The sequence below is a fragment of the Oncorhynchus masou genome, chromosome 1 (genome assembly GCF_036934945.1).
Source record: "Oncorhynchus masou masou isolate Uvic2021 chromosome 1, UVic_Omas_1.1, whole genome shotgun sequence".
Lineage (NCBI taxonomy): Eukaryota > Metazoa > Chordata > Actinopteri > Salmoniformes > Salmonidae > Oncorhynchus > Oncorhynchus masou.
In genome coordinates this window covers 13,308,631-13,380,719 of record NC_088212.1, presented here as the reverse complement: position 1 = coordinate 13,380,719, position 72,089 = coordinate 13,308,631, and the positions used below count along the sequence as shown (strand labels likewise).

The window sequence follows — 72,089 nt, the reverse complement described above, 5'->3', positions numbered from 1 at the left end:
GGATTGATTTTGTCGTGCCCGCTTCACGACTGTCATGGTGTGCTTGGACCATGTTAGTTTGTTGGTGATGTGGATTCCAAGAAACTTGGGTTTCTAGGGTTTCTGGTATGATGGTGTTGATGTGGGCCATGACCAGCCTTTCAAAGCACTTCATGGCTACAGGCGTGAATGCTACGAGTCGGTAGTCATTTAGGCAGGTTACCTTAGTGTTCTTGCGCACAGGCACTATGGTGGTCTGCTTAAAACATGTTGGCATTACAGACTCAGACAGGGAGAGGTTGAAAATGTCAGTGAAGACACTTGCCAGTTGGTCATCGCATGCTCGCAGTAAACGTCCTGGTAATCTGTCTGGCCCTGCGGCCTTGTGAATGTTGACCTGTCTAAAGGTCTTACTCACATTGGCTGCGGAGAGCGTGATCACACAGTCTTCCGGTACAGCTGGTGCTCTCATGCATGTTTCATTGTTATTTGCCTCGAAGCAAGCATAAAAGTAGTTTCGCTCGTCTGTTAGGCTCGTGTCACTGGGCAGCTCTCAGCTGTACTTCCCTTTGTAGTCTGTAATGGTTTGCAGGCCCTGCCACATCCGACGAGCGTCAGAGCTGGTGTAGTACTACTTGAAGCTTTGCCTGTCTGATGGCTCGTCGGTGGTCATAGCGGGATTTCTTCTGAGTTCTGGGTTAGAGTCCCGCTCCTTGAAAGCAGCAGCTCTAGTCTTTAGCTCAGTGCAGATGCTGCCTGTAATCCATGGCTTCTGGTTGGGGTATGTACGTACAGTCACTGTGGGGACGATGTAATCGATGCACTTATTGATGAAGCCAATGACAGATATGGTGTACATCTGTCGTCTGTGCTAGAAAAACAGTCCTGTAGCTTAACATCTGCTTCATCTGACCACTTTATTATTGATTCTAGTCACTGGTGCTTCCTGCTTTAGACATTTTTTTTTAAACAAGGCAAGTCAGTTAGGAGCAAATTCTTATTTACAATGATGGCCTAGGAACAGTGGGTTAAGAGCCTTGTTCAGGGGCAGAACAACAGAGTTTTTCCTTGTCAGCTTGGGGATTCGATCTAGCAACCTTTCAGTTACTGGCCCAACGCTCTAACCACTAGGATACCTGCCGTGGGAAGAATGTCACGATGACAATAACTGATGTGCTTAGAAACCCGAGCCATTCACAAACACCCAACTATGAAGTCATCTGATCAGATGTCCAGCCTGACCAACGGTATGACCTACTTCCTCCAATGTTATCCAGTTGATATCAAGACTTCATGAAGATCAATCGAGTATCTTTGTCTAAGACATGGCTGTGTTTCACAGCCTGTCATTTACGGCTTCCCTGCTACAATAAGCTCCAGTACAGGACAAATCCCCTGAAGATGTAGAGAGAGGCCAACTAGCCCCCCCCCCTCTACCACAACAAAGCATTAGTTTCCAGGGAGTGTTCTCTGTCAGACAGGAATAATTTATCTGGAACAGACAGTCTCCTTTTCTACATGTAATGAGTTTACAAAGCGAGCTGTGTTCAAGACCATCGATTGAACTCTAAACAAATACATCTGACCTAGATATTCCAGAGCGTTCCTACTGCTACTGCTACTCGTACTCCTACTGCTACTGCTACTCTTACTCCTACTGCTACTGCTACTCTTACTCCTACTGCTACCTCTACTGCTGCCACTCCTCCTGCTACTCCTACTGCTACTCCTGCTACTGCTACTCCTACTGCTACTCCTGCTACTGCTACTCTTACTCCTACTCCTACTGCTACTCCTGCTACTGCTACTCTTACTCCTACTGCTTCTCCTGCTACAGCTACTCCTACTGCTATTCCTGCTATTCCTGATACTACTCCTGCTACCAAACTTCTGCTACTGCTACTCCTACTGCTACTGTTACTTCTACAGCTACATCTACTGCTATTGCTGCTCCTGATTGGTGGAGTGCTGCAGAGATGGTTGGCCTTCTGGAAGGTTCTCCCATCTCCACAGAGGAACTCTGCTCTTTCAGAGTGACCATCGGGTTCTTGGACACCTTCCCGACCAGAGCCCTTCTCCCCAGATTGCTCAGTTTGGCCTGGCGGCCAGATCTAGGAAGAGTCTTAGTGGTTCCAAACTTCTTCCATTTAAGAATGATGCAGGCCACTGTGTTCTCGGGGACCTTCAATGCTGCAGAATTGCTTTGGTACCTTTCCTCAGATCTGTGCCTCGACACAATCCTGTCTCCAAATCAATTGAATTTACCACAGGTGAACTCCAATAAAGTTGTAGAAACATCTGAAGGATGACCAATGGAAACAGTCTCATAGCAAAGGGTCTGAATACTTATACTTATGTAAATAAGGTATTTCTGTTTTTATTTTTAATACATATGCAACATTTTCTAAAAACCTGTTTTCTCTTTGTCATTATGGGGTATTGTGTATAGATTGATGAGGGTGATAAGAGTATTTAATATATTTTAGAGATGAGGCTGTAGAATGTTTAGAATGTCCCTGATTGAGTTTAGTAATGTTGTCGTTCACGCTCATTTAATAATTTACGTTCTTTCTGTCTTCTATTATCCTATAAATTGATTTCTATCTGTCTTGTTAAATGCTACTGAAATCATTCTCTCCCTAGTTAGCTTTTAAATGTTTTATTGAACCTTTATTTAATTAGGCAAGTCAATTAAGAACAAATTCTTATTTACAATGACTGCCTGCCAAGAGGCAAAAGGCCTCCTGTGGGGACGTGGGCTGGGATTAAAAATACAAATGTAGGACAAAACACACATCACGACAAGAGAGACACAGAAACACTATGTAAAGAGAGACCTAAGACAACAACACAGCATGGCAGCAACACAAGACAGAACAGCGTGGTAGTTACACAACATGACAACAACATGATAGCAACACAACATGGCAGCAACACAACATTGTAGCAACACAACATAACAACACGGTAACAACACAACATGGCAGCAACACAAGACAAAACAGCATGGTAGTTACACAACATGACAACAACATGATAGCAACACAACATGGCAGCAACACAACATGGTAGCAACACAACATAACAACACGGTAACAACACAACATGGCAGCAGCAAAACATGATAGCAGCACAAACATGGTACAAACATTGTTAGGCACAAACAACAGCGTGAAGGGCAAAAGGTAGAGACAACAGCAAAACATGTGAAGCTGTCTGGTTAGCGCTGAGCCTCTCTGTACCTCTTATGTCCTCTCTCCCAGGGTGGTGTAGGGCTGTGACCTAACCTCCTCTAGTAACACACACACACATAACCCCTGACCTTTGCCCTGTGCCCTCTCCCCAGGGCCTGTACGTGTTTGCTGTGTACTTCCTGATGCACAACCAGCTATGTTGGCCAGCCAAGGCCAGCTACACGGTGGAGATGGATGGCCAGGGCAATCCAGACTCTGCCTACCAGGGGGGGGGTGCCTCCACCATAGGGGGGGAGATCAACAAGTCCACCCAGAACCTCATCAGAACCATGGAGGAGGTAACACACATGCAGTGTCTCTCTGCCATTGTTCCCTCCCTCACTGCCCCAAACTATGGAGAAAAATGGATAAGAAAGAGTGAGAAGCCCTGTTCAAGCCCTACAAGCTGACTGACTAGCTGACTGACTAGCTGACTGGCTGGCTGACCACTGTTACCAAAGCTCTGAGTCTGCTTTACCCTTACCTCCCATACCCCTTTGTCCCCTGCCCAGTGTAGGGGAGACAGAGGGGGGGGGGGGCAGATTTTATGTAATTTCTCCTGGGAACACCCAGTCCCTTTTTTTTCAAAGTAGGAATCCACTAATCCTGTTTTTTTCATGAGAACACATATGTTATGATTTGGAACCTTGGGGTCCATCCCAGCAGCAGAGCGGAGGGAGCTGGAGACAAAAGAGAGAAAATTGAGAGGTGGAAAGGAAAGAGAGGGGCGAGAGAGGTGGAGGGGATTGGTACATGGGAGGCATCTCGTCAACCCCCTTCAGAGCGGATATGACAAATCCACTGGTGCCTGGAGGTGCCTAAATCACCAAGATCTAGACACTCTGTACCCATTATAGACAATTACGCAGTGCTGTCTGTCATTACATTTTACATTACATTACATTTAAGTCATTTAGCAGACGCTCTTATCCAGAGCGACTTACAAATTGGTGAATTCACCTTCTGACATCATTACAGGCCTGCTCAGATAAGCTAGTACACCAGCTGTCGGTCTGGCTGTTGATGATATGTTGTTAATTTCAATCAGCTATGTAGTGCTAGGGTTAAAACTGAAATGTGCAGCCCTTTAGGTTCCCCAGGACCAGATGAAGAAACACTGAGATAAGCTATTACACCTGGCCTGCCTGTGTCTAACTGTCTTTCTGCATGCCTGCCTGTGTCTAACTGTATGCCTGTCTGCTTGTGTCTAACTGTATACCTGTGTTTAACTGTATGCCTGTCTGCCTGTTTGTGTCTAACTGTATGCCTGTCTGTCTGCCTGTGTCTAACTGTATGCCTGCCTGCCTGTTTGTGTCTAACTGTATACCTGTCTGTCTGCCTGTGTCTAACTGTATGCCTGTCTGCCTGTCTGTGTCTAACTGTATACCTGTCTGTCTGCCTGTGTCTAACTGTATGCCTGTCTGCCTGTTTGTGTTTAACTGTATACCTGTCTGTCTGCCTGTGTCTAACTGTATGCCTGTCTGCCTGTTTGTGTCTAACTGTATACCTGTCTGTCTACCTGTGTCTAACTGCCTGTCTGTCTGTCTAGCTAGTTGTCTGCTTGTCTAGCTGTCTGGGAGGGTGCTGAACTCTCTTTCCTTCACTACTCTTGTAGACATTCAGTGAGTTCTCTCTCTCTCTCTCTCTCTCTCTCTCTCTCTCTGTGTGTCTGTGTCTCTGTCTCTCGCTTTGTCTTTCTCTGTCTGTGTCTCTCTCTCTCTCTGTGTCTCTCCCTGTCTCCTATTCATCAGCAGCAGGCTCAGAGCCTGATTTTGTATGAGGCCCACGTGACCCCTCATCCTGCATTAACCCTTTGGGGAGCTTGGGCAACAGACTCTGTGTGACCCTCCATGTCTCAGACGTGATTACACGGCTCACAGGCCCATTCTCTGCTACCCAGAGCGGACTTGGTGCCAGAATGGGCCTGTTGTGTGTCATTGCATTAATCATGGAGATTTAGGTGACCCATTTACACGCTCATCTCTGGTTAGTGTTGTCTATGAAACGCCTTGAGGATAACCACTTGGCCATCCAGACGCTCTAAATGTTAGCTCATAAAAGGCACTGTAGAAATGGAACCCTGACCTACTTTAGGGTCTGTTATTTCAACTTGTTGGAATTTGTTGGAGTGGCTGTCTTTGATAATACCATATTCAGTCTGTAAACGTGTGTGTCTGCGCATTTCTGCGGCTGTGTGTGTGTGTGTGTGTGTGTGTGTGTGCGTGTGTGTGTGTGTGTGTGTGTGTGTGTGTGTGTGTGTGTGTGTGTGTGTGTGTGTGTGTGTGTGTGTGTGTGTGTGTGTGTGTGTGTGTGTGTGTGTGTGTGTGTGTGTGTGTGTGTGTGTGTGTGTGTGTGGCAGGTGTCCGCGGACTGGGAGCGTGCGTCTCTGCGTTTGGACAGCCAGCCCAGCAGTGTGTTTAAGCAGAGCCCTCAGGGCGGAGCCTACCCCACCGACGGAGGTTTCATCAACACCAACCTAGTGGCCGACGATGAGTCCCAGGACTTTGATGACCTCATATTTGCCTTAAAGACTGGTAAGAATCATCATCGCTGAGTCCCACATGGCACCCTATTCCCTATGTAAAGCACTACTTTTTTCAAGGTTTTTTATATTTGGCATTTGTACGTTTACACAGATAAACAGGTAGTGGGCAAAACACAAACTGAACCCTTACCACATCAATCCCAACCCCCTAGATAGTGCACTACTTTTGACGAAGGCCCATAGGACACTTTGAAGGGAATACTGTGCCATTTGGGACAGAGCCTATTGCAAATCCTGCACACGTATTCCTCATCAGCCATCAATATGAAGCCAATAACTAGAGTCCAGACTTATTCCTGGTCAGGTCACATGCTCAGGAAAAACTCCTTGTCTTACTTCTCAACACCATAATGGTGTCATGGGAGAAGTGAAAAATGCAATGACTCACTATAAATACAAATCACATCTTATACCCTCGTAGGCTAAAGTTACAATGACTCAGTATACATCATTTGTTACATTTTACATTTTAGTCATTAACCCCACGCTCTTATCCAGAGCAACTTACAGTCAGTACATTCATCTGAAGTTTGCTAGGTGGGAGTCGGATAACCACATATCACGGTCATAGCAAGTATATGTTTCCTCAATAAAGTAGCTATCAGCTGGGTCAGAGCTAGTAAGGGGGAAAATAAGTCAAATGTTAGTTTAGGAAAGGCCTTTTTGGAGGGGTCGGTGTGAGGAGGGGTGTGGGGGGGGTGCTGTGGGATTATTTAAGATACTCTTTGAAGATGTAGGGTTTCAGATGTTTTCAGAAGATGAGCAGGGACTCTGCTGTCCTGGCTTCAGAGGGAAGCTGGTTCTACCATTGGGGTGCCAGGACAGAGAAGAGCTTAGCCTTGGATGAGCTGGAGCTGCCCTTCTGTAGGGGTGGGAGGGCCAAGAGACTAGAGATGACAGAATGGAGGGCCCGGGTTGGGGGTGTAGGGTTTGAGCAAAGCTTGAAGGTAGGGAGGGGCAGTTACTCTTGCTGCTCCATAGGCAAATACCATGGTCTGTGGATGCGAGCTTAGACTGGAGGCCAGTGGAGTGTGCAGAGAGGCAGGGTGACATGGGAAAACTTGGAATAACATACAAATCTTATTCCCTCGTAGACTAAAGGTCCAATTTGTACTTGAGCGTACATTCTCTATCTGGAATATGGGTGACTCACATATGGCTTTTAACCTTTGTGTGATTTTTTCTATGTGGGCTCGTGTGTGTGTGTGTGTGTGTGTGTGTGTGTGTGTGTGTGTGTGTGTGTGTGTGTGTGTGTGTGTGTGTGTGTGTGTGTGTGTGTGTGTGTGTGTGTGTGTGTGTGTGTGTGTGTGTGTGTGTGTGTGTGTGTGTGTGTGTGTGTGTGTGTGTGTGTGTGTGTGTGTGTGTGTGTGCTTGCATGAGTGTGTGCTTGCATGAGTGTGTATGCATGCCTGTATTGTTTGCGTGTGTGTAGCCATTACTGCTGGCCCTGCTCAATCACTCCTTTGCAGAGCTTTAATCCTGCACCCTTAGGAACCATTTTTCCTCAGTCATCAGCGTTTAATGAGATAAGGGGCTAACAGCAGACTGATATATCACCCCTCCCATTCTCAAGTCACAGAGTAATCGCTTCATGCTGTCTGAATAACAAGTGGTGGACCCAACTGAACACATGCCAAGTGGTGCTCAGTATTTTTTCTGTATGAAATATATATATATAGCCTCTGGTCCAAAGAAGTGCACTATAAAGGGAATAGGATTCCAATGGGGACGAAACCATAGAATGGTGATGTCATGGCTCTTTCGTAGTGACCAAGCCGTCAGTGCTCTGTGAAAGAGTCGTGACATGTAGCGTGACATCCTCATACAGTTTGGATGGGACGCCTCTTCGCCACACAAAGCTACTACGTTCACTGCGGTTGGATTCTTTAGAGAGGACACCTGTTAGTTTTATTAACCTTCCTTCTCTCTCTCACCAATTAAGATCTCTGTTCATAGAAACACACCCCATGGAAAGAGACGTGACCTTTAACTTGTATACCAGTCAAGCCTGGTAGCCGTCTCCATATCATGGAAAAGGATTTGACCCTTCCTCGTGGTGGCCAGCCAAGCCCCTGATTGATCAGTCCCTGAAGGGCCCCATGCTAAACGGGTTAATCTGGCACCTCAGTGCTAACCGGGCCCCTGGGAGTGGGCCGAGAATACACACCAATATCCACACCCAGAAAAACACTTGTCCATTGCCGTGGTGATGCTAAATTAAAAGTGTCCCTGGCGGTAGCGGACTTGGAGGGAGTCAGAGGTGTTAATGAGAGTGGATTGGGTAGAGAGGGTAATGTTACCGTAAACAAAAGCCTCGGGGAGAGGAGCGCTAACCCTTCTTCTGCCGTCTGTGACGTGTATTGTGTGCGCTGTATTCTAATAGGCAGTTGTTATGGAGGATGAGTTAGCGTTTCTCTGGCTTTCTCTATCACCCATCGGTACACCCCAACATTCAGCCTCAAGAGGAATACAGATATGGATCGGGTGGCATTTACATTTTAATTACCTCTCGTACTGGTCAAACAACAACCAATCAAGGATAAACAAGATTGAAAAGCAAAATGTATAAACACAAATATTTGCTATTATGTCTTCATCAGAGTGCCTCCAAGACCCCCTTTGGTTGTTGTGGAACACCTGAAGCGCTCCACCTACTTACAGTATTTCATATTTTCTTCAAGGTTAAACAGAATAGAGGGGGGGGGGTGATTATTATGGGTAAAAAACAAGGGTGCCATTTTGGATACTCCATTGTTCATACCTTTGGTAATGTTGAAAATGCTATTTTACATAAAGTGTTGATTATTGATCAGTGACTTTTCACACAGGACACTGCAGCAGGTGTTGATGTTGAAATCTTCGGTATACAAAGAACAAATGACTTGATGTTTTGTTAACGAGTTTCTAAGTTAACACTGAATGATGTCAAACATTTATCATAGCTCTGATCCACGGTGTAGTGTACAGAGAGTAGTGGATGAACGCGCACTACGCCTTGGACCAGAGATGACAGCATTATTAATAAGTGATGCTTGACGTGCGCTGTCTCTGTCTCTCTCCCCCTGTCAGGATCGGGCCTTAATCTGAGCGACAACGAGTCGATCCACGGGAGTCATGACGGTGGGAGTACGGCGCCGTCTCAGATAGTAGAACTACGACGCATCCCCATCGCAGACACACACCTCTAACCTCCCACGTTTTTATACCACAGAGATCAACACAAGTGTTTTTAATTTTCTACTGCACAAAAACATCACGTTTTTTTTAATAGAGTAGTTTTGGTTTTCGTCAGTTTGATGTCATGAAAGCTGGTGATGTTTTTGTCTGTTTTTATATGAATATATCAATGTGTTACTAAATGGAGGTGTAAAGGTTCTCGAAGCTGATTTGATCTCTCCTGGGTGTAAAGTCTTTGGTATAGTTTTTGGACACAAGCCAGCACCCTCAAACCTGCTGCTAAGGTTTCTGTAACATTGTTAATAAATATTTCAATAGATATTTTACATCGGACTGTCTTGATTCAATTGTGATTGGGTTTAGAGTGGCCGGCATTAGTCTATGGGAAATGTCAGCAGTCAAACATAAAGAGAGGAGAACCTGTGTGAGAGTTGCGTAACGCAGGATGTGGAATTGCTGAGTGGCTGTGGGGTCACGCAGTCTCGTGGGGCAATTTCACAAATTTGTTATACACGTTCTGAGAATTCTGGTCCATGGAAAGGTCTGAATATTTCTGCTTGTGTCTGCAGGAGGCGGAGGGACTATGAACTATAGATGAGATAATACCTCATCGTAAAACCTGTCAATCTACTGTAAATGTTCAGAATACAAGGTCAAACACAGTATTCATGGGTTGCACGTTACGTTAAGTTCTATGGCAGCTGACGGTCTACTCAATGCATTCTCAATTAGCGCTGATGAAAATGACCATAAATAAGAAAAAAAACGGAGGAAATGAATGACCAAAAGTGGTGTAAGACAAAAGAGAGTTTGTGTAGTTAACAGCAATTGAATAAGGATCGGGTTTGGATAATAAGTAAAGCAGTTCCACAGTCTTAGGCCGAAACAGAAGGAACAGCCTCACCACGCTGGAGCACTGGTGCCAACCCGGCATCAGGGGCCTGTTCAGAAGCGTGCAACGTTGAAGAACGGTCAGATAGAAATCAATTGCGCAGAACAAATAGAATTGTCTGTCAAGTTGAATAGGGGATCAAATCAGCTCTATTCATTACATTTCTATCTGCAACTTTCTGTTGGTATCACCTTACTGAATATATGCCAGGTTTCTGTATTAGTTACATCTGGAAGGAAACACCTATGTGTCAGGAAATCTTTATATCAATAGAGTGTAATAAAAATGCACAGGTCTTCGTGTGGGCGAGACATTCCTTCATGACAAAAGTTAAGATCACAAACAAATTATTACCCAGACTGATATTACCCAGACTGATATTACCCAGACTGATATTACCCAGACTTATTAGGTATGAAGGTAAGACCCAGAGGCAGACAACGTCGAATTAACAGTGGTTTAGTATTCCAACAGGGGCAGGGAATAGACAGGTCAGGGCAGGCAGGGGTCAGTAAACCAGAGGTGGGGCAAAGGTACAGGTCAGGCAGGCTCAGAGTCAGGACCGGCCAGGTTCAAAACCAGGAGGGAGAGAAATAGTGAGACTGAGAAAAGCAGAAGCTGATAACAAAAATGCTGGTTGACTTGACAAACAAAAAATTGTATAAATACACAGGGGATAATGGGGAAGATGGGCTACACCTGGAGGGGGGTGGAGACAATCAAAGACAGGTGAAACAGATCAGGGTGTGACAAGACTGACATTACCCAGACTGACATTGTGTCTATGTGAATGTGTGTGCTTTGAACTGACCTCTGACCTCGTAAATTGCTCGACCTGGTTAACGGAAAGAAAAAAAAAATTGGGGGGGGGGCAAAGCTGACAGACAGAGGGAGTATTACTAGCTGAAGATGAATGTTATTAATGTAGTCAGTTTGGATTGTTGGACACTGGGAACACCAGCTAAAGGGCTCTGCAGAGATTCCCTTCCTCTTATTAATGTAGTTATTTTGGATTGTTGGACACTGAGAACACCAGCTCATGGGCTCTGCAGAGATTCCCTTCCTCTTATTAATGTAGTCAGTTTGGATTGTTGGACACTGAGAACACCAGCTAAAGGGCTCTGCAGAGATTCCCTTCCTCTTATTAATGTAGTTATTTTGGATTGTTGGACACTGAGAACACCAGCTAAAGGGCTCTGCAGAGATTCCCTTCCTCTTATTAATGTAGTTATTTTGGATTGTTGGACACTGAGAACACCAGCTAAAGGGCTCTGCAGAGATTCCCTTCCTCTTATTAATGTAGTTATTTTGGATTGTTGGACACTGAGAACACCAGCTCATGGGCTCTGCAGAGATTCCCTTCCTCTTATTAATGTAGTTATTTTGGATTGTTGGACACTGAGAACACCAGCTAAAGGGCTCTGCAGAGATTCCCTTCCTCTTATTAATGTAGTTATTTTGGATTGTTGGACACTGAGAACACCAGCTAAAGGGCTCTGCAGAGATTCCCTTCCTCTTATTAATGTAGTTATTTTGGATTGTTGGACACTGAGAACACCAGCTAAAGGGCTCTGCAGAGATTCCCTTCCTCTTATTAATGTAGTTATTTTGGATTGTTGGACACTGAGAACACCAGCTAAAGGGCTCTGCAGAGATTCCCTTCCTCTTATTAATGTAGTCAGTTTGGATTGTTGGACACTGAGAACACCAGCTAAAGGGCTCTGCAGAGATTCCCTTCCTCTTATTAATGTAGTTATTTTGGATTGTTGGACACTGAGAACACCAGCTAAAGGGCTCTGCAGAGATTCCCTTCCTCTTATTAATGTAGTTATTTTGGATTGTTGGACACTGAGAACACCAGCTCATGGGCTCTGCAGAGATTCCCTTCCTCTTATTAATGTAGTTATTTTGGATTGTTGGACACTGAGAACACCAGCTAAAGGGCTCTGCAGAGATTCCCTTCCTCTTATTAATGTAGTTATTTTGGATTGTTGGACACTGAGAACACCAGCTAAAGGGCTCTGCAGAGATTCCCTTCCTCTTATTAATGTAGTTATTTTGGATTGTTGGACACTGAGAACACCAGCTAAAGGGCTCTGCAGAGATTCCCTTCCTCTTATTAATGTAGTTATTTTGGATTGTTGGACACTGAGAACACCAGCTAAAGGGCTCTGCAGAGATTCCCTTCCTCTTATTAATGTAGTTATTTTGGATTGTTGGACACTGAGAACACCAGCTCATGGGCTCTGCAGAGATTCCCTTCCTCTTATTTATGTAGTCAGATATTCCCTTCCTCTTATTTATGCAGTCAGAGATTCACTTCCTCTTATTTATGTAGTCAGATATTCCCTTCCTCTTATTTATGTAGTCAGATATTCCCTTCCTCTTAGTACTTTAGTTAATACAAAAAATGTATTACACTTCAACTGTATGTCTGACATGGTACAGGTGTCTTCTTTGTTTTAAGCCCATAGCCATGTGTGTGAGGTGTAAACCTGTTTCAGACTGCCAAGAATCACTCTGTGTGACCCTGATTTGGCCCATTGCAGTATTAAACATCTTTCACAAATCCAAACTATTTTGATTAGACGCGTCCAGCCTCAACCTTTCTGTTCGTGTTCGTTTCGCTCTTCTAATACATTGATTTTGAATATTGAAAGGTGCCGTGTTTATTTTGCTTGTGGGTGACAAAGTATAATTGCTATCGCTCCATGGCCTGCAGCAACTGACAAAGGTGGAGCTGCCACAGATCTGACTGTTGGTGGTCTGTCTGTGTGTCCAGGGGGATGTCCAGTAACACAACCACCAGCCAACACTTGTCCTCGGCTACTTATGTCAGGAGTTATGAGGGGAGCTGCAGCAGAAATAGATCTTTAGGATATTTCCCTTCTCAAAAAGTGGAAGGAGGAAATATTTCTACGATTGGCTCTGAGGAGGATCATCTGATATGGCTGACTGCAGCACATAAATACATCATAAGATGTTTTATTGTCACATACACCAGATACTGTCGGTGCAGTGAAATGTGTTTTACAGGGTCATGAAAAGCTGAACAACGTGCTCGACTCCAGTCTAACATTTGGACACACCTACTCAATCAAGGGTATGCCTTTATGTTTTACTATTTTCTACCTTGTATAATAATAGCGAAGACATTAACACTATGAAATAACACATATGGAATCATCTAGTCACCAAAAGGTTTTTTTTGAGATTCTTCAAAGTAGTCACTCTTTGCCTTGATGACAGCTTTGCACACTCTTGGTATTCTCTCAACCAGCTTCACCTGAAATCCTTTTCCAATCATCTTGAAGGAGTTCTCACATACGCTGAGCACTCAATGGCTGCTTTTCCTTCAATCTGAGGTCCAACTCATCCCAAATCATCTCAATTGTGTTGATGTAGGGGGATTATGGAGGCCAGGTCATCTGATGCAGCACTCCATCACTCTCCTTCTTGGTAAAATAGCCCTTACACAGCCTGGAGGTGTGTTGGGTCATTGTCCTGTTGAAAGACAAATGATAGTCCCACTAAGCGCAAACCAGATGGGACGGCGAATCGCTGCAGAATGCTGTGGTAGACATGCTGGTTGTGTGCCTTGATTTCTAAATAAATCACTGACAGTGTCACCAGCAAAGCATCCCCACACCATCACACCTCCTCCATGCTTTACGGTGGGAATCACACATGTGATCATCCGTTCACCCAATCTGCATCTCACAAAGACAAATTTGGACTCAGACCAAAGGACAGATACAGTGTGGCAAAAATGTATTTAGTCAGCCACCAATTGTGTAAGCTCTCCCACTTAAAAAGATGAGAGAGGCCTGTAATTTTCATCATAGGTACACTTCAACTATGACAGACAAAATGAGAAAAAAAATCCAGAAAATCACATTGTAGGATTTTTTATGAATTTATTTGCAAATTATGGTGGAAAGTAAGTATTTGGTCACCTACAAACAAGCAAGATTTCTGGCTCTCACAGACCTGGAACTTCTTCTTTAAGAGGCTCCTCTGTCCTCCACTTGTTACCTGTATTAATGGCACCTGTTTGAACCGAAACACACAGCCAGGGCAACTAAGGAGTGGCTCCATAAGAAGCATCTCAAGGTCCTGGAGTGGCCTAGCCAGTCTCCAGACCTGAACCCAATAGAAAATCTTTGGAGGGAGCTGAAAGTCCATATTGCCCAGCGACAGCCCCGAAACCTGAAGGATCTAGAGAAGGTCTGTATGGAGGAGTGGTTCAAAATCCCTGCTGCAGTGTGTGCAAACCTGGTCAACAACTACAGGAAACGTAGGATCTCTGTAATTGCAAACAAAGGTTTCTGTACCAACTATTAAGTTCTGCTTTTCTGATGTATCAAATACTTATGTCATGCAATAAAATGCAAATTAATTACTTAAAAATCATACAATGTGATTTTCTGGATTTTTGTTTTAGATACCATCTCTCACAGTTGAAGTGTACCTATGATAAAAAATAACAGACCTCTACATGCTTTGTAAGTAGGAAAACCTGCAAAATGGGCAGTGTATCAAATACTTGATCTCCCCACTGTATTTGGGCTGAAATTTCTGAGGCTGGTAACGAACTGATCCTCTGTAGCAGAGGTAACTCTGGGTCTTCCTTTCATGTGGCAGTCCTTAATGAGAGCCAGTTTTATCATGGCGCTTGATGGATTTTGCTACTGCACTTGAAGAAACTTTCAAAGTTCTTGAAATATTCAGGATTGACATACTTTCATAACTTAAAGTAATGATGGACTGTCTTTTCTCTTTGCTTATTTGAGCTGTTCTTGCCATAATATGGCCTTGGTCTTTTACCAAATAGGGATATCTTCTGTATACCACCACTACCTTGTCACAACACAACTGATTGGCTCAAACGCATTAAGTAAAGAAATTCTACAAATTTACTTTTAACAAGGCACACCTGTTATTTGAAATGCATTCCAGAGAGAGGTGACTAACTCATGAAGCTGGTTATGAGAATGCTAAGTCTGTGCAAAGCTGTCATCAAGGCAAATGTTGGCAAATTTAAAGAATTTCAAATATAGAATATACAACAGATTTGTATCAAGCCTTTACAAGGGAATATTTGTATGAAGAGAACATGTTGTCTCAAGTGTAGACAAGTTTGAAACAGTCTATAAAGGCACTGGGTCGCTCAACCCCCCAGTCCCACTCCTTCCCCTACAGTCCCAGTCTCAGCTCCTGAGAGTGGCAGGCCTGTAACTCAGATGTGTAACACAGTGCCTGGGGACTGATGATGACTCATCCTCCTTCCCCGTCTCCAGTCCTCCTAAGTGATTCAACATCTTCCCACCAGAACTGTCTCGCTCTCTCTTGGTCTGAGAAGGAAATAACATTATTTTCTCCCTCTTTCACAGCAGACACACAAATATACAGGAGCCACTTTGGCTTCATTTATAAACCACATACAGTGACCCCCCCTTCTGTCTCTTTTAAAATGTTGATGTTTTATTTTGGGTTCACTGAAACAAGCACCAGAACAAACATGGTTTAAACAGAATATTTTAATAAATGCTCACAAACTCCGATAACCAACATATCCAAAATAAAGAACGTTGAAAACCCATCGCACCCCATAACATACAAAGCACCAATACACACAAAGAACAATCTCCGACACGGACATGAGGGGAAACAGAGGGTTAAATATACAACATGTAATTGATGGGATTGGAACCAGGTGTGATGGAAGACAAGACAAAACCAACCGCCGAACGCCGCTCGAACAAGGAGAGGGGCCGACTTCGGCGGAAGTCGTGACAATACAGTATAAAACATTGTGTTCCCATTTGAACTTTATTGTGCTTTTAAATGGTCGAATGCGCAATGATAACACATTTAGATGACTAAACCAAAAACTAAACCACAAATCTGACATTGTTTTTCCATTGAAATTTGGTTGTGATTTTAGATGGCTGAAAGCACAGATATAAACCAGTGAGAATTCAACAAACTTCTGGCTGTCTTTTTGAGATGGTGAATAAATGTTGAAATGTCATTGATCAACGTTTCAACCAAATGTGATCTAAATGTCAGCGTTGAAATGATGTGCTGTGCCCAGTGGTTAGTTATCTTTTCACGGTACCATTTAGAATTCCATTGTGACTGCCTGCCCCAGATTACTGAGGTAAACCGTTGATTCAAGTCAGTTGATGTTGTATTTCCCTCGTGAATGATACAAGTCAGTGAAAAGAAATCATATCAAAATGGTGGAGGAACAACTAAAGAGACAGAGGATACTCAGTTACAGGGTCGGCCCTCCCATTAGGCAAGACGAGATGGTCGCCTACGGCAAAACTTGAATCTCGCTGCTCCTGATTGGCTACTACGCAGCCTGTGGTGCACCAGCCACAAGCTCATAGTGGTTGCTGCAGTTCCCGCCCTCACCCCATTCCCGCTTCTCCCGAAGTTCACTCCCACTATCCTTGGTAGCTATGGTGATATGAGTGTGTTTTTACGGGATTATCCAATTGTGAAAAATGAATCAAAATGAATATGCCAATGAAACTATTGTAGCGTTTTTTAATGTTTGCGTGTGATGAAGAGGATGAAGGCAGTACATAGCCTAGCGGGGATATGAAGGAGATCGGCAGAAGGTCCAGGTCTGGCCCTGCTCAGTTACCAAGCACATCACAGTGTCTCGATGAATACAACAAGCATATAGAATCAGGCCAAACCGTTAAATCGTCTTTCAGAGAAACTGTTGTATAAGCACCACACTTTCCTCTCAAGTTTACGACACGTCGTTCTCTTGTGAAAACATTCAGTCTATGATTTGTGCTTCTGTTACGTGACCCCCGCACATTACACACGGGCCCTTTCATAGCTCTAGCATTCCCTGTGTTTCTTCTTTCTCAGAAACTGACCCCAAATCAAACTCAGTGGGAGTCAGAGTCAGCGCTCTGTGAATTTATGGACACACGGCTTTACAAGCCCATTGTGGAGGGAAGGGACCTGCGCAGGATGAGTACCCAGGGCGGTGGGAGATGAGTGGGTCTCTGTGTCTGTGGCGTGCCTGTGTGTCTGCTCTCCCTGGGTGATTGATGTGTTCTACATAAAGCAGGGCTCTGGCAGGGCTAAACGATCACAGGCTGGACCACTACATGTTTCCTCACAGCACTGTCACAGTCACATGGCACTGGCTTAGGAGTAGGTTAGTGGTGGTGGCAGGGCAGGATGTTAGGGAGAAGAGTGCACAGTCACAAGCCAATGGCTTTGAACCCTGTTGAGGGAACAGGTTAGTGGTGGGGGCAGCGCAGGATGGGAGGGGGGAAGAGTGAGTCCAAATGAAGAGCATAGCAATGTGAAATGACTGTGCTGTGTAGAGTACTGTTCTATCTGTACATCGACTGCTGTAACATCATCTCCTCTACTGCTAGGGGGATACTACTGTGCCTGGGGTCGATCTCTTTGGCCTTCCAGAACTATAGTTATCACAGTTATCCACTAGGGGTTCTATTCAATCCGTAGTGCTGAAGATCCACTTTTATAGCGCAATTGAGAATTAAAGGCATTCAAGGTAAAAGCTGCATATGATGGCACATTCGTAAATTACCTTTCAATTTTTACACGGACCTTCTGGGACACTTCCACGATACGGATTGAAACCAGCCATAGGTCTGATTAAGTACAGTATGTACCAGACAAGTCAACATGGCCTGTCATGCACAGAATGGGAGGGGGAGGGTGGGTGAGCAGCAGAGGGGACTCAGTGAGCACTGAAGGACTAGGGTGTTCAGGGGGGTCCCCAGAGGAGAGGCTGTGGGACAGAGAGGGGGGGGTTCCAGAGGAGAGGCTGTGGGACGGGGACGGGGGGTTCCAGAGGAGAGGCTGTGGGACAGGGGGTTCCAGAGGAGAGGCTGTGGGACAGGAACGGGTCCAGAGGAGAGGCTGTGGGATGGGGGGGTCCAGAGGAGAGGCTGTGGGACGGGGGGGATGGGGTTCCAGAGGAGAGGCTGTGGGACAGAGGGGGGTTCCAGAGGAGAGGCTGTGGGACGGGGACGGGGACGGGGGGGTTCCAGAGGAGAGGCTGTGGGACAGGGGGGTTCCAGAGGAGAGGCTGTGGGACAGGAACGGGTCCAGAGGAGAGGCTGTGGGATGGGGGGTCCAGAGGAGAGGCTGTGGGACGGGGGGGATGGGGTTCCAGAGGAGAGGCTGTGGGACAGAGGGGGTTCCAGAGGAGAGGCTGTGGGACAGGGGGGAGTTCCAGAGGAGAAGCTGTGGGACGGGGACGGGGACGGGGGGTTCCAGAGGAGAGGCTGTGGGACAGGGGGGAGTTCCAGAGGAGAAGCTGTGGGACGGGGACGGGGACGGGGACGGGGTTCCAGAGGAGAGGCTGTGGGACAGGGGGGTTCCAGAGGAGAGGCTGTGGGACAGGAACGGGTCCAGAGGAGAGGCTGTGGGATGGGGGGTCCAGAGGAGAGGCTGTGGGACGGGGGGATGGGGTTCCAGAGGAGAGGCTGTGGGACAGAGGGGGTTCCAGAGGAGAGGCTGTGGGACAGAGGGGGTTCCAGAGGAGAGGCTGTGGGACAGAGGGGGTTCCAGAGGAGAGGCTGTGGGACAGAGGGGGTTCCAGAGGAGAGGCTGTGGGACAGAGGGGTTTCTGGAGGAGAGGCTGTGGGACAGAGGGGTTTCTGGAGGAGAGGCTGTGGGACAGAGGGGGTTCCAGAGGAGAGGCTGTGGGACAGAGGGGGGTTCCAGAGGAGAGGCTGTGGGACAGAGGGGGGTTCCAGAGGAGAGGCTGTGGGACAGAGGGGGGTTCCAGAGGAGAGGCTGTGGGACAGAGGGGTTTCTGGAGGAGAGGCTGTGGGACAGAGGGGTTTCTGGAGGAGAGGCTGTGGGACAGAGGGGGTTCCAGAGGAGAGGCTGTGGGACAGAGGGGGTTCCAGAGGAGAGGCTGTGGGACGGGGGGACGGGGGGTTCCAGAGGAGAGGCTTTGGGACGGGGGGGGGTTCCAGAGGAGAGGCTCTGGGAGGGGGGGGGGTCCAGAGGAGAGGTTCTGGGAGGAGGGGGGGTTCCAGAGGAGAGGCTGTGGGACAGAGGGGGGTTGCCATAGGAGGGGCTGTTGGACAGGGAGGAAACTGTTGCCCAGTGCTTACAGAGAGGGGGAGGGAGGTTGGAGGGTCTGGCTAGATAGCAGGTTAGAAGAGAATAGGACAGGACAGATGATTGGTTATACTGTAGGTCAGGCTATGATTAGCTGGTTCAGTAAAGATACAGCTGCTTTATCAGGTGTGAAGTGGCCTATACATTTACAGTAAGACACTGACATATATTCAGGAGTGGCCTAAACGTCCTGTAGATTTACATGTTTGATCCATTTTTTATTGAATCTGAACAAGACTGGCCAGTGAGGAGAGAACTAAATAACTTTGACTTGTTTGACTTAAGGTCAGGTTAAAGTGCTAGTTAATAACAAACATGCTATTTCGATACCACTTGGGCAGATGCATGTCATTTTCCGAATGGCCAGACAGTTGATCCTGTTTTTCTGTCAAGCTGATGACACCTCAGTCTGATAACATGGGCTTTTGGCATTCTGTCCACTCCCTCAAAGGTCAAAGGGCTTTTAGTATGATGCCTTAGTGAGGGCCAGCTTGAACGCCTATGAACGTCTTGAACAGCAGTTAAACATAATCCTCTTTGACTTTGGTCTACTAAAGGGGTCAGGGGGTTGGGGGGTTGGAGGAATCTAGATGAAGTTACTGGGTCATATGGCGTGCGAAAGCCTCTGTTGTTCACCCCGCCCCTCCTGTATGGTTGGCAGAACCCTACAGCTGTGTGTGACAGGGACTGGTTAAACCCACAGCTGTGTGTGACAGGGACTGGTTAAACCCACAGCTGTGTGTGACAGGGACTGGTTAAACCCACAGCTGTGTGTGACAGGGACTGGTTAAACCCACAGCTGTGTGTGACAGGGACTGGTTAAACCCACAGCTGTGTGTGACAGGGACTGGTTAATCCCACAGCTGTGTGTGACAGGGACTGGTTAAACCCACAGCTGTGTGTGACAGGGACTGGTTAAACCCACAGCTGTGTGTGACAGGGACTGGTTAAACCCACAGCTGTGTGTGACAAGGACTGGTTAAACCCACAGCTGTGTGTGACAGGGACTGGTTAAACCCTACAGCTGTGTGTGACAGGGACTGGTTAAACCCACAGCTGTGTGTGACAGGGACTGGTTAAAACCCACAGCTGTGTGTGACAGGGACTGGTTAAACCCTACAGCTGTGTGTGACAGGGACTGGTTAAACCCACAGCTGTGTGTGACAGGGACTGGTTAATCCCACAGCTGTGTGTGACAGGGACTGGTTAAACCCACAGCTGTGTGTGACAGGGACTGGTTAAACCCACAGCTGTGTGTGACAGGGACTGGTTAAACCCACAGCTGTGTGTGACAGGGACTGGTTAAACCCACAGCTGTGTGTGACAGGGACTGGTTAAACCCACAGCTGTGTGTGACAGGGACTGGTTAAACCCTACAGCTGTGTGTGACAGGGACTGGTTAAACCCACAGCTGTGTGTGACAGGGACTGGTTAAACCCACAGCTGTGTATGACAGGGACTGGTTAAACCCTACAGCTGTGTGTGACAGGGACTGGTGAAACCCACAGCTGTGTGTGACAGGGACTGGTTAAACCCACAGCTGTGTGTGACAGGGACTGGTTAAACCCTACAGCTGTGTGTGACAGGGACTGGTTAAACCCACAGCTGTGTGTGACAGGGACTGGTTAAACCCACAGCTGTGTGTGACAGGGACTAGTTAAACCCACAGCTGTGTGTGACAGGGACTGGTTAAACCCACAGCTGTGTGTGACAGGGACTGGTTAAACCCACAGCTGTGTATGACAGGGACTGGTTAAACCCTACAGCTGTGTGTGACAGGGACTGGTGAAACCTACAGCTGTGTGTGCCAGGGACTGGTTAAACCCACAGCTGTGTGTGACAGGGACTGGTTAAACCCTCGTTCACACAGAAGCCAGCGCGCTGCACTGACAGCTTGCCACTTATTTTGAACCCCTCCACAGACTGGGAATAGAGGCTTGGTTTGGCGGGCCTACAGTGGGACTTGTTTTCCTTAGCTTTAAGCCTGAAAGAGTAGCGCACTACTACCTCACATGGCTGGCTATAAGCAGTCGTGTTTAGTGCTCCCTGTTCTCTTTGTGAGATTATCATCACTGCTTAAGGCTAATCATTATGAATAGACTGTATTTCCAATGTGGCAGGACAGTGAATGTGTGTCTCACTGCTATCATGCGTGTGCGTGTGCGCGTGCGTGAGTGTGTGAGTGTGTGCGAGCGCACGTGTGCAGCCGCAAAGTAGCAGACAACGTGCAGAGGCCTGAAAAAGCATTCTAACCCCGCCAGCTATCTGCTCCAAGGAGTATACTGAACCTCTATATCACTCTTCCCGCTCTATATCACTCTTCCCGCTCTCTCTCTCCCTGGCTGTGGTCGTTGAGCCAGTCTCAACCAGTTTTGTTCATCATTGGCCACTTCTGCTGCCCTCATGAAGGAGAGCTACGCCTTCTGGAACAGAGCTAATAACATGGACGAGGAGAGACCCTGAGCAGGCCGCTCTGGGATCACGTCTCCCCTAAGATACTGTCAATGAGGAGTGCTTGCAGGGTCATCTGAGAGATGGACAATGGGGCAGGCAGGGATGAGGGCAGGGGCTGAATATCATCCACATATCCTGGTAGCTCCTTGGTTGGACTGCGAGGTAGAGTGACTCTCGGTGAGACAGAGGAACAGACAGTAGTGTTTAGCATCACTCTGGGTGAAGAGACAGTGGGTCAGACTGGCACCTCGGCCCAGTGATCACAGTGGGTCAGACTGACACCTCGGCCCAGTGATCACAGTGGGTCAGACTGGCACCTCGGCCCAGGGATCACAGTGGGTCAGACTGACACCTCGGCCCAGTGATCACAGTGGGTCAGACTGGCACCTCGGCCCAGTTATCACAGTGGGTCAGACTGGCACCTCGGCCCAGTGATCACAGTGGGTCAGATTGGCACCTCGGCCCAGTGATCACAGTGGGTCAGACTGACACCTCGGCCCAGTGATCACAGTGGGTCAGATTGGCACCTCGGCCCAGTTATCACAGTGGGTCAGACTGGCACCTCGACCCAGTGATCACAGTGGGTCAGACTGGCACCTCGGCCCAGTGATCACAGTGGGTCAGACTGGCACCTCGGCCCAGGGATCACAGTGGGTCAGACTGGCACCTCGGCCCAGTGATCACAGTGGGTAAGACTGGCACCTCGGCCCAGGGATCACAGTGGGTCAGACTGGCACCTCGGCCCAGGGATCAGAGTGGGTCAGACTGGCACCTCGGCCCAGTAATCACAGTGGGTCAGACTGGCACCTGCAATGATTAGTAAGTCACATAGCTGTAGACTGGACTGTGTGGAGGATGGCAAGACCATAGTAGAGAAATGGACAGATGGGTTCACAGATGGACAGAGATATACACTGAGTGTACCAAACATTAGGAACACCTTCCTAATATTGAGTTGCACCCCCCACCCCCCTTTTGCTCTCAGAAAAGCGTTGAGCGTGGACTCTGCAAGGAGTCAAGGTGTTTGACAGGGATGCCGGCACATGTTTCCCACAGTTGTGTCAAGTTGTCTGGGTGTCCTTTGGGTGGTGGACCATTCTTGATACACATGAGAAGTGGATTTAACAAGTGATATAAATGGATCATATCTTTCACCTGGATTCACCTGGTCGTGGAAAGAGCCGGTGTTCTTAATGTTTTGTATACTCAGTGTAAGTATTGGTGAGAGAGAGACTTAAGCCCCACAGTCCTACCCCCTTTTCCCTCGACCACCTTTCTCTGGACAGGCAGCTCTCACGCTTCACTACTAACATTATTCCAGCCATCTCCAAATCCTTGTTTAATCAGTGGGCGAGAGCCTGCTAACTAAAGCTTAGTACAAGAAGAACCTCTGCAGTTTGCCCCAATGACCTCTGCCTCCCTGTCTTTCTCTCTCCCTATAGGCCTTTGTGGGACAAAGATGGAGAGTGACTCAATTATAGAACAAGAGAATACAGAAACCTGAAGGAGCATGCTTCCTGTTAGGATTTGGCACGTGGGCAAGAAGAGAGAGAAGGTAAAAAAAATATTCATGTGCATAAATCATATTCCCCCTAAATCTTCTGGAGCTAAACATTTAATTAAAACAGTTGTATAAAATGTAATTAAAACAGTTGTATAACATTGGCCATTTGCCCAGAGTTGGAAGACATCTCAAATCACCATTTCAACCTCTCTAATTTTGTTTCGGGCTTTGATCCCCTGGTGGCTTTCGTCAAACTGTCATTTACTCACAACCGAGGCTGTTGCTGAGAGATGATCAGAAACATAATCCAAAAAAACGTATGTAGCAGGTCCAGTCCTGGGGATTGTTGTGCAACTCCTGCCTGCTCCATCCTCTAGACTCCTCTCATGGCCTGACCAAATGTCAACTGAGGTGACCAGCATGTTTACCGCTCGGTGTGGGCTGTGGAATTCAAACCGGACAGAACTACATTCGGGGTGGGGATGTGGTGCCAGGAAAATTCTGGAACATGAAACCGACATCGAGATACCTGGCATCACAACTAGGGCAACATATAATGTGAGCAGTGCATTGCAATACATATGATTAGAGGTATTTATACATTTATTTTGTTGTGGCATGTCTTGGACATTATCCGTTGTGGCTCTGACCCATCTGTTAAGTAAGGTGAAATAGTGAGGGCCCTAACTCTCCTGCTGTTTCCAAGAATCAAAATATATTCTATTACCAATCACACACACACTATTGTTTCCTTTATGGTTGTGTCTGTTGTGCCCTTTATTGTTTCTGTAAGACACCACTTATATTGTCCTGAGGCCATTCAGTACAAAGACCTTTTTACGATCCTCTGATAAACTGTGGCTCCACTCTCAGGCCTGTTTCCCTTTCTTAAAGGTCATTCAGTCTCTCCACGGTGCCTTAATGAAAACCCACCTAGAGAAACTGGCAAACAGCATGGCCAGTGGACCCACTCCTCAACATTTAAAACAAATATTTTGCATGTCGCCAGGGTAAAGGCCACTTGTCCGATCACATCCAGTCAATAAAGGACCCAATCTGACATTCAGAGGTAGGTCCTGGGTAAGCAATCAAACAATGTCTGCACCACTTTGAAATTGTCACTTTTCACTTTTCATGTCAATCTTTATTTAGGGTATCAACAGACAGTGTCCCTGTCCTGTTTCCAGCGAGGCCAGAGAGCTGAGTTCACTGCCCCATAAAGTGCCTGACAGAGCAGGATACATTTACCACCGAGGGGGTACTGAGAGCAAAATGTCAGAAGAAAATATGACCTAAATACCCTCTCAGCCTTTGGCAGAAGTAATCTTTTTAAGGATGTGTTTCTATATTTTTATGATAGATAAAATTAAAGTGATGGAGGATTGTCATAGCTTGGGATTTAGTAGAGAAAAGAAAAGTCTATTTTTGGACGATCAGACTGCGGGGAATGTGCTTCACTATTGACAGGATTGATTTGAATGGGTTTATTATTGAGGAGTTTACTGAGTAGAGTACATAAAATATGCCTTTCCTGACTAATTCTTGACCAGAAGAAATCTGTAAAGTCATAGTTGTTAGTGTGTGGCGATAGTGTGCCGCAGTGTTATAAAGTACTTCAGTAAAAATATCTTAAGTAGTTTTTGGGGGTATCTGTACTTTACTGTTTATATGTTTGACTACTTTTACTTCGCTACATTCCTGAAGAAAAAAATGTACTTTTTACCCCATATATTTTCCCTGACACCCAAAAGTACTCGTTACATTTTGAATTCTAAGCAGGATAGGAAAATTGTCTGATTCATGCACTGAAAGAGAAAATCGCTGGTCATCCCTACTGCATCTCATCTGGCGGACTTGCTAAACACATGCTTTATTTGTAAGTTATGTCTGAGTGTTGGAGTGTGCCCGTGGCTATCTGTAAATTTACAAAACAAGAAAATCATGCCGTCTGGTTTGCTTAATATATAAGGAATTTTAAATTATTTATACTTTTACTTTTGATACGTAAGTATATTTGAGCAATTACATTTTGATATTTAAGTATATTTAAAACCAAATATTTGTTTTTACTTTTAGTGAAGTAGGATTTTACTGGGTGACTTTCACTTTTACTTGAGTCGGTTTCTATTGAGGTGTCTTTACTTTTACTCAAGTATAACATTTGGGTACTTTTTCCACCACTGGTGTGCGGTGTCCTATTTGCAGTGGATGGTCTGACTCGGCCACCCTACGATAAGAGTCAGCTCTTCTATGAGGGTGTTGTACAGAGATCTGTTACAGAGATGTGGAACTGTGTGATGGTGGATTCCAAACACAACACCCTGACGCCTACCTAGAGCTTGTAGTTTTAAGTTCTCATTTGCACAAGTGATGTTCAATACCAGATACCAGATAGTCATACACAGATGCATGTTTTTATTAGTGAACCTTGTTTTCCATGAGGCAAGAAAACAGAGAATGGTATCATAGAAAAGTGGCTGATGGCTAGACGGGCTGGACAGACACTGACATGGAGAAGTAAAGAAAAAAAAAAAAAATGTTGTGCTGCCCTCAGGGATAGAGGGGGGGGAGGCTGGATATTGTATGACTGGAACGAATGCCTGTGTGGAGCAGTGGGGAGAGGGGAATGGGCCGTGTTCTCCTCTGGGACTGGCAGGCAGAGCTCTCAGGCTGTTTTGCTGTACTCAGTCATGGGGTGGTGGGCGGGGGGTGGTAGGGGAGGACAGGGTTTGTTGTGACTCAAGAGAAACAGATCGGGCAGAGAGGGCCTGATCCAAGAGGGAAGGCTGGACCATGAGTCAGCCATGTCTAAAATAGGAAGCTCATTCCCCCGGAGGGAGGAAGGTATAAAAAACACAGTAAAACACTCAGTCACCCCACCTCAGCTTCTTAATACATAGCGTGAGGTTACACCATACTAAAACAGAGTGTTAAGTTATACTATACTAAACAGAGTGATAGGTTATACTATACTAAACAGAGTGATAGGTTATACTATACTAAACAGAGTGATAGGTTATACTATACTAAAACAGAGTGATAGGTTACACCATACTAAAACAGAGTGTTAAGTTATACTATACTAAACAGAGTGATAGGTTATACTATACTAAAACAGAGTGTTAAGTTATACTATACTAAAACAGAGTGATAGGTTACACCATACTAAAACAGAGTGTTAAGTTATACTATACTAAAACAGAGTGATAGGTTATACTATACTAAACAGAGTGTTAAGTTATACTATACTAAAACAGAGTGTTAAGTTATACTATACTAAACAGAGTGATAGGTTATACTATACTAAAACAGACTGTTAAGTTATACTATACTAAACAGAGTGATAGGTTATACTATACTAAACAGAGTGTTAAGTTATACTATACTAAAACAGAGTGATAGGTTATACTATACTAAACAGAGTGTTAAGTTATACTATACTAAACAGAGTGATAGGTTATACTATACTAAACAGAGTGTTAAGTTATACTATACTAAAACAGAGTGATAGGTTATACTATACTAAAACAGAGTGTTAAGTTATACTATACTAAAACAGAGTGTTAAGTTATACTATACTAAAACAGAGTGTTAAGTTATACTATACTAAACAGAGTGATAGGTTATACTATACTAAAACAGAGTGATAGGTTATACTATACTAAAACAGAGTGTTAAGTTATACTATACTAAAACAGAGTGATAGGTTATACTATACTAAAACAGAGTGTTAAGTTATACTATACTAAAACAGAGTGATAGGTTGTACTATACTAAAACAGAGTGATAGGTTGTACTATACTAAAACAGAGTGATAGGTTATACTATACTAAAACAGAGTGTTAAGTTATACTATACTAAAACAGAGTGTTAAGTTATACTATACTAAAACAGAGTGATAGGTTATACTATACTAAAACAGAGTGATAGGTTATACTATACTAAAACAGAGTGATAGGTTATACTATACTAAAACAGAGTGATAGGTTATACTATACTAAAACAGAGTGATATGTTATACTATACTAAACAGAGTGATAGGTTATACTATACTAAACAGAGTGATAGGTTATACTATACTAAACAGAGTGATAGGTTATACTATACTAAACAGAGTGATAGGTTATACTATACTAAACAGAGTGATAGGTTATACTATACTAAAACAGAGTGATAGGTTATACTATACTAAAACAGAGTGTTAAGTTATACTATACTAAACAGAGTGATAGGTTATACTATACTAAAACAGAGTGATAGGTTATACTATACTAAAACAGAGTGTTAAGTTATACTATACTAAAACAGAGTGATAGGTTATACTATACTAAACAGAGTGATAGGTTATACTATACTAAAACAGAGTGATAGGTTATACTATACTAAAACAGAGTGTTAAGTTATACTATACTAAACAGAGTGATAGGTTATACTATACTAAAACAGAGTGATAGGTTATACTATACTAAAACAGAGTGATAGGTTATACTATACTAAAACAGAGTGATAGGTTATACTATACTAAAACAGAGTGTTAAGTTATACTATACTAAAACAGAGTGTTAAGTTATACTATACTAAAACAGAGTGATAGGTTATACTATACTAAAACAGAGTGATAGGTTATACTATACTAAAACAGAGTGATAGGTTATACTATACTAAAACAGAGTGATAGGTTATACTATACTAAAACAGAGTGATAGGTTATACTATACTAAAACAGAGTGATATGTTATACTATACTAAACAGAGTGATAGGTTATACTATACTAAACAGAGTGATAGGTTATACTATACTAAACAGAGTGATAGGTTATACTATACTAAACAGAGTGATAGGTTATACTATACTAAACAGAGTGATAGGTTATACTATACTAAACAGAGTGATAGGTTATACTATACTAAACAGAGTGATAGGTTATACTATACTAAACAGAGTGATAGGTTATACTATACTAAACAGAGTGATAGGTTATACTATACTAAACAGAGTGATAGGTTATACTATACTAAACAGAGTGATAGGTTATACTATACTAAACAGAGTGATAGGTTATACTATACTAAAACAGAGTGATAGGTTATACTATACTAAAACAGAGTGTTAAGTTATACTATACTAAAACAGAGTGTTAAGTTATACTATACTAAACAGAGTGATAGGTTATACTATACTAAACAGAGTGATAGGTTATACTATACTAAAACAGAGTGATAGGTTATACTATACTAAACAGAGTGATAGGTTATACTATACTAAAACAGAGTGTTAAGTTATACTATACTAAAACAGAGTGTTAAGTTATACTATACTAAAACAGAGTGTTAAGTTATACTATACTAAAACAGAGTGATAGGTTATACTATACTAAAACAGAGTGATAGGTTATACTATACTAAACAGAGTGATAGGTTATACTATACTAAACAGAGTGATAGGTTATACTATACTAAACAGAGTGATAGGTTATACTATACTAAACAGAGTGATAGGTTATACTATACTAAACAGAGTGATAGGTTATACTATACTAAACAGAGTGATAGGTTACCACATGGCATTATGACCCTCTCCACATGGCATTATGTCCCCCTCCACATGGCATTATGTCCCCCCCCCTCCACATGGCATTATGCCCCCCTCCACATGGCATTATGCCCCCCTCCACATGGCATTATGTCCCCCTCCACATGGCATTATGTCCCCCTCCACATGGCATTATGTCCCCCTCCGCTAGGCATTATGTCCCCCTCCACATGGCATTATGCCCCCCCTCCACATGGCATTATGCCCCCCTCCACATGGCATTATGTCCCCCTCCACATGGCATTATGACCCTCTCCACATGGCATTATATCCCCCTCCACATGGCATTATGTCCCCCTCCACATGGCATTATGTCCCCCTCCACATGGCATTATGTCCCCCTCCACATGGCATTATGTCCCCCTCCACATGGCATTATATCCCCCTCCACATGGCATTATGTCCCCCTCCACATGGCATTATGCCCCCCTCCACATGGCATTATGTCCCCCTCCACATGGCATTATGACCCTCTCCACATGGCATTATATCCCCCTCCACATGGCATTATGTCCCCCTCCACGTGGCATTATGTCCCCCTCCACATGGCATTATGCCCCCCTCCACATGGCATTATGTCCCCCTCCACATGGCATTATATCCCCCTCCACATGGCATTATATCCCCCTCCACATGGCATTATGTCCCCCTCCACATGGCATTATGTCCCCCTCCACATGGCATTATGTCTCCCTCCAAGCCTATCAGGTTTCCCCATAGCAGACATAGGCCAGCCCAGTGTGGTCCATGCCTGTTGTTCCTCTACACTTACATCACATCAAAGCTACCAATGTGCGCTGGGCTTCTGCTGTTTCTCCTGTACTACGCCGGTTGTTGGAAATCCCTTCCGTTGTGATTTGCTAGAAGGTGTCAGAGAAAAAGGACTGGAAACTGGAATGAGCCGATCTCCTTTATGATGTGCAAGATAATGAAGAGCGGAGGCCGCTCTTACTCTCTAAAGTGGTTGGGAATATTATGGCCTCGCTGTCTAACGAACAAAACGGAACAGAAAAACATCCATATTGATATCAGATATGAACAGCAGACTGCTAGCATGGTTTTAAAGAAGAGTGTGTGAGCTGGGGTTAGTGCAGGACCGGTGGCGGAAAAGAACATCACTTCTAAAATGCATCTACACACAAATATCCCTTGTAATGGACTCTGGCTCTATAAGGTTCTGAGACTAAGGCCGGGATTCAATGCAAGACTCAGGTAGAAACGATCCCCTGATACTTTCCTTTATGACACTGAGAAGCATGCTGCAATGAAAATGATGACATCACTGGAATAGAAAATGGGATTGAAAAGAAGGAAGTGAGCATGAGAACCGAGTCCTCGTGGCAGTCTGCCCATTGAAATCAAAACACGCTGAGGCTAAAGTTGAACGTTCTTATTGTTTCTATTCGACTGTGACGCACTTTCCAACAATGAGGTTGACATTTCCTTCTCAAACATAATTCACTTAAGGGTCGGATTCCGATGGAGTTTACAACATTCTTGCGCATGCTTTTCTGACGCACTTCTCACTATTTGGTACTCAGACTTACCTTATTCAGTCTAGTAACGGGCTATGCAGGTGTGGCTACCTCGCACACTCTGATTACATTTCATTCAACAGCTGAAAACACTCCCACTTGCTGGCCAACAGAGTTATAATTCAATAGGGTTTTCAGTACATTTATCTTAAGCCATTCCTTGGACGAGTAACCGAAAGGTTGCAAGTTCGAATCCCCGAGCTGACAGAACCAAGAAAACGGGTTCAGAATACTAACGATCAATGAAAGAAAGCCATCTAATCATATGCATATTAGTCTCCGTTTCAGCACCAATAGGTAGATTTAAAAATACTCTGATCTTGTAGATTATTTAGGTTTAGAAAAGTATTTATTAATCACAAAAAACAGGTTTGGAGAGACCACACGAAATAAAGAAAACTGTGGTTGGATTCACTCAGAAAATTGCCACATTCTTCAACCCATGGTAATGTTGGAAGATTAGTTTACATAGAAATATAATAGGGAAAATAGTGTACAATATTGCCTACACTAACCATGGAACTGTGTGATGACATGGCCAAGATTTTTTGCCATTGCATCGGGTTCAAACAGAGGCCCATTATCAGCAACCATCACTCCTGTGCTCCAATGGCACGTTGTGTGAGCTCATCCAAGTTTATCGTTTTAAAAGGCTAATTGATCATTAGAAAATAATTTTGCAAATATGTTAGTACAGCTGAAAACTGTTGTCCTGATTAAAGAAGCAATAACACCTTCGTTAGACTAGTTGAGTATCTGGATCATCAGCATTTTCTGGGTTCGATTACAGGCTCAAAATGGCCACAAACAAAGACCTTTCTTCTAAAGCTTGTCAGTCTATTCTTGTTCTGAGAAATGAAGGCTATTCCATGCAAGAAATTACCAAGAAACTGAAGATCTCGTACAACGCTGTGTACGACTCCCTTCACAGAACAACGCAAACTGACTCACCATCATGGAGCAGAACAGAGTAACTTCAGAAAATACATGTGTGCATAACGATTACCTGACAGTGCCTTGTCAAATAGGGTTGGCGTCCATACTTCGAGGAGCCATACATCATTTTGAATGTTAAACTCGAGGTCAGATAAAGAACAGTTTACATCCAGCTGGGTGTAATAAAATGTCAAAATACTGCCATGTTCAGTTGACTTGACACACGCTCCAGTAGAGCCAAGAGCCTTGTTTGAGCATAATGCATTTTTTTAAATGAATGAACCCGCCACTGTCCGTGAGATTCTATACTCTTCTCTTCTTCTTTCATAATCAATTATTACAAAAGACGACAGACAGTGCAATTGATTTTCTATGTATTACATTGATGGGTTTATTATAAATAGGTCATGTATCTGTCATCTATGCCAACCATGTCAGGCATTATAAACACATCTTCAGAGTGAAAATATAAATTAATTCATGTAAGCAATTGCTTTGTTTGTTCTGAACCATTACAAAAGATCTTGATCATTCTTCATTTTGCTCAGTACAAAGACAGTTTGAATGAAAGGAACAACGTGTCCAGTTAGTACAATAATTATTGGAATAGTGACACCCATCTGGGATAGTGACACCCATCTGGGATAGTGACACCCATCTGGGATAGTGACACCCATCTGGGATAGTGACACCCATCCGGGATAGTAACACCCATCTGGGATAGTGACACCCATCTGGGATAGTGACACCCATCTGGGATAGTGACACCCATCTGGGATAGTGACACCCATCTGGGATACTGACACCCATCTGGGATAGTGACACCCATCTGGGATAGTGACACCCATCTGGGATAGTGACACCCATCTGGGATAGTGACACCCATCTGGGATAGTGACACCCATCTGGGATAGTGACACCCATCTGGGATAGTGACACCCATCTGGGATAGTGACACCCATCTGGGATAGTGACACCCATCTGGGATAGTGACACCCATCTGGGATAGTGACACCCATCTGGGATAGTAACACCCATCTGGGATAGTGACACCCATCTGGGATAGTGACACCCATCTGGGATAGTGACACCCATCTGGGATAGTGACACCCATCTGGGATAGTGACACCCATCTGGGATAGTGACACCCATCTGGGATAGTGACACCCATCTGGGATAGTGACACCCATCTGGGATAGTGACACCCATCTGGGATAGTAACACCCATCTGGGATAGTAACACCCATCTGGGATAGTGACACCCATCTGGGATAGTAACACCCATCTGGGATAGTAACACCCATCTGGGATAGTGACACCCATCTGGGATAGTGACACCCATCTGGGATAGTGACACCCATCTGGGATAGTGACACCCATCTGGGATAGTGACACCCATCTGGGATAGTAACACCCATCTGGGATAGTAACACCCATCTGGGATAGTGACACCCATCTGGGATAGTAACACCCATCTGGGATAGTAACACCCATCTGGGATAGTGACACCCATCTGGGATAGTAACACCCATCTGGGATAGTAACACCCATCCGGGATAGTGACGCCCATCCGGGATAGTGACGCCCATCCGGGATAGTGACACCCATCTGGGATAGTAACACCCATCTGGGATAGTGACACCCATCCGGTGTATTTCATCTGATCGTTGTCCTTCGATATCATTGCTTGATTGGAAGGAATCATGCACAATAAAACCCAGTTGTTTCTAATCAAACATGGTCAGAGAAAACCAGGTCAATCTCTAAATAACATCCCGGTCCAATTCCTATGATGAGACAAGTTAAGTAAAGGTCGAGCATGTGGTCCATCCTAATTCAATGTAAATCAATAAAACGTGTCACATTTGATGTTCTTTTGAGCCATGTTGGGGGTTGGTGGCTGGTCCTGGAGAGGTGAGTCACCGTGACCTTTTAGCCATACTGTACCAGTCTAATCTCTGTACTCTTCCACTGTGAGTGACCTTTGATCTTCACAGGGGTCATGAACCCTGGAGCCCCCTGATGAGGAAAGGTAATTGAGTAACAGCGAGAAATTTCCAAGAAACTGAAGATCTCGTACAACACTGTGTACTACTCCCTTCACAGAACAGCACAACCTGGCTCTAACCAGAATAGAAAGAGGAGTGGGAGGCCCCGGTGCACATCTGAGCAACTGGCAGCTTCATTGAATAGCACCCGCAAAACACCAGTCTCAGCGTCAACAGTGAAGAGGCGACTCCGGGTTGCTGGCCTTCTAAGCAGAGTTCCTCTTTCCAGTGTCTGTGTTCTTTTGCCCATCTGAATCTTTTATTTTTATTAGCCAGTCTGAGATATGTATTTTTCTTTGCAACTCTGCCTAGAAGGCCAGCATCCCGGAGTCACCTCTTCACTGTTGACGTTGAGACTGGTGTTTTGTGGATACTATTTAATGAAGTTGCCAGTTGAGGACTTGTGAGGCATCTGTTTCTCAAGCTAGACACTCTAATGTACTTGTCCTCTTGCTCAGTTGTGCACTGGAGCCTCCCACTCCTCTTTCTATTCTGGTTAGGGCCAGTTGGCGCTGTTCTGTGAAGGGAGTAGTACACAGTGTTGTACAAGATCTTCAGTTTCTTGGCAATTTCTCACATAGAATAGGTTTCATTTCTCAGAACAAGAATGGACTGACGAGTTTCTGAAGAAAGTTATTTGTGGCCATTTTGAGCCTGTAATTGAACCCACAAATGCTGATGCTCCAGATACTCAACTAGTCCAAAGAAGGCCAGTTTTATTGCTTCTTTAATCAGACAACAGTTTTCAGCTGTGCTAACAAAATTGAAAAAGGGTTTTATAATGATCAATTAGCCTTTTAAAATGATAAACTTAGATTAGCTAACACAACGTGCCATTGGAGCACAGGAGTGATGGTTGCTGATAATGGGCCTCTGTACGCCTATGTAGATATTACATTAAAAAATCTGCCGTTTCCAGCTGCAATAGTCATTTATAACATTAGCAATGTCTACACTATATTTCTGATCAATTTGATGATATTTTAATGGACCAAAAATGTGCGTTTCTTTCAAAAACAAGGACATTTCTAAGTGACCCCAAACTTTTGAACGGTAGTGTACGTGAGAGTGGATTCTCGGTCCTTACCGAATAACTAAATACAGGCACGGACTGTGTGTGGAAAATTATTTAAGACTGAGACTCTCTCCAATACAACCCAACAATGCAATGAGCACCCTTTCAAGCATTCCCTTGTCATTAACCTGTGGTGAGTTATTGGTGGTTAAATAAAGAGCACAATTATTGATTATTCTTACATTATTATTTGTGCCCTGGTCCTATAAGAGCTTTTTGTCACTTCCCACGAGCCGGGTTGTGACAGAAACTCACACTAATTCTTATGTTTAATAAATGTATCGTACATAGTGTGTGTGTGGCATGCTTATAATGATGGCCAAAAACAACATTTAAGAGTTCGCTGACCCTGGTGCTAGAGGGGGTACAGCTGACCCTGGTGCTAGAGGGGGTACAGCTGACCTTGGTGCTAGAGGGGGTACAGCTGACCCTGGTGCTAGAGGGGGTACAGCTGACCCTGGTGCTAGAGGGGGTACAGCTGACCCTGGTGCTAGAGGGGGTACAGCTGACCCTGGTGCTAGAGGGGGTACAGCTGACCCTGGTGCTAGAGGGGGTACAGCTGACCCTGGTGCTAGATGGGATACAGCTGACCCTGGTGCTAGAGGGGGTACAGATGACCCTGGTGCTGGAGGGGGTACGTAGCTGGAGGTTGAATGTTTGAAGGGGTACGGGACTATACAAAGTTTGGGAACCACTGGACTAGAGAAAGGCATAGATTAAATATTTGGTTTAGAAAGCCTCTTCCCGATACTTGTGTGACATCTAGTTTCTAGAAAACCACTACCAATATGTGTGTCTTGTGTCTGGCCCACATTATTAGAATATTGAATACATTGGAGTGAAGTGTAAGTTCTAGGAATTACCGACAGGGGCGCTGTTGCACATTATGGAAGCTTTGGTTGCGTGTGTAGTGACTATATGGTAGTGAGAGCTTGTTTTCTTTCAAAATGTGGGACTGCTGCACCTTCCCCGATGTTTGGCCCTTGATCGTCATATAGGCTATGGGTAATTGAGCCTAACTAAATTGATGTCAGACTACCTGATGTAAATTATCATGTTTTTTAAAATCTTAATACAAATAACATATCTACTGAAGTTGGGTTAGTGGTCTCATCAAGAAGAAAGAAATTAATGATTTTCTACAAAAGTTTATTAAACTCAAAAGAATAACTAGACAAAATGGTTACAATCATTCAGGATATTCATACAATATCTATAGACGATCATGCCCAACAAACTGTAAAGACAAAGGAGAAATTAGATTTACAAATAGAGAATAAAACACATTCAAATGAGTAATATTGCACTTTGTTTCTAAAACATTTTAGATCCACTTTCCCATTCTTAGCATTTTGATTCCTCACTTAACACTGGACTACACTGACAACACCAAACAACGGACTATAGAATCGACCAACCTGAAACTGATTTAAGCTTATTCATTTTTCTTTTAACTTGATACAGATTCCCTAAGATAAAAATCAAAGCAACAAAAAAATGTTTTTATCTTAGAATATCGATCTATTCCACTTGTTAGCTGATTCCTTCTCAGTGGGGGAGGGAAGGTTGCTGATCCACAGCTGTTCCATGAAGCTGAGAGGTGAGTAGAACTTAACTAAATGGGGTTGTCTGACTGGAAAACAAAGCATCAAAACCCTAGTACATTATCTAGCCAAGCCATCAGTAAAGACATTCAGACAAATGCCCAATCAAAAAGGCTCGTCCAGGGATCCTCATTTCTTTTCTTTTACGGACTATTTTTTTCTTCCCTTTTTGTTCCTTTGACAAACTTAAAATGACTAATACATACAGACACAGAAAAGAGAGAAAAAAAGAGTAAGGTTGGAAATTGTTTAGACATTCGATAATGAAGCATCATAATTAGGTCAGATCTGTGTCAAGGCCACTAAGATAAGATCACTTGAATTCCTAGTTTGTTGTTACTGTAAGCAGTATCCTTATATTTGCTAGCTGGATCTTAACAGAGCACAAAAACATAACATACACGCATAACATAACATAAAGTCTCTAATCTTAGATGAAATAATGCATTCATGTCCATCACAACACTGCTTGACCACATTTCTCATCAGAAAGTATTATGTGTTTCCAGACTTTTTACAGACCTCCCACCATCGATGCTAGTTTGTTTGTGTTTATTATCAAAAAGTGCCTCTTTAAGACGATGCCAGAGCTCTGGTCTAGCTGGTCTAGGTGTTGAATGAGTTTGAAAACCAATGTATTACTCATGTCAACCTACCACTATTTGTTCTGGCCAGTTTGAGTGGAGCTTTAGCAACATCTAACATAGTGGAGGCTGGTGGGAGGAACAGTAGGAGGGGTTTATTATAATGGCTGGAATGGAATTCCAGCCTTCCATTAATTCCAGCCAATACAACGAGCCCATCCTCCTATAGCTCCCCCCACCAGCCTCCATTATTCTCCAGCAGTTTGCCAGGCTGGGTTTGCATCTACCCCATTTTTAGAAGCAGATCATACCATGTACTCTTACATTTTTATATATATAATTCTAGCATTTCAGTCTTCACTGGTCTGGGAAATGAAGTAGTTGGTGAATGAAGTCGACAAGTGAAGTATGGGCAAAAAGGGAATGTTGTTGGTCTTCGGTAGCTACCTTGCTGCTCTGTGTATTCCTCTTCTCTCTTGTTTTGGTAATATACTATTTTAAAATATGAGAAATCTTCCTATTACTATTTCAAACAGTGCAAATAAAACATCTTGGGTTTTTTTGTCAAGTGAGAAGACCACCTATTACAGTGTTTTTTTGCCAGTATGTAAGCCTGCGTCGCTCTGTGCAGTGAGTAGAGGGACGGGGACACTGAGGATGGGCATTCTAATATGTTCCACACGCACGCATACACACACTGACAAGTCTCTGCATCTAATGCTCTACTTGAGTGGCAAGTGCTGGCCTGAGGCTCCTCTACTCCAGAACACAGTGCAACATAAACACAAAGCAACATATGATTGGATCGAAGGCATTCTAAGTTGGGAACTAAATCAAAAGACAGAATCTAGTAAAGTAAAAAAGGAAGCCAACTGAGGAGACATTGAAAAATAGCTTTTGAATGGAGAGTGTGCTGCTGCTTTCAAGTCCTGTCTACACGTCATTAAGGAAATGTGACCAAGAAAAAGAACATCTTAAAACAGATTAAACAAGGTCAGTGCATTGTTTCTGTCCTTTTCAGTCTTGCGTTCCCCCAAGTATCTATGTTCTCTGCGTTGTTCGAAGTTGTGCGGATAAGGAGTCTAGGCGTTAAGCCTGCAGTCTCTTTCGTCCAGCATGTTACTAGGCTGAAAAAAAACATTAGGGATCATTTTTTCTTCTTCAAAACGGAACTACAAAACTTAGGCCAAGAATAACATGTGCAAAAATCCCTCATGAGACTCTCTGCTGCTCAGCTCTTCAGACAGGTGGAGTGTAGTCTCTCTGCTGCTGAGCTCTTCAGACAGGTGGAGGGTAGTCTCTCTGCTGCTGAGCTCTTCAGACAGGAGGAGGGTAGTCTCTCTGCTGCTCAGCTCTTCAGACAGGAGGAGGGTAGTCTCTCTGCTGCTGAGCTCTTCAGACAGGAAGAAGGTAGTCTCTCTGCTGCTGAGCTCTTCAGACAGGAGGAGGGTAGTCTCTCTGCTGCTGAGCTCTTCAGACAGGAGGAGGGTAGTCTCTCTGCTGCTCAGCTCTTCAGACAGGTGGAGGGTAGTCTCTCTGCTGCTGAGCTCTTCAGACAGGAAGAAGGTAGTCTCTCTGTTGCTGAGCTCTTCAGACAGGAGGAGGGTAGTCTCTCTGCTGCTGAGCTCTTCAGACAGGTGGAGGGTAGTCTCTCTGCTGCTGAGCTCTTCAGACAGGAAGAAGGTAGTCTCTCTGCTGCTGAGCTCTTCAGACAGGAAGAAGGTAGTCTCTCTGCTGCTCAGCTCTCCAGACAGTGGTGCTTATATTGTTTTCTCTTCTTCCTGTTTCTTCTTTTTTTTCTGCTCAGATTTCGACATGACAGTTCTGCTCTGTGTGAGAGCCATGTCTGTATGCCATGGTTACAGAAGAAAGCAGGATATTAAGAGCTATAGGCAGACGGGGCCCTGGCACGGCATCATCACTCCACCAAGGCTGTCTCCACTACAGGGGTTTCTTTTTACACAGGTCAGGTGTGTGTTTGTCTAGCCGTGCCCCGGCCAGGCAGGCTGCCAGGAAATCTTCCTGTACTGACTTCCTGTGCCTCTCTCTGTGGGAGGGGCTTCGTTCAACCGTGGTATCATCCATGTTTGTTTCTTTGTTTTGTTTTCTCTCAACATTGACGGCGGCATGCGAACGCTGTCGCTGGGGGGGATAAAACAAAAACAGAGCCTACTAGAAACGCCCGAAACATCTCCGGGCGGGGCTCTGAGTTTCCTTCAGCGTGATGGACAGGTGTCAGATCTCCTCTCCTCTGTCCGGCTGGCTTGATCAGGATTGGGATCAACCTGGCGGAAGTGAAGGAAACACTGCTTTAATGACTGGAACGGCACCTCTCGGGCTACCAGACTTGAATATGTTCACTAAGTGCAGTGTGTAAAATAGTTAGTCTTAGTAGTGGGTGTACATTTTGCTGATGCGTACCTCAGAGTAGAGAGGAGGGGGCTGGAAGCGGAACTCCTGGATGTAGGCAAAGAGTGATCCCTCCAACTCATCCCTGGCTGAGGTCACCTCCAGGCTCCGTCTCTGCTCCTCTGTCATGATCTCGGCATAGCTTGGTGGGGCTTCAGGGCGCTCTGGCAGGGTCATGCCTAGCCAGCTCATGGTCATGCTGCACTGGCTGCTGACACTGGAGGTGCGGCTGCCGACGGGGTGCAGCGGGATGGTGCCGATGATCAGTGGCAGGTTCAGAGACAGGTTCATGGCTCCGGGGATGTCCACGTACACCTGGAGAGGGTGAGCAGCACACAACAGAGGGTAAGTACTGTAGCTCCACCTTCACTGAACAACACACCTGTGTGATCTACAGTGTTACACTCCCTCTGTATGGGAGGTAATCTCATGTGGGTGTTCCACTGATGCAAGGGAATGCCTGAAGCAGTCTGACAGGGTATAGAGGTCATTAGCACCTCTAAGACTACTGTTGCCACAGATATTCTAGACTCATCCTCTTAAATGATTTAGATACACTATTGTAAAGTGGCTGTTCCACTGATGTCAGAAGGTGAATTCACCAATTTGTAAGTCGCTCTGGATAAGAGCTGCTAAATGACTTAAATGTAAATGTAAATGTTAAATGCATATGGAGAGAACACCTGGTACAATGACAAGGTCTTTGCCAAAGCTACCTAGGTACAGAGGAAAACTTAAGAGAGCTTTCTAGGAACTCAAGAAACCTTTGGAAATGTGCCTAGTACCAATGTGATATGTGGCCCATAACAGTGTCTTGACATTTTACATCACTCCATATTTACATGTTTAGATTTACCTCAACATGACTGAGTCTGTTGACAATTGTCACCACCACATTAGAGATGAGTAACTGGATAGAGAAAGAGAAGTGGAGAGGGAGAAAGAAGTAGAGAGGGAGAGAGAGAAGATGAGAGGGAGAGAGAGAAGTGGAAGGAGAAAGAAATTGAGAAGGTGAGAGGGAGAGAGAAGTTGAGAGGGAGAGAGAGAAGTTGAGATGGAGAAAGAGAAGTGGAGATGGAGAAAGAAGGTGAGAGGGAGAAAGAAGTTGAGATGGAGAGAGAGAAGTTGAGAGGGAGAAAGAGAAGGAGATGGAGAAAGAGAAGTGGAGATGGAGAAAGAAGTTGAGATGGAGAAAGAGAAGGTGAGAGGGAGAAAGAAGGTGAGAGGGAGAAAGAGAAGGTGAGAGGGAGAAAGAGAATGTGAGAGGGAGAAAGAGAAGAGGGAGAAAGAGAAGGTGAGAGGGAGAATGAGAAGATGAGGGAGAAAGAGAAGTTGAGAGGGAGAAAGAGAATGTGAAAGAGAGAAAGATAATGTGAGCGGGAGAAAGAGAATGTGAGAGAGAGAAAGAGAATGTGAGCGGGAGAAAGAGAATGTGAGCGGGAGAAAGAGAATGTGAGCGGGAGAAAGAGAATGTGAGGGAAAAAGAGAAGGTGAGAGGGAGAGAGAGAAAGAGAAGGGGAGAGGGAGAAAGAGAAGGTCAGATGGAGATGGAGGTCAAAGGAGGAAGAGAGGGTCTGCCCAGGTCAGTAGCTGTACTCACCATGAGAGAATATTCCACTCGGATGATGCTGCAGTTCAAGATGGAGGGAGAGACGGGGGGGATCTTCAGCATTTTGCCATTCCACGTCTCCGTCTTGCCCGAGGACAGCGACTCCCCTCTGAGGTTGGCCACCAGCTGTTTGACCTCCTTCAGTTTACCTTTGGCTTTGAAGGTCTGTGTTTGGTAAATGGCTGCCTTTGGCACGACCATGCGAGAGGAACAATTCTCGATCTCGGCAAAGATCTGAATTGACTCTCCTGCAAAGACAAGAAAGAAGGGGTTTAGTTAAATCGGTCCAAAGATCCTTTGATTGAGATATCATCATCAAACATAATACGGCAGTCGTCTATAGTCATTTACCTACAAGAGTGACAAATGACTAATCAATTCGAGTGACAGAGTCAGGGTGTTCTCCTCACCTGGGGTATATCCCTTCCTTTCGATTTTGGCACTTAAGGAGATTGGACCTGAGGTGCAGAACCAGCAGCATAAAGTCTTGTCTTTCGTACCTGCCTGGGGTGACTGTGAAACAGACAGGGAAAACAATGGAATGAGAAGCGGGCTTCCGTATTCCTTTTCCCAATCTTCCCCTGGAGGATCCACATCACCTGAGGCCCGTCACTCAAAAACATGGAGAAAAACATTTTTTCTTTCCATAAACCCGGAAGACATGTTTAGGCAGTAGAGGTCATCACCATACTAAGTGGCTGTCACAGAACATTAAAGATCAATTCACCCTTGACTGTCATTTAACATCTATACATGACCAACAACACCGCTTTGTTTGAACCATGTTTTGAATGTGTTGATTTCTCTACTTTACCAACTGATCATAAAATAATCTCTGATAGGTTTCATTTTAAAATATATAAATATTTAACCTTTATTTAACTAGGCAAGTCAGTTAAGAACAAATTCTTATTTACAACGACGGCCTACCACGGCAAAACCCAGAATCAAACCATGGACTGTAGTGACACCTCGTGCACTAAGATGCAGTGCCTTAGACCACTGCGCCACTTGGGAGCGTATGGCCCAAATGAGGGGTTTTTCACAAGACATGTCCACTGGTGTCCTTTGTGCTATGGGTTTGGGGTCCACTAGTAAAACAAAAAATGTGTGACTAGCACATTCTGCCACAGAATGGCATTTGCTAATTCTTTCTATATCTAGGCAACACCTGTAACTAAGCACTTGTCATACTTCCACATTTAAGTCTCTCTCTTGGCTGCCAATGGAAATACATCTCTGCTGCCCACTGAAACATTGAACAAGACCCTAAAAGTTCACAACGCACAAACATACAGACACTGTACAGCAGACAGATCCGTGAGCTCACCAGGAGTAAAGGAGTGTTTATGTCGATGTGTTCAAACACTGTAAATTCTTTCTTGGTCTTCATGGGCAGAAACCATGGCCTGTGTAGCTCGGCCTTCACCCAGTAACGCACGCTGCCGTGCTTCCCTTCCAACGAGGTAGCCAGAGGTCTGTGAGAGATAAGAGAGGGGACAGAGAGAGACAAGGAGGTACAAAAACAGGTCATTTTTGGACAACATAAAGCCAGCCTCGAGCGCAAACTTCAACTAAGGAAAGACAATAAAGATGTTAAATAGAAACGTTTTTCCTTAAGCCAGTTTTTTGATAAGTTAGGTGTATATACTCACGTCTGTGGAAGCTCAAGGCTGAATGCATACTCGTGTCTTCCTGAATGGATAGTGGTGAGTCCTTCTTCTGAGTTGTCCTCATCTGAAACAACAGAAGGACAATATTCCAACACATGTATACCATACCTGGGAAATATGCAGTATGACGTCACCTACGTATTACAACACAGATGTAACACACTGATAAAACCCAATAACACCACAAGAGAGAGCACAATATAACTATTAATATCATTATTGGACACCAGGAAGGCACTGAAAGGTCTGTAATATGAGAATGATGAGAGAAAATTTTTAAAATGTGAAATGATGATCTCTGCAATTAAAGATCTTTCTAGAAACACATTTAGTTATCTAGCAAAAACCTTAAAGTCCCGAACAATAACACATTGTGTAAGTCAGTATTGAAAGAGAGAACATATATAACATATATTGTTTAATAAAAGCCCCAATTATGAACTGTAAAATATATAATCTAATTATTATTACTCTGAAAGTATGGAGTATTCTTCCTTATGTAGTGTAATATGGAGAGATGAGTTTGGTGTTCTGTAATTAATTACACATTATATGATCAGTACGAAAATATATCTTGCTGTGTGCTATTTGAAAGCAACATGCTTTAGAGCGGGATCTCGGTTTCCTCTAGCTCAGCAATCCTCCCAGCCTTAGCAGCAGCGGAGTCGTGGTAAACAACTGCCGAGCTGTCACTCAAAAGCAGACTGGAGCAGGAGAAGACCGGCCTAAACCGGAGCGAGCAGCTTCCCCAACCCGGCTCTCTCATTAAGCATTCACTGTGCGGCATTCAGTCAGTGGTTCACTATCAGGGACAACCCCCTCAAGATCTGAAGCGTGTAAATTACTGCAGCATGGACCAGGGATTGTAAGAGACAGGAAAGAGGAATGAAAAAGACGACAGACAAAGAAGCAATTCAATTAATTAAACCTTTATTAAGCGCCACTGAGATCCATAAACTACATACATTATTTTAATAAAGCCACAGAAGGAAAGCATTGACCATTTCAAGAAACCGAATCAAACTATTCAACAATTGATATAAAACATTAACAATATGCATACATTATTCCCCATACAGAGACAGATCAAATACATTATTTTCACCATCAAGAAACAAATTACAGTCTTTAAACTAATTTCAAATGCAATTATGCATTTACAGACAATACCCAGGAGCAGCCAATAAGTGTTTGGGCTACACTGTAGCCTACAAAATGAAATACCTCATGGCAAGCATTTCCACCCCATATTCAATTAAGCTACTTAAATTCTCAGACTGACTTTTCTATCCAATCAGCTGAAAGATCTACTACTTACATTTGCAACAGATTAACAAACCTTTTCTACTGCTTAGGATCACCGAGTTTCAGTGGTGTAAATTGAAAGTGAACAAAAACAGGGCTACATTTATCATCCGCAGATAGGCTATAGTGTTGTGCATTCAGATAGGTCTGGTAATTGTATAACTTCTAGTTCATAGCCAAGTGCAGGACTTAATGCACCATTCATTTGATATCTGAATGTTGCTTATATTAGGCTACATAGTAGCACTAAACACTAGACATGCCTACACATTAAGGAATAAAATAAATGGAACGAATGCTATTTTTCTTTTTATGCAACTTTGTAAACCTTGTGCTTGCAGGTTGGATAAATTGCAGGTTTCTCTGTCACTTTCCGCAAAAGCATTAGGTCATTGGAAGACACATGAGCACTTCAGCCAATCAACGGAGAGAAAGCACAGTCCCTTAAACCCCCACACATCCAGTTTCTGAACAGGATTGAACCGCTTTGAACAATGGGTGGAAACTTAAAGAAAAGCTTAATTGTTAAACATGACAAGATCACTCGATAAAAACGTTTTTTTTGTGTAAAACTACAAATATGTAAACGGAGACTGCTATGTACCTCAATGTACTGTGTTGATTAAACGTTGTAATTTATATCATTGTTATAATAGGCTACAATGAAGGAAGGATAGAGACCACTGTCATTCAGTCTGCAGCTCAGACATTGCTAACTTAATAGATTGTATTAATCATGTAGGCCTTTTCAAGCACAGGCTAATTCTAAAGTATCATGATAAAATAAATTCCCATATCTTAAATTATTTAATTGAAGAACATCCTACTGTAGTTTTAAATGTATCGAGTATAATTTGACCTGCAATACATGCATGTGCCCATATGCATGTGTTATAGCCAGTAATAAACCAAATAAAAATATGTTGTGATTGTGATGCTGGTTCACAGATCGTCCCCAATCTGTATCTGTTATGCATTCAATTGTGTTCATTATTAGCCTGTCTGTAACGTATAACGTTAGGTTGACAGCACAACAGCATCCTCTGTGAGGATCCTCAAGACCCACAATGACTAGTCTACACAGAGCATCTCAGGAAAAAAACGTGATTTCTTTAGCTACAAATATGGTTGTATTAGGCTATCTTACCTCTTTCATGTCCAATTAGGATGTCTCTATGGTTTAGATATTCCACTTCTTCTGTGTAATTTTGCGTATAGGCAGTGTTAGATCCAGCATTTCGGGATTCAGTCCAACGAACTTTTGCAAATCCCTTTGCTTGAATTTTAAGAGATTTCACACGGATTTCTCCGGTGACTTCGATGATAACCCTACCTGAGACGGAATCCCCGCTTGCGAAAACGGGGACATTGCTGTCATTGAGACAGTCGTAGTTTACGGTGAAGCTCTTTACCTTTCCTAGCACCATGGTGGAAAAATATCTACCTACAAATAAAAATCTATGAAAAATAATCTCATAAGAAAAAATGCACTATTCTAACACTGATCAATATTTTTGCCCTGCAAAAGCAGTGGGCATGATCAGTGCATTCTTTGACAACAGTTCATTGAGATGTGAAGGCTAATAACAGCAGTAGGTGCTGCTACCGTCCGCCCTTCCGCGCGTTGGTCTCTAGTCAAAGACAAGGAACTTTCGTCGCTCAGCTCACTTTAAGCGAGGATTTTGTGAAAAACAACCTATAGAGCATGCGCATAACTTTATCTGACCTCTCCTTCCGCCTAATGAAACAAGGAAGAGAGCTGAGGCAGTGAGCCAAATAACAAGTTTGGTTAAACAGCTGATAGTATTACAATAGCAGGCAAGCATCCAGTGTAAATAATTCGAGTTTAATGTTCACCCTAAATGTGATTTAGTTGATTAAATAACCTTTTACCAAACAAACCTGTCACTATGTTGGTAGGCCTATAATACAATACTGGCTTAGCCTACTCCCTTATATAGGCTAATTAATTTAAAATCCGGAGTATGTGTATATGACAAACCTATTGTATATTAATACATCTTACACATGACATAGTCTAGGCTACAGCACATCTTAGTAACGTCATACGCTATTATGTAGGGGCTACACCTGTGCACAACTAAATCTATGAATAGGCCTAAACCTGTCGCTATGGACTCGACAGCGTTTCAAATGTAACAATTTGATCACATTAAAATCGAAATAATAGCTACAAAAAGACTGGCTTGGTTTGAGTCTGTTGATTTGGTGGCATTGCAGACTTTGACGCACGAGACGCCATCTCGTGGATATCGTTGTCAATGGGTGCAAGCTCGCAGACATGACAGGACACCTGTTGCATGTTGGTTACATATACCAATTTCAAGATGTCGAGGTGGCACAATGCATATTTATAAAATCCCTAACAAATAAATAACATACGCACGGATAATTAAAGTAAATTTCTAAATGATGGAGGCGCCGACCATGATTATACTGCCAGGAAACATTGTATGATTACACTTCTTGTTAATACTGAAAACGAGTGGTCCTACCTGAACGAATGCTGTATAAATAAGCAGATCGCCAATCGCGATACAATCAATGTATGATTATGATCATCATGAATGGTACCATGTTGCTGTCATGAATACAGTCTCGTGGAAAAGTAGACCTCTGTCTCCATCTTCTGTTTAAGGGAAGTCAACATAGTTACAATCAATGTATGATTATGATCATCATGAATGGTACCATGTTGCTGTCATGAATACAGTCTCGTGGAAAAGTAGACCTCTGTCTCCATCTTCTGTTTAAGGGAAGTCAACATATTATGAGCTGCTCCATATCGCATATTACCCCCTTTTTTCTTGCAGAACACATTTTGAGCAACTGGGCCACCATAGGTACTTTAGCAACTGGAAGTGGTGAACGTGTGGTTAACTACTCGAACAGGTGAAAGTATGTTTTTAATTATCTTTTTAAAATCTTTATTATTATTTCCCCCTCAAACATACACTGTACAATATTTTAATAATCTGAATCTAAATTATAAAATCATTTTTAGTTTGTCATACATACGAGCTACATCATGGTATGGATGCAAGGTAGCTAATATGCTAGCCAGCTAGAACTATTATATCTATATGACTGAGTTAGCTAGGCAACGACATTCGATGCTTTCTTTTGAATCAAGTTAATCGACGGACACTGTTTATTTCGGTAGTTGGCTAGCTAGATCTACAATTATCTAATGCCCACTACCCTCTGTGCCGTGTTGTATTAACGTTACACGTTGAAACGGTGTTAACCAACTAGCTAGTTAGCAGACATTACTCGCACAACGTTGAAACCCAGTTGGTTAACTAATTTAGCTACCTAACGTTAGTTGGCTAGCTTAAACTGAAGATAAGTGCTAGTGCGGGACAGGTAAGCCAGCAACAAGCTAGCCATCTGTCCTTGTGAGTGGCATGATAATGTCATGTAAGTTAGCTAACTGACGTTAGCTACTAGCAATAAACTCATTTGCATCCAGCTAGCTAGCCAGTCACTGAAGCCAGACTCAAGTGTTACGACTTTGCTTACTCACCATAAGGTAGGGTCATAGCTACAGGTTATATGCCAGATAATGTGATATAACCAAATATTTTTGGTGTCCCATTACTGGGCGTTTACAGGAAGGTTTCATACAAACCGTCGCCATAGATTTTTCAACTAATATCGCCTGTTGGCGACAGTGGTGGAAAAAGTATCCAATTGTCATGTTGAGTAAAAGTAAAGATACCTTCAACTTCTTCGGGATCGATTTCCCTTCCACGGGACAGTTGAGCTAACATAGGCTAATGCGATTAGCATGAGGTTGTAAGTAACACGAACATTTGCCAGGACATAGACATATCTGTTATTGGCAGAAAGCTTAAATTCTTGTTAAATTAAACTGCACTCTCCAATTTACAGTAGCTATTATAGTGAAAGAATACCATGCTATTGTTTTTTTTTAAATGTGTTTTATTTTACATTTATTTAACTAGGCAAGTTAGTTAAAAACGAATTCTTATTTTCAATGACAGCCTAGGAACAGTGGGTTAACTGCCTTGTTCAGGGGCAGAACAACAGATTTTTACCTTGTCAGCGTGAGGATTCGATCTTGCAAACTTTCGGTTACTAGTCCAACGCTCTAACCACTAGGCTACCTGCCGCCTCGCCCCGCTTGAGGAGAGTGCACATTTTTTAACGTTAAAAGTTGTTAATAAACAAATTAGGCACATTTGGGCAGTCTTGGTACAACATTTTGAACAGAAATACAATGGTTCATTGGATCAGTCTAAAACTTTGCACATACACTGCTGCCATCTAGTGGCCAAAATCTTGCGTTTCAAAGATGATGGTACAAAAAAATACAAAAGAATGCTTTTTTTTCTCCTTTGTATTATCTTTTACCAGATCTATTGTGTTATATTATCCTACATTCCACAAACTTCAAAGTGTTTCCTTTTAAATGGTACCAAGATTATGCACATCCTTGCTTCAGGGCCTGAGCTACAGGCAGTTAGATTTGGGTATATCATTTTAGGCTAAATTTTAAAAAGGGGCGGATCCTTGAATAGAAAATTACTAAAGTGAAAGTCACCCAGTAAAATAATACCTGAGTAAATGTCTAAAAGTATTTGGTTTCAAAAAGCATCAAAAGTAAAACTATTTCCAATTCCTTATATTAAGCAAACCAGACAGCCCCTGGCTATCCGTAAGACCATTTTCTTGTTTTTTAAAAATGTATTTATCTCCAACACTTGGACATCATTTACAAGTGAAGCATTTGTGTTTATTGAGTCCGCCAGATCAGAGACAGTAGGGATGACCAAGGATGTTCTCTTGATAAATGTGTGAATTTGACAATTTTCCTGTCCTGCTAAGCATTCCAAATGTATGGAGTAAAAAGTACAATATTTTCTTTAGGAATCTAGTGAAGTAAAAGTAGGCTAGGCCCAAAAACTACTTAAGTACTACTTAAAAGTATTTTTACTTAATACTTTACGCCACTGCTTGGCGATACTTTCTTGATTCTGTGAAAAAAGTATCTTAAAAATGTGAGTTTCCATTTGCAAAAACTCAAAGATATTAAATCCATGTTTTGTACCAGATTAGGAGGTTCCTTGCCATCTTAGCTGCCAGGCATCTAGCATTTCCCAGCATCTTTGCAGGAACTAGTCTTGTAGATGACAGTGCAACCGAAACTAAGATCTACACACATGCAAGAGGTATATTTCGTTTTGATACAAAATATACAGTCGTGGCCAAACGTTTTGAGAATGACACAAATATTCATTTTCACAAAGTTTGCTACTTCAGTGTATTTAGATATTTTTTGTCAATGTTACTATGGAATACTGAAGTATATTTACAAGCATTTCATAAGTGTCAAATGCTTTTATTGACAATTACATGAAGTTGATGCAAAGAGATTATTTGCAGTGTTGATCCTTCTTTTTCAAGACTTCTGCAATCCGCCCTGGCATGCTGTCAATTAACTTCTGGGCCACATCCTGACTGATGGTAGCCCATTGTTGCATAATCAATGCTTGGAGTTTGTCAGAATTTGTGGGTTTTTGTTTGTCCACCCGCCTCTTGAGGACAGACCACAAGTTCTCAATGGTTAAGGTCTGGGGAGTTTCCTGGCCAAAATATCGATGTTTTGCTCCCCGAGCCACTTAGTTATCACTTTTGCCTTATGGCAAGGTGCTCCATCATGCTGGAAAAGGCATTGTTCGTCACCAAACTGTTCCTGGATGGTTGGAAGTAGTTGCTCTTGGAGGATGTGTTGGTACGATTCTTTATTCATGGCTGTGTTCTTAGGCAAAATTGTCAGTGAGCCCACTCCCTTGGTTGAGAAGCAACACCATACATGAATGGTCTCAGGATGTTTTACTGTTGGCATGACACAGGACTGATGGTAGCGCTCACCTTGTCTTCTCCCTGGACAAGCTTTTTTCCGGAAGCCCCAAACAATCGTAAAGGGGATTCATCAGAGAAAATGACTTCACCCCAGTCCTCAGCAGTCCTCATCCCTGTACCTTCTGCAGAATGTCAGTCTGTTCCTGATATTATTCCTGGAGGGAAGTGGCTTCTTTGCTGCCCTTGACACCAGGCCATCCTCAGTCTTTGCCTCACAGTGCATGCAGATGCTCTCACACCTGCCTGCTGCCATTCCTGAGCAAGCTCTGTATTGGTGGTGCCCCGATCCCGCAGCTGAATCAACTTTAGGAGATGGTCCTGGCGCTTGCTGGACATTCTTGGGCACCCTGAAGCCTTCTTCACAACAATTGAACCGCTCTCTCCTTGAAGTTCTTGATGATCCGATAAACGGTTAATTTAGGTGCAATCTTACTGGCAGTAATATCCTTGCCTGTGAAGCCCTTTTTGTGCAAAGCAATGATGACGGCACGTGTTTCTTGCAGGGAACCATGATTGACAGAGGAAGAACAGTGATTCCAAGCACCACCCTCCTTTTGAAGCTTCCAGTCTATTATTCAAACTCAATCAGCATGACAGAGGGATCTCCAGCCTTGTCCTCGTCAACACTCACACCTGTGTTAACGAGAGAATCACTGACATGATGTCAGCTGGTCCTTTTGTGGCAGGGCTGAAATGCAGTGGAAATGTTTTTGGGGGATTCAGTTCATTTGCATGGCAAAGAGGGACTTTGCAATTAATTGCAATTCATCTGATCACTCTTCATAACATTCTGGAGTATATGCAAATTGTCATCATACTGAGGCAGCAGACTTTGTAAAAATTAATATTTGTGTCATTCTCAAACCATTTGGCAACGACTGTACATGTAATATCTTTATTAATTTTTGTAAAACCACCTACAACTGGAAACAGACATTTCTAAGATATTGTCTTTGTTTTCGATTCGGTGAAAAAAGTATCAGCAAGAACAGGCTATTAGTTGAAAAATCTATGGCGGTTTTTACGGGACTTCCCTGTAATGCCCAGTAATGGACACCAAAAGGATCTGCTTATCACATTGTAGCTAACTCCTACTAGGCTACACAGCAAAAGTACATTTTTTTCATTAAAGATCAGACATAGGCAGTCTAGCTTATTTTAGAACCAGGCATTCACATTTGTGTCCGTTCTCCATATGGTTGTTTTTTGATTTATTGCTGGAGTTGTACTGGAGAAGTTTAGATTTGAATGATTTTGTCGCTGAGCAGGTGCCTAATTTGACGTGCATGTTTTCTTCCTGTGTGTATCTTATTGGGTTTAGGTTGTGCACAGTTCAGCAGATGGCGTCAGCAATGATCTCCGTCCACACCACAGCCTCTCGCTTTGCCCTGCTCCAGGTCGACTCTGATTCCGACTCCGATTCAGAGTCAGGAAGGACTAAAGGCGGCCGGGACTCTGGAAAGACTCGGCCCGGGAAGACAACCAGTGGGAAATCCACCGCAAGCAACGACAAGAAGAAGGAAAAGCGTAAGAAGAAGAAAGAGCAGCAACAGAGCGAGGCCAATGAGGTGATTGGCAGAGGCATTTCAACTCCCTAGTCAACACCAATTTCTGGTGTTTCCATTGTCGGTTCTCAAAGGTTTCACTTTCACTAATTTACCTGAGCTTGAGGACTGATAATGACTCCTGTCTCCTGTCCCCAGTTAAGAAATCTTGCCTTTAAGAAGCTCCCTCAGAAGTCCTCTGCCCCGCCCCCTCCCTGTCTCTGCAGGGTGTGGCCAATGAGCTGCTCCATCCCGCAGCAGGGGACCAAGCCATGCCCCCGGAAGGCTGGCAGCAATGGAAGCAAAGGGACAACCAGGTAGAACCCGACAGACACCCCATCACTAAGAACAGAGCCCTGTCCAGAAACAACCTATCCCCCCCAGACACTTGTTGAGATCTGAGAGGATGGAATAGTTGTTATAAATATGGTCCTGCTATATTACTAATACATTTTATTCATTTAGCAGACACTCTTATCAAGAGAGACTTACATGAGCAATTAGGGTTAAGTGCCTAGCCCAAGGGCACACTGGTATATTTTAACTGCTAGGCTACATATCCCCCCCCCCACCAAAACAAAAAAATCAGATCTATATTGATTGCTTAGTCCTTAACGGATAGGGGTTGTTTCTGAACAGGGCCCATGATAACACCTGACATGGGCATTGCTCATGGGTGTTCCCCTTTCGTAATAGTCCCCATCTGATCTATCCTTTATTTTTGTCTTTGTTTCTGCCAAATGCAGTTGACGAGCGAGCTTTATGAGGCCGACCTGGAGAAGGCACTGATGATGAGTAAACTGGAGTTTGAGCAGCATAAACAGGTACCACACTGCCCCCATCGCAGCACGCTGTTACAAAACATCTATTTGACAAAAATCTGAACCATGACGAGAGGGGATATTAATGAATGTTCCATTTAAGCAGATGCTCTTCTTTTAAATTGCCTCCTGTCAGGATGATGATGGTACAGACACTCCCTCTCCCAAGTCCCGAGGAGCTGCAGTCGGGAAGAAGGACAAGAAGAAGAACCAGCAGGGAAAAGACAAGAAGATGACGGTCTCTCTGAAGGACTTCCAGGCGGAGGGGGGTGAGACCACCAGTGGCAGAGAGCTACACTTATGTTAACATTGAACACTGCCCAACGTCATCAATACTGTGCCATCATAGCAGTAGCACTACTTGCTTAGCAATCCACTTCGCGCAGGTTCTGCGTAGATATGCCATACATGTCTCACTGTTTTCTCAGTTGTCCCACTCATCTTATTATTCTGTTTTATTTTATGACGTTCATGGGTTGCATGTTTAATCACACTATTGTTTGGAACGTTTGTTTTTGAACTGATGGCTGACTGTCAGTGAGTGCTGGTGAAAATTTCATCAAGTGCATTACATTGGCTTGGAAATGCAATGAAATTCAAAAGGACACAAATAATTAGTAGGAAAACCTTTTGTCATAATATTGATGTCACCAGATTGACTTCAGTATAACGTTCGCTAGCTAAGATTGAGGGGAAGCCACCTGATTTTTGGCTAGCTAATGTTAGCATTGCTAGATATTTTTGACGAACTTTGCTAGCTGATGACAACATTGCTATCATTGTAAAGTAAAATTGACGACATAATCATGTTGGCAAAGTTGGTTCCTATTAAATATTTTACTACTTTAGCAATGTTATCGTATTTCAAGGCACTATTGTGTAATTTAGATGAAAACGTAGACTAGGTTTATCCACCACTGCAGCGCAGCAAGTAGAGGGCGGCTTGACAACGTTCATAACAATGGCATGACGTGACAGAGGTGCAACCTATGAATACTTGACATAAAAACTATTCATTAATACTTGACATGTTGTAATCGACTTAAAAAACATGATTCTCCTTTCCAGATCAGAGTAAGAAGCAGGAGAAAGAGGTGAGGGAAAACGTTGTCTTACTCTTGTTGGGCTTACAGTGCTTTGACAGTTTAAACCCTGTCATGTGAGGATGAATGTGATGGAATGGTGGTGATATGACGTGAACTAGCGCAAATTGTGTATGATGTCATAATTCAAATTCTGAATCCATTGATGACATCACTCTCTAGGAGCCCAAACCACCCGCACCTCCAGAAGACAAGTTCTTCAACAAGCTTGAGGATGACGTTAGCAAAATCGTACAGCAGGAAAAAAGACGTGAGCAGTTTTCTAACAGCACTGGCCTCGAGGTCACGACTTCAACAGAGCATGAACCGGTAAGGCCGACTGCAAATCTGTTTTGTGTATATAAAAAACATTTTCGCAAAACGACCTTTGAGTGACTGGTGGTAAGACCATGGAGGTCAGTGTAACTTATCTCTCAGAGCCTAACTGTGACTCCATCACACCTCTCAGGACCCTCGAACTGAGCAGCTAAAGGACGATCTGGAGAAGAAAGACCAAGAAATTGACAAGTTAAAGAAGGTCATTTCACAATGGGAGGTGAGTCATTGTAGGGATACTGGTACTAGGCTTTAATGGAGCAGGCCTAAAATACAAAGGACAGAATACTGCCATCAGCCATTTACATTTGGTGTAAATCTATATGTGCTTATTATGAATCTATATGGTCCCCATGGGCTCCACTCCTGATCTCAATCCTTAGGTGAAATACAAAGAAGTGAAAGCCAGAAACTCCCAGCTCCTGAAGATGCTGCAGCAGGGAGAGAGTGAGTACAGCTACTGCACTCCTAATTCAGTCTGACTCTACTGTAATCCATTACTGATGCATTAGGTAGGCCTTCACGTTCTCATTCACTTATTCTCTCCCTTTCTCCACAGTGAAAGATAAAGCCGAGATCCTACTGCAGGTGGAAGAGCTTCTAAATATCAAAGAGGAGTTGTCTTCACAGGTGTGTGTGTGTGTGTCTCAAACCTTTCAACTTGCCATGCAAGGCTGACGACCTCTTTAAATTACCTTTATTTCACTCTCCAGGTGACATCACTACATGCCTCACTGGAACAAGAGAAGTCGAAAGTGAAAGGTTTACAAACAGATCAGCCAAAACACCATCAGGTAAAACGGCACATTACCTACATACTCATCACACTTGCAAGTGGCACTTAATGCAACACATATTTAGTTTAAAGCTGCAATATGTAGTGTTTTGGGCGACTTGACTAAATTCACATAGAAATGGGTGTTATAGATCTGTCGTGGAAATGACAGAAATTGGTTATTAGAAAAGCACAAACATAACATTTTCCATCACATGTCATTCTCATTGAAAGCAAGTCTAAGGAGCGGTACATCTGTTTTATGTGTGCTATTTCTATGCTTCCCGTTCTGAAGTTTTCTTTTTGTCTTTTACTTTCGGTTTTGTACAGCAGCTTCAAACAGCTGTAACAACAATATTTTTGGTTAAGGAAAATATATTACACAGTGGTTTAGATGGTACAATATTTCTCTACACTATACTTACTTGTTTTGTCGCAAATTATTCAAATTTTTGCAACCAGGAAATGGCGGAGTGATTTTTACATAGTGCCTCTAACTGTCGCTGCCTGATTTTAAAATCAGCAGCTCTCGTCTGGTTCTGAGAGAGGAGTTAGGGCTACAGTGTTTGTTTTACTGTTCAACCTCTGTAAAGCCGTGAGTCAAGTGTGTGTGCTCCCCTCTTAGATCAGCCAGGAAGTCACCCCTAGGAAGATTACCAAGGTAACAGTGCAGCTGCAGCAGTCCTCACTCTCCAGAACAGGACACTACTAGACTGACACAAAACTGAACCATTCACTCAGTCCAACTCACTACCATAAGTATCCATGCTAACTAGTGTAGTTCAGTTGAAGGATGTTAGTTTGGTAACAACTTACAAGCCGGTCTTATCATATCATGAAATGCTGAATCTCTTGAGCGGTCTTAAGCCTTTGTAGACGGTCAAGACCCTGACAAGCTAACCACCAAACTACTGATGTAAGACACTGTACTCATTCCATACTTCCTGGTCTCCTCTGATTGGCAGGGAAACAGGAAGGGGAAAAAGGGTCCAGAGTCCGATCTATGAAGACCGCAGAAGGAAGAACATTGACTGCAAAAACAAACTAAGCCACTCCTTTTCTTCAGGGTCTCCTTGTTTGTACTGTTATTCTCTACTGTCTTCATGCGTTATGCATGACTCGTATTACCACACACCAACTCCTGGATGTGTTGAACTGCAGAAGTCATGAAAAGGCTTTTAATAAACGCTCTGATAAAGATACATTTCAAGTTGACTGACATCATCACATTTTTTTTTTCTGGTATGATGCCAAATGACAGGTGTGAAATTAGTTGTTTTTTTTTCTTTTACTGCAAGGTAAATAAACAACTTTTCCAGTGTAAAATCATGTCTCATTGTTGTTTTATTACTTCTATGTGCTAATGGTAGGCTACACCACAAGATGCTATATTTCTCCTATTTTTGATGCTAACTTGTGGTTTCATGACAAATTACACTATATATACAAAAGTACATGAACACCCCTTCAAATGAGTTGATTTGGCTATTTCAGTCACAACCGTTGCTGGCAGGTGTATAAAATTGAGCACATAACCATGCAATCTCCATAGACAAACATTGGCAGTGGAATGGCCTTACTGAAGAGCTCAGTGATTTTCAACGTGGCACTGTCATAGTTTGTCAAATTTCTGCCCTGCTAGAGCTGCCTTGGTCAACTAAGTTATTGTGAAGTGGAAACGCCTAGGAGCAACAACGGCTCAGCCTTGAAGTGGTAGGTGCACAAGCTCATAGACTGGGACCACTTAAGCGGGTAAAAATAGTCTATCCTCTGTTGCAACACGCACTACCACGTTCCAAACTGCCTCTGGTAGCAACATCCGCACAAGAACAGTTCGTCGGGAGCTTCATGAAATGGGGTTCCATGGCCGAGCAGCCACACACAAGCGGAATGCCAAGCACTGGCTGGAGTGGTGTAAAGCTTGACGTCATTGGACTCTGGAGCAGTGTAAACGCGTTCTCTGACAAGTCCGACAGACAAATCTGGGTTTGGGGGATGCCAGGATAACGCTACCTGCCCCAACGAATAGTGACAACTGTAAAGTTTGGTGGAGAAATAATGGTCTGGTGAAATCTTAATGTTACTACAACACAATGACATTCTAGAAGACTGTGCTTCCAACTTTGTGGCAACAGTTTGGGGAAAGTCCTTTCCTGTTTCTCCATGACAATGCCCCTTGCACAAAGCGAGGTCCATACAGAAATGTTTTTTCGAGATTGGTGTGGAGAACTAGACTTTCCTTCACAGAGCCCTGACCTCAACCCCATCGAACACTTCTGGGTTGAATTGGAACATCGACTGCAAGCCAGGTATAATCGCCCAACCTTATTAATGCTCTTATGGCTTATGGAAGCAAGTCCCCGCAGAAATGTTCCAACATCTAGTGGAAAGCCTTCCCAGAAGAGTAGAGGCTTTTCTAGCAGCAAAGGCGGGACCAACTCCATTTTAATGCCCATGAGATGTTCGACGAGCAGGTGTCCACATACTTGTGGGCATGTAGTGTATTTAATCATGGCTGCAGCTGAATGAATGTTCAGAAACATCTAACGAAATTAATTAGGCTAAAATATGTTGAAATATTAAGAGGTAAAGAAAATAACGCTATCCGTGCACTGTTATCCATTATGACGTTTGCAGATATTTTTCGAATCAGCAAAATTAGGACACCAGGAAATAAAATATCACATTACGAGATTCGCTTATGCAAACGGTCTGTTCTTTGCCGGCGTGGTCAGACATAGGTCTGTCCCCACCGCGAGAGCAAAAAGATGGCTAATACTGTGGATGAGGACGAGCAACAACCATTCCCTGCTGAATGTAAGATCATCAGAGTTACTGTGAAAACACCAAAGGAAAAAGAGGAAATCGCCATTCCAGAGAACAGCTCCATCAAACAGGTCAGTGCGGTCATTGGAACTGTCTGTGTGGAATCCATTTATTCCGTCAAGTCACGGTGTTTTATCGGAACATGGTCTAAACAACACGTGGCAACTGTCAAGTATTTCTAAATAGTTTTTCGATTTCTAATCTTGATAGTACTAGACCTATGTGATGTTTGGGATTTTAACACCTATGTGTTTTCATGGATGTAAACTTTTATATGCCGCCAGGCCAGTGGTCCTGTCCCCACCGAGGTGCACCCACACACAGCTGGACTGGTGCAATCAGCTTATTTGTGAATAATGCCATGTTTGTTGTTTGTGCCTACGTTACATTTTTCTTATGATACTGTCATCATGGCGATTACATTTTCTTTACTGTTATTGACCAAATGTGACTCCCAATGTCTGATATAGCCTACAGTAAAATGGGTTTTCGCTCTCTGCTACTTGGCAAGGATGAGTTCATGTCTCTCTCTGCCTGCCTTCTGCCTGTCTCTGTAGTTTAAGGAGGAGATAGCCCAGCGGTTCCAGGCACAAACAGAGCAGCTGGTACTCATCTTTGCTGGGAAGATCCTCAAAGATGCAGATCTGCTGAGTCATCAAGGCATCCACAACGGACTGACCGTCCACTTGGTCATCAAGACCCAGAGCAGGTACACACACACATCTCACACACTGTGTGTGAGTAGGTAAGAAAACATGAAAGCATTAAAGTTGTCCCCAAAATTGGATTGATGGACTATAACTGTCCATTTCCCTTTCTGTTGAAGGCCTCCGGAGTTGTGTGCCTCTCCTTCCAACACCACTGCCTCAGAACAGGCCCAACCAGAAGGCCCTACCTCTGTACCTGGACCCCCTCCTGTAGAACCTACCTCTGTCCCTCGACCCTCTCCTGCTTCTTCAGCCACCCCTACCTTCAGCCTTGGTAAGACCAGCTGTATCCCTCCCTTACACTCTTCATCAACAACACATCCACCACACTGACCCTCAACACGGGGGCTCCTCAGGGGTGCGTGCTTAGCACCCTCCTGTATTCCCTATTCACCCACAACTCTGTGGCTGCGCACGACTCTAACACCATCATTAAGTTTGCAGACGACATGACGGTGGTAGGCCTGATCACTGACGATGATGTGAGAGGCTATAGAAGAGGAGGTCAGTAACCTGGCAGTGTGGTGCCAGAACAACAACCTCAACGTCAGCAACACAAAGGAGCTGATCGTAGACTACAGGAAACGGAGGACCGAGCACACACCCATTCACATTGATGGGGCTATAGTGGAGCGGGTCGAGAGCTTCAAGTTCCTCTGTGTCCACATCACTAAGGATCTATCATGGTCCACACACACCAACAGAGTCGTAAAGACAGCACAACAATGCCCTTTCACCCTCAGGAAGCTGAAAATATTTGGCATGGGCCCAGACAATCCCCAAAGTTGTACAGCTGCACCATTGAGAGCATCTTGACTGGCTGCATCACCAATTGGTATGGCATCTGCTTGGCATCCGACTGCAGGGCTCTACAGAGGGTAGTGCGTGTGGCCTAGTACATGACTGGGGCCGAGCTCCCTGCCATCCAAGACCTCTTTACCAGGCAGTCAGAGGAAGGCCATAACATTTGTCAGACTCCAGCCACCCAAGTCATAGACTGTTCTCTCTGCTACCACACAGCAAGCTGTACCGGAGTGCCAAGAGGCTTCTAAATAGCTTCTACCCCCAGGCCATAAGACTCCTGAACATCTAGTCAAATGGCTACCCAGACTATTCACATTGCCCCTCTCCTCCCCTCTCCACACCACTGCCACTCTGTTGTCATCTATGCAAAGTCACTTTAATTAACTCTACCTACATGTATATACAACCTCAACTAACCGGTGCCCCACACGTTGACTCTGTACCTGCACCCCCCTGTATATATTGTTATTTTTTTACTGCTCCTCTTTAATTACTTATTACTTTTATCTCTTATCTGTATTTTTTGAAACTGCTCTGTCGGTTAGGGGCTCGTAAGTAAGCATTTCACTGTAAGGTCTACTACACCTGTTGTATTCTGCGCATGTGACTAATAACATTTGATTTAGTAATATGTACATATCTACCTCAAATCTGTTGTACATGGACTTGGTACTGGTCTCTGTGTATACAGCCAAGTTATCATTACTCATTGTGTATTTATTATATACAGCCTAGTTGTCATTACTCATTGTGTATTTATTATATACAGCCCAGTTGTCATTGCTCATTGTGTATTTATTATATACAGCCCAGTTGTCATTACTCATTGTGTATTTATTGTATACAGCCTAGTTGTCATTACTCATTGTGTATTTATTGTATACAGCCTAGTTATCATTACTCATTGTGTATTTATTGTATACAGCCAAGTTGTCATTACTCATTGTGTATTTATTGTATACAGCCAAGTTGTCATTACTCATTGTGTATTTATTGTATACAGCCTAGTTATCATTACTCATTGTGTATTTATTGTATACAGCCAAGTTGTTATTACTCATTGTGTATTTATTGTATACAGCCTAGTTATCATTACTCATTGTGTATTTATTATATACAGCCAAGTTGTCATTACTCATTGTGTATTTATTATATACAGCCAAGTTGTCATTACTCATTGTGTATTTATTGTATACAGCCAAGTTGTCATTACTCATTGTGTATTTATTATATACAGCCAAGTTGTCATTACTCATTGTGTATTTATTATATACAGCCTAGTTGTCATTACGTGTTTGACTTTTCTCTTCTTTCTCTCTCCGTTGTTGGGAAGGGCCGTAAGCATTTTACTGTCAGTCTACACCTGTTGTTTGCGAAGCATGTGACATGTTTTTATTTGATTTGGGGCTTCCTGTGTGTGTGTGTGTGTGTGTGTGTGTGTGTGTGGATGAGTTGGTAGCCAAACATTTCTGATGGGTATTTGCTACCTCAACATTCAGCTTTGTCTATATCCTGTAGGTCTAGGCAGTCCAGGGACAGCTGCTGCGGGGCCTGGTCTCGCTGAGCTGCAGAGGCAGCTGATGTCCAACCCTGAGCTGCTGGCCCAGATTATGGACAGTCCCTTGGTCCAGGGCATGCTGTCCAACCCAGACATGATGAGACAGCTCATCATGGCCAACCCCCAGATGCAGCTGCTGCTGCAGCACAACCCCAACATCACCCACCTGTTCAACAACCCTGACGTCATGAGACAGGTAGCTGTGTGTGTGTGTGTGTGTGTTGCGGTTACCTTTGTGTCTGTGTTGTTATTCCTTTCGAACCTCCTCTCTCTTCCCTGTGTCATTGTTCTCCTCTCCTTGTTCTTCAGACCCTGGAGATAGCACGGAACCCGACCATGATGCAGGAGATGTTGCGCAACCAGGACAGGGCACTAAGCAACAATGCCCTCCGCAGGATGTCCACTGATGCTCAGGGACCCATGCTGAATGCTGCTGCTCAGGAACCGGTAGGTACACACACACACACACACAGCTCCTGATGGAACTTTAAAGTGTAATGTTAACACTTAATGCCAATCATTGACCAGGACAAGTAAAGGTATATTGGAGGTAACTGAACTAACTAGTTGGACTGTAACCCACCCACTCTCTGTCTTTCTGTTTCTTTCTGTCTGTCTGTCTGTCTGTTTCTTTCTTTCTTTGCTTAGATTGCAGGAAACCCTTTTGCTTCTCTGACGACCTCGTCATCAGGGGAAATCCAGTCACCCCGGGTGGAAAATGGAGACCCCCTCGCCAACCCCTGGGTTCCCCCTGCTTCCACAGACACCGCCACACCCACCACTACCCCCACCCTGTCCAGCAATGGCCCTCAGACCACCCTGCACAACCTAGGTCCCACCATGGGAGGTAGAACATCTAACAGTGATACAAACAGACATTTATCCTCTCACACAGGTCAATGAGGGTGCCTGCATGTCCCCAGGCACCCTCATTTGTTGACTTCTGTGATCGAAAAAGCCTTGGTTTCATGCATGTCAACATCAGAAGCCTCCTCCCTAAGTTTGTTTTACTCACTGCTTTAGCACACTCTGCTAACCCTGATGTCCTTGCCGTGTCTGAGTCCTGGCTTAGGAAGGCCACCAAAAATTCAGAGATTTCCATACCCAACTATAACATCTTCCGTCAAGATAGACCTGCCAAAGGGGGAAGAGTTAGCCTGCAAAGTAATGTCATACTTTCCAGGTCCATACCCAAACAGTTCGAACTACTAATTTTGAAAATTACTCTCTCCAGAAATAAGTCTCTCACTGTTGCCGCCTGCTACCGACCCCCCTCAGCTCCCAGCTGTGCCCTGGACACCATTTGTGAATTGATCGCCCCCCATCTAGCTTCAGAGTTTGTTCTTTTAGGTGACCTAAACTGGGATATGCTTAACACCCCGGCAGTCCTACAATCTAAGCTAGATGCCCTCAATCTCACACAAATCATCAAGGAACCCACCAGGTACAACCCTAACTCTGTAAACAAGGGCACCCTCATAGACGTCATCCTGACCAACTGGCCCTCCAAATACACCTCCGCTGTCTTCAACCAGGATCTCAGCGATCACTGCCTCATTGCCTGTATCCTCTACGGAGCCGCAGTCAAACGACCACCCCTCATCACTGTCAAACGCTCCCTAAAACACTTCTGTGAGCAGGCCTTTCTAATCGACCTGGCCCGGGTATCCTGGAAGGACATTGACCTCATCCCGTCAGTTGAGGATGCCTGGTCATTCTTTAAAAGTAACTTCCTCACCATTTTAGATAAGCATGCTCCGTTCAAAAAATGCAGAACTAAGAACAGATACAGCCCTTGGTTCACTCCAGACCTGACTGCCCTCGACCAGCACAAAAACATCCTGTGGCGGACTGCAATAGCATCGAATAGTCCCCGCGATATGCAACTGTTCAGGGAAGTCAGGAACCAATACACGCAGTCAGTCAAGAAAGCTAAGGCCAGCTTCTTCAGGCAGAAGTTTGCATCCTGTAGCTCCAACTCCAAAAAGTTCTGGGATACTGTGAAGTCCATGGAGAACAAGAGCACCTCCTCCCAGCTGCCCACTGCACTGAGGCTAGGTAACACGGTCACCACCGATAAATCCATGATTATCGAAAACTTCAACAAGCATTTCTCAACGGCTGGCCATGCCTTCCGCCTGGCTACTCCAACCTCTGCCAAAAGCTCTGCCACCCCCGCAGCTCCTCGCCCAAGCCCTTCCAGGTTCTCCTTTACCCAAATCCAGATAGCAGATGTTCTGAAAGAGCTGCAGAACCTGGACCCGTACAAATCAGCTGGGCTTGACAATCTGGACCCTCTATTTCTGAAACTATCCGCCGCCATTGTCGCAACCCCTATTACCAGCCTGTTCAACCTCTCTTTCATATCGTCTGAGATCCCCAAGGATTGGAAGGCTGCCGCCGTCATCCCCCTCTTCAAAGGGGGAGACACCCTGGACCCAAACTGTTACAGACCTATATCCATCCTGCCCTGCCTATCTAAGGTCTTCGAAAGCCAAGTCAACAAACAGGTCACTGACCATCTCGAATCCCACCGTACCTTCTCCGCTGTGCAATCTGGTTTCCGAGCCGGTCACCGGTGCACCTCAGCCACACTCAAGGTACTAAACGACATCATAACCGCCATCGATAAAAGACAGTACTGTGCAGCCGTCTTCATCGACCTTGCCAAGGCTTTCGACTCTGTCAATCACCATATTCTTATCGGCAGACTCAGTAGCCTCGGTTTTTCGGATGACTGCCTTGCCTGGTTCACCAATTACTTTGCAGACAGAGTTCAGTGTGTCAAATCGGAGGGCATGCTGTCCGGTCCTCTAGCAGTCTCTATGGGGGTGCCACAGGGTTCAATTCTCGGGCCGACTCTTTTCTCTGTATATATCAATGATGTTGCTCTTGCTGCGGGCGATTCCCTGATCCACCTCTACGCAGACAACACCATTCTATATACTTCTGGCCCGTCCTTGGACACTGTGCTATCTAACCTCCAAACGAGCTTCAATGCCATACAACACTCCTTCCGTGGCCTCCAACTGCTCTTAAACGCTAGTAAAACCAAATGCCTGCTTTTCAACCGATCGCTGCCTGCAACCGCATGCCCGACGAGCATCACCACCCTGGATGGTTCCGACCTTGAATATGTGGACATCTATAAGTACCTAGGTGTCTGGCTAGACTGTAAACTCTCCTTCCAGACTCATATCAAACATCTCCAATCGAAAATCAAATCAAGAGTCGGCTTTCTATTCCGCAACAAAGCCTCCTTCACTCACGCCGCCAAACTTACCCTAGTAAAACTGACTATCCTACCGATCCTCGACTTCGGCGACGTCATCTACAAAATTGCTTCCAACACTCTTCTCAGCAAACTGGATGCAGTTTATCACAGTGCCATCCGTTTTGTCACTAAAGCACCTTATACCACCCACCACTGCGACTTGTATGCTCTAGTCGGCTGGCCCTCGCTACATATTCGTCGCCAGACCCATAGGCTCCAGGTCATCTACAAGTCCATGCTAGGTAAAGCTCCGCCTTATCTCAGTTCACTGGTCACGATGGCAACACCCATCCGTAGCACGCGCTCCAGCAGGTGTATCTCACTGATCATCCCTAAAGCCAACACCTCATTTGGCCGCCTTTCATTCCAGTACTCTGCTGCCTGTGACTGGAACGAATTGCAAAAATCCCTGAAGTTGGAGACTTATCTCCCTCACCAACTTCAAACATGTGCTATCTGAGCAGCTAACCGATCGCTGCAGCTATACATAGTCTATTGGTAAATAGCCCACCCATTTTCACCTACCTCATCCCCATACTGTTTTTATTTATTTACTTTTCTGCTCTTTTGCACACCAGTATCTCTACCTGTACATGACCATCTGATCATTTATCACTCCAGTGTTAATCTGCAAAATTGTAATTATTCGCCTACCTCCTCATGCCTTTTGCACACAATGTATATAGACTCCCCTTTTTTTCTACTGTGTTATTGACTTGTTAATTGTTTACTCCATGTGTAACTCTGTGTTGTCTGTTCACACTGCTATGCTTTATCTTGGCCAGCTCGCAGTTGCAAATGAGAACTTGTTCTCAACTAGCCTACCTGGTTAAATAAAGGTGAAATAAAAAATAAATAAATAAAAATGGAATGGAATGTTATATATTTTCAAACTGGTTGAATGGCTATTCTTACCATGTAGGGACGTGCAAATTACCGCATGTGAGAGAAATTATGCATAAACAAAAAATGAATTGCCTGCAACCAAATTAATTTGAATTTTGAATAATTTAGTCTAGACCATTTTTACTTTCTTTGAAGATGAAAAATTGCAATTTCAGTAATTGTTTTTTATTGTCCTTTTTGTAAATCAAACATGTTGTTTTCAATTTCAACTTATTTTTAAAGAAATTATGAATTGTGCAAGGGTGCCAATATACTTGACTGAATCTGTAGGCTTACACTTTCATTAATAAGCTCCCCTGTATCCCTCAATGATTGTGTGAATATAGCAGCTATGTTCAATAGTCCGGGAATGCAGAGTCTTCTGCAGCAGATCACGGAGAACCCCACACTGATGCACAACATGCTGTCAGCCCCCTACATGAGGAGCCTACTCAACAGCCTGAGCCAGAACCCTGACCTAGCAGCACAGGTACACACACACACACACACACACACACACACACACACACACACACACACACACACACACACATAAACACACACACACTTCTAATGTCCCCGAATGTTTTAGATGATGCTGAACAACCCACTGTTTTCTGGGAACCCTCAACTGCAGCAGCAAATGAGACAACAACTCCCAATGTTCCTCCAACAGGTCAGTGACCTTAAAACACCAAGTGGTGCTGGGATGACTATACAGTAAGCTGTGATTGGTCCTCTGACCGCTGTGAGTCTCTCTCTGATTGGTGTTTCCTCAGATGCAGAACCCTGAGATGCTGTCGGCCATGTCCAACCCCAGGGCCATGCAGGCACTGCTGCAGATCCAACAGGGACTGCAGACCCTTGCCACTGAGGCACCTGGATTCATACCAGGGTATGTACACCAATTCTCCATACCTCCACATGCACTTAGTCAGAACATCCATATATCAACGTACACCTTCATTTTTCACCTGAAAGACCTACAGTACAGTACCTCTTTAAGCGACCTATATTTTGTACTCCACCCACATAGTTCCTATAGCAACGTAGTGTTGAACTGTGGTCGGCTGATGCCATGATGCCTGTCGTTCCTGTAGGGTTGGACTGGGAGGAGTCGGCTCAGATCTTAACCCTGCCCCTGGATTGTCATCAGACCCCGTTCCTAGTGACCTCAGCAGTGGGTCCCAGGTAGTCACGGAAACGGGTCAGCGGCAACAACAACAGTTTGTGCGTCAGATGCTAGACGCTCTCGCTAGCACCAATCAGCAGGTTAGCCCCAGAATTGATCTGCATTATTCTCCCAAAACCAGACCCTGTTTTACTTCAAGCCTCTCAAAGTGGTGTGTATGACCCAATCCTCAATCAACCTTTAAGCCCTATGTCCTATCATGCATTTAGGGGTTAATTTGGGATTGGACCTATGTTGTGTCAGCATGGTGGGGAGGAGAGCATTAAACACATGACCATCATCCCAAGTGGAAGACAAAGTATTGTACTTTTTGTGTGTAGGCTCAGACTGAAGAGCTGCTGTTCCAGGAGCAGGTGGAGCAGCTGACGACCATGGGCTTCCTCAACCCAGAGGCCAACCTGCAGGCCCTCATCGCTACCGGGGGAGACGTCAACGCCGCTGTAGAACGACTGCTGGACTCGCTATCCTTGTAATACACACACACTTCACATGTGCACATACAATTAACAAATTCACGTGCGCACACTCACTTGTACAATCATGCAGTTGTACGATCAGATGCTTGCACATTCTTCACTCACAGAGAACTAGTGAAACATGCACTCCTGAATGCCATTTATATTGTATATGTAAGCTGCTGAACTGTGAAGTGCAGGCCTGTCTGTGCTGTATGTTCTGAATGGCCTTAGTTGGTTCAGGTTCTAATCTGGATCATGCTGGCTTCTGCCACATTCCTTTATGCAGAGTCCCATCCTACCTAAGAGTCCCATCCAAGACTCTTAAGAATGAATATGCTGCTAGTCTCGCAACAAGATGTATTTCCCTGCTGCTACCAAGGCCTTAAACTCAAATCAGGAAAATAACCCAAGGGTTCCCTACTGGTGACCCTTGAGAGCATGTGTATAGCAGTCTTAGTTGTGTGTGTGTGTGTAATGTGAACAGACTGCATTCATAATGCACTAAATGCTATGTGTTCTTTTTGCCACTTCATTGTGGTATAGACTAGGGGAGGCCAGTTTTGCCACTTCATTGTGGTATAGACTAGGGGAGGCCAGTTTTGCCACCTTCATTGTGGTATAGACTAGGGGAGGCCAGTTTTACACCTTCATTGTGGTATAGACTAGGGAGGCCAGTTTTACACCTTCATTGTGGTATAGACTAGGGGAGCAGTTTTACACCTTCATTGTTTTAGGGGGGCCAGTTTTACACCTTCTTTGTGGTATAGACTAGGGAGGCCAGTTTTGCCACTTCATTGTGGTATAGACTAGGGAGGCCAGTTTTGCCACTTCATTGTGGTATAGACTAGGGGAGGCCAGTTTTGCCACTTCATTGTGGTATAGACTAGGGGAGGCCAGTTTTGCCACTTCATTGTGGTATAGACTAGGGGAGGCCAGTTTTGCCACTTCATTGTGGTATAGACTAGGGAGGCCAGTTTTACACCTTCATTGTGGTATAGACTAGGGGAGGCCAGTTTTACACCTTCATTGTGGTATAGACTAGGGGAGGCCAGTTTTACACCTTCATTGTGGTATAGACTAGGGGAGGCCAGTTTTGCCACTTCATTGTGGTATAGACTAGGGGAGGCCAGTTTTACACCTTCATTGTGGTATAGACTAGGGGAGGCCAGTTTTGCCACTTCATTGTGGTATAGACTAGGGGAGGCCAGTTTTGCCACTTCATTGTGGTATAGACTAGGGGAGGCCAGTTTTGCCACTTCATTGTGGTATAGACTAGGGGAGGCCAGTTTTGCCACTTCATTGTGGTATTGACTAGGGGAGGCCAGTTTTACACCTTCATTGCGGTATAGACTAGGGGAGGCCAGTTTTACACCTTCATTGTGGTATAGACTAGGGGAGGCCAGTTTTGCCACTTCATTGTGGTATAGACTAGGGGAGGCCAGAGGGAGGTGCTCATTTTGGAAGTGGGCTGCTCAATTGACTGTTACATGGAGCCGGCCTTTGCTGACAAGTTTCTTCAATAGCAGCCCCTCGTATCAAGCTGCAGTATCACGCTTGCACAGCCTTGGATATGAGTGCAAGCTTGTAGCACTGATATTGATGTAGCAGTGATGTCCAATCAAGAATAAGTGTGCCTGTGGCTTTAGATTTATTCCCATTTGATAATACAATGACTCACTATGTAGCTCTATTTACCTCTATGTAGCTCTGTGCATTTTATTAACTCTTACAAAATGTACTTTTGACTTGCGTGTTATTTCATGGTTATTATAGGCTATGTTGTTTTATTGCCTAATGTTCAAACCCTCATAGTATGTTCTTTGTGCTCCTACGGTCAGGCTTATATATGGAGGATGAAGTGTTTTTCTTTCCAAACCCCATGTTTCATATATTTCATGTCTTTAATGTATTCATTGTACAATTTAAATGTATTAATTGTACTGCACCACTGAAACTGGCTAGTGTAACAAAAACCATGGGCTCTGTCCACCACTGGAGAGCACTGTTGACTCAACGCTTCTGCCTCCTTGAGAGAAAATATACAATTCAGGAGCCATTGAAGTACTGTACATTCAAAAAACGGGAGCAGGAATGGAATCTTAATAATATACCAGAATGGATAGAGTAGAATGTTGTAGAGTGCTCAGCAAAGCAATTACTGAAGTCACTTTCTTAGCACATTGCCAGTATGGTGATGATACCAACTGCCTTGGAAAATTGTAGCCTTCATCTTTTTGATTTCAGCATTTAATTTGTATTCATTCTCCTGTGTGCTGGTTAATAAAGTGAAATGGAAAAAAACAAGATTGCTTTGTGTGTATTAGTCTTTGTCAACAAACTGCAAAGCCATGGTCATTCCTGATGTAGACATGGTGGCAATTTTAGCATGTACATCTTGGGGTAAAAAAAAGTTAAGTGCATGCAGGCAAAGCCACTATACAACACTAAACAATACATTAATTGCATTATAACGGTGACAAACGGTGCCCACAAACTGTTAGGGCCTACAGTACAAAAACCTGTCCCAACAGCAGTCCCAACACCTTACCACTGCTACTCCTGGCTATCAGCGGGGCCTTGTCTGGCAGCGAATAGGTTTATTCAGCCTCATTTACTGCCTTAAAAAAAACAATATGGCAGACTTTTGTTAAATGTGGTTTCTAATGACAATTGAGATGTACGAACTATGGCATAAGGGGACGACAAGCGTATAAGAAGCAAGCCGTAATTTCGATTCAAGACAATGAGCGAGCTAGGACGGACGTAGTCAACTATTTGTTTAGCACTTTTGAAATATACAGTGACAGAATTTGGAACGTGGGCCGTTCTTAGTGTTCTCCCTGTACACCAAGTCAGAACCGTAGGATAAATAAAGGGGGCATATAAGCAGAAAATAAAAGCCATTACAATATTCAATGATTACATTTCTCTAAAACAGGTTACAGGCTACATGTGCGCCACCAAGTCAGAACAGTAGATGAAATTAAGAGGGTAAATAGACCAAATTATTAGGGTGAGGCACATGGGCAACTAACATCTTACTACACAACATACACTTAGTATTACTTTCTTAGCTACAGTATACATATCTCCCTGGCATATTACATCATTTATGCAGCAATATACACTACATTTTTGGACTCACCTTGTTGTGCTGTGCTCACTTGAACAGGAAGGTGGATCGGCGGATGTTCGTGGGCAAATTTTGTCATCAAAGTCTGCCATTCTCTGGATTTATTGTGCTTTCAAAACAACTGGGAACTCGGAAAAAACAAGGTTGAATCATGATGATGTCATTGGTCTTCGGGTCGTGGCTCTGGGAAGAGGCCGGATTTACAATTCCAGAGTTGGATGACCGTTCAAAATGTGTTTATTCCCGACTTCCCAGTTGTCTTGACCTCACTGAAGTCAAGTTTTCGCAGTTCCGAGTTAACAGTTGTTTTGAGCACGGCACAAATCATGCTTCATTGACAGCATGGCCAATATTGAATGTTTATCATTTTCAATTTGGAAAAGAGACCCTTCATCCCAGATTTGGGACGACACAGCCACTGTCACTGATTCCTTCCAAACCCCTCATTGTTGAATTTGCGATGGAGGAGTGGGCCAACCTGGTCAAGAACTATAGGAAACGTATGATCTCTGTAATTGCAAACAAACTTTTCTGTACCAAATATTAAGTTCTGCTTTTCTGATGTATCAAATACTTATGTCATGCATTAACATGCAAATTAATTACTTAAAAATAATACAATGTGATTTTCTGGATTTTTGTTTTAGATTCCGTCTCTCACAGTTGAAGTGTTCCTATGATAAAAATTACAGACCTCTACATGCTTTGTAAGTAGGGAAAACCTGCAAAATCGGCAGTGTATCAAATACTTGTTATCCTGACTGTATAACGTGATTTGACGTAATTTTATATGTGGCCAATGAGTTTGAGTCTTCTTGAATGGGCACTTCTAATGTAACTCTTAGGCAGCACCCAAGGGGCTAGAATTTTCGACGTCTACCCTTAGACTTGGCGGTGATGTAGTGTCCCCATGAGTGACACAGCACTGAGCCAATCACGGCGCAACGCTCCGTATTTTCTGCTGTCTTTCCCCACCACTACAGAAAGCAGGACCTTGGGAAACCCTCTTCTTCACCACTGCCTTGTAGCACATCTAGATGTCCAGCAGATGGGACTATATATCTGATCTGGAGTTGCAGTTATGTGCATTGCAACTTTTCATTTGGAATTGATCATACACAGTGAGAAATTCTCATCCAATGGGTTTTGAGAAGGAAGAAAGTAGAGAGGATGCGAGGAATCAAGGAAACACAATTGAGATTCTCACATGGTCTTACGCTGTTTTGAGGTTTGTATACCGAAAAGGTATAGATACTGTAAGTGTAGAAACACTGGTGTGTGTATATGTGTGGACGTGTTTAACTATACTTGTTGGGAACATGAGTCCCCACAAGAATAGTAAACTAACAAAAAAAATTACCAACTGGGGACATTTTGTTAATCCCTACAAGGTCAAATACTATTTCTAGGGGGTTTAGGGTTACGGTTAGAATTAGTGTTAAGGGTTAGGAGCTAGGGTTAAGGTTAGGTTTTTGAGTTAAGGTACGGGTTAGGGAAAATAGGATTTTGAATGGGACTGTATTGTGTGTCCCCACAAGGTTAGTTGTACAAGACTGTGTGATATGAGAGTAGTGGTGGGGAGTTTACAAGGATTAGAGGCTCCTGAAATACCCTTGTTGGGGGAGGGAGGTGAATCATTCCCCTGAAACAGCTCTATGATTCTGTGGGGACTTCCCAAGAGGCCCTTACTAAACCCTCTTTGATGCTATGGGCGATAGATTTCTAATTTAGGTTTCTAATGGGGGTAACCTCCCATCCATGACATTTGGCAGGCAGGCATTGTTACAAAATAGTGTGCAGGTCTGTGTCACCATTTAAGAATGGTTATACTGTATTGACCAAGAAACACTTGGAGGAAAGACATCCAGGCAGAAATTACTGAGAGCTTCCTCAACTGGTGTGACCTGGAAACACTTGCCCTGAACCGAGTAAGATGGAGGACATTCGTCAACAGCTTATGCTCCTTTCAGGAGCTATGAGCATATATCAAGTAAGTCATACTGTATTGTAATACTATTTAATATTGTATTTAACCTTTATTTAACTAGGCAAGTCAGTTATGAACAAATTCTTATTTAAAATGACGGGCTACCCCGGCCAAACCTGGACGACGCTGGGCCAAGTCTGCGCCTGCCTATGGGACTCCCAATCACGGCCGGTTGTGATAAAGCCTGGATACGAACCAGGGACTGTAGTGATGCCTCCTGCACTGAGATGCAGTGCCTTAAGATTGCTGCACCACTCGGGAGTGGCATTACTAATGCAATGTTTTCAAACATTTCCCTCAACTCCGCTAGTTTTTCTAGACCCAAGCCTATTGGATTAAAAAACACACTCAATAGAGATCTAGCATGTCATATAATCAGAAACAGATTTATTGTGCTTTGTAAAATGAAATAATATAAAAGTCTGACATGATATGTAAGTGTTTTCTAGCACACAGTGCAGTCCAGTATGTTATCTTTGATTTGAGAGTCCATGACATTATGATCTGTGGTTATGAAAGTTGGCGGAGATGCTCCTGTATCTCCCTGCAGATGTCATCAGTGCTCCTCCGGATATCAAGCAGCAACGCCTTCTCCTCTTCCGCCGGTGGCTCCAGAACATCAAACTGAGAGCGCAGGAGACCAGGCTGCATGAAATGTCCCCTCCGGGCCACCATCCTTGCATGGATCAGATCATATGTCCCATACAGGAAGAGGAACCAGACGCCGGGCAGGCTGCACATGTGCAGGCCTGCTGTGTCCGAGCTGTAGGTCAGGGCCTCGGAGCCAAACAGCAGAACCTGCCTGTAAAGTCGCCTCAGAGCTGAACACACCATGATGGCATCGCCCCCTGAAGACCTCTCCCTATTGAAGACAGACCCACTTCCAACATTATGAGATAATGACGACAAACCAGAAGTGTCCTTACGAAAAACAAAATTGCAGTCAGAGTGCCGTATAACTGCTGTACACTGCAGTATAACTGCAGTTAGAGTGCAGTATAACTGTAGTATGTTGCAAATACTGCGTCCAAAATAGCAAAGAAAATTTTACTGCAGTATTTTCCAGTTCAACTGAAGTTATTCTGCAATTACTGCGTCAGAAATACCACAGTCGAATGCAGTGACTGCAGTTTCAAAACTGCAATCTTCTTTTGTAAGGGTGGAATTTTCTGTGCAAAAGTCTGTATCATGATACACACTGCACATCTAACAACAATGTTATACAAACATTTAAGAACCCTTAAAACAGGTATAAAACACAGTGATTACATGTGACTGCGGAGAGTTTTCATCAGATGAAAATGGACAACCTCCATGTTGAAAACCACTAGCGGGATCAGGAAGGAGGAGCGTGTGACTAACTGGGAAATTGAGAAGGCGGATTACTAGGAGAATCTGAGTCCGGAAGGGGAGCAGATCTCTTTGAAGTCGTCACACAGATTCTAAGTGAGAGCTGTCACTTTCATCTCTCTCTCACTCCCTCCCTCTGTACCTCCCTCTC

The 72,089-nt window shown here is 43.9% G+C and overlaps 5 protein-coding genes across 7 annotated transcripts in view; 3 read left to right on the top strand and 2 right to left on the bottom strand.

The window, feature by feature from the left end:
• Nucleotides 1-9,260, top strand: part of LOC135518629 (adhesion G-protein coupled receptor V1-like) — a 277,743-nt gene extending 268,483 nt beyond the window's left edge. The window contains 3 exon segments of the mRNA XM_064943812.1: nt 3,326-3,511; nt 5,572-5,746; nt 8,827-9,260. Of these exon segments, the coding sequence (XP_064799884.1) occupies nt 3,326-3,511; nt 5,572-5,746; nt 8,827-8,945 (480 nt within the window). The 3' untranslated portion in view covers nt 8,946-9,260.
• A 25,984-nt stretch (nt 9,261-35,244) lies between these two features.
• On the bottom strand, nt 35,245-44,952 carry LOC135518525 (arrestin domain-containing protein 3-like). The gene is made up of 7 exons (XM_064943727.1): nt 44,444-44,952; nt 41,974-42,055; nt 41,649-41,796; nt 40,729-40,831; nt 40,310-40,566; nt 38,722-39,024; nt 35,245-38,585 (listed from the first exon to the last, which is right to left on the bottom strand). Exons 1-7 carry the CDS (start codon nt 44,721-44,723, stop codon nt 38,517-38,519), a joined length of 1,242 nt encoding a protein of 413 aa, XP_064799799.1. The 5' UTR covers nt 44,724-44,952; the 3' UTR covers nt 35,245-38,516.
• Nucleotides 44,953-46,112: 1,160 nt separating this feature from the next.
• Nucleotides 46,113-55,090, top strand: gkap1 (G kinase anchoring protein 1). The gene is given in 13 exon segments (XM_064943638.1): nt 46,113-46,209; nt 50,528-50,774; nt 50,910-50,961; nt 50,964-51,067; nt 51,497-51,574; nt 51,708-51,840; nt 52,640-52,665; nt 52,837-52,983; nt 53,123-53,209; nt 53,373-53,436; nt 53,549-53,619; nt 53,703-53,783; nt 54,730-55,090. Coding segments are annotated over 12 exon segments (1,113 nt in total). The 5' UTR covers nt 46,113-46,209; nt 50,528-50,546; the 3' UTR covers nt 54,772-55,090.
• A 1,121-nt stretch (nt 55,091-56,211) lies between these two features.
• On the top strand, nt 56,212-66,169 carry LOC135518360 (ubiquilin-1-like). Its single transcript, XM_064943535.1, has 11 exons — nt 56,212-56,661; nt 57,148-57,299; nt 57,417-57,571; nt 59,620-59,855; nt 59,969-60,106; nt 60,308-60,506; nt 64,166-64,308; nt 64,411-64,494; nt 64,598-64,713; nt 64,919-65,090; nt 65,331-66,169. Exons 1-11 carry the CDS (start codon nt 56,533-56,535, stop codon nt 65,481-65,483), a joined length of 1,677 nt encoding a protein of 558 aa, XP_064799607.1. The 5' UTR covers nt 56,212-56,532; the 3' UTR covers nt 65,484-66,169.
• A 4,786-nt stretch (nt 66,170-70,955) lies between these two features.
• Nucleotides 70,956-72,089, bottom strand: part of LOC135518210 (probable gluconokinase) — a 2,909-nt gene continuing 1,775 nt past the window's right edge. For 2 of the 3 annotated variants that reach the window (XM_064943237.1, XM_064943405.1), the window contains one exon: nt 70,956-71,468. In XM_064943237.1, coding sequence (XP_064799309.1) covers nt 71,099-71,468 — 370 coding nt within the window. In that variant the 3' untranslated portion in view covers nt 70,956-71,098. The remainder of the gene's footprint in view (nt 71,469-72,089) is intronic. The other variant, XM_064943323.1, reaches the window with a different exon arrangement.

Coding starts and splice junctions, on each gene's coding strand:
- LOC135518525 (XM_064943727.1), bottom strand. CDS start 44,723: ATGGTGCTAGGAAAGGTAAAGAGCTTCACCGTAAACTACGACTGTCTC. Junction 40,567..40,728: donor AAGGAAGGGATATACCCCAG/GTGAGGAGAACA, acceptor TTGTCTTTGCAG/GAGAGTCAATTCAGATCTTT. Junction 39,025..40,309: donor GAGTGGAATATTCTCTCATG/GTGAGTACAGCT, acceptor CACCCTCTCCAG/GTGTACGTGGACATCCCCGG.
- LOC135518360 (XM_064943535.1), top strand. CDS start 56,533: ATGGCTAATACTGTGGATGAGGACGAGCAACAACCATTCCCTGCTGAA. Junction 56,662..57,147: donor AGAACAGCTCCATCAAACAG/GTCAGTGCGGTC, acceptor CTGTCTCTGTAG/TTTAAGGAGGAGATAGCCCA. Junction 64,309..64,410: donor ACCCTGACCTAGCAGCACAG/GTACACACACAC, acceptor CGAATGTTTTAG/ATGATGCTGAACAACCCACT.